At 40.9% G+C, this 72,089-nt stretch overlaps 2 protein-coding genes across 7 annotated transcripts in view; both read left to right on the top strand.

Moving 5' to 3' along the window:
• Positions 1 to 3,837, top strand: part of LOC128691998 (anoctamin-7-like) — a 639,071-nt gene extending 635,234 nt beyond the window's left edge. For all 6 annotated transcript variants that reach the window (XM_070079897.1, XM_070079874.1, XM_070079896.1 and 3 more), the window contains one exon: positions 1 to 3,837. This exon is cut by the window's left edge and continues 1,238 nt beyond it. The gene's annotated coding sequence lies outside the window, so the exon portion shown is untranslated.
• A 24,435-nt stretch (positions 3,838 to 28,272) lies between these two features.
• Positions 28,273 to 58,536, top strand: LOC128694016 (box C/D snoRNA protein 1). The gene is made up of 4 exons (XM_070079864.1): positions 28,273 to 28,368; positions 29,059 to 29,391; positions 32,970 to 33,191; positions 55,460 to 58,536. The coding sequence occupies exons 2-4, from the start codon at positions 29,162 to 29,164 to the stop codon at positions 55,905 to 55,907; spliced, it is 900 nt and encodes a 299-aa protein (XP_069935965.1). The 5' UTR covers positions 28,273 to 28,368; positions 29,059 to 29,161; the 3' UTR covers positions 55,908 to 58,536.
• The last annotated feature ends 13,553 nt before the right edge of the window (positions 58,537 to 72,089 follow it).

Below are 72,089 nucleotides of genomic sequence, written 5' to 3'. Positions count from 1 at the left end.
CTGGTGGTGAGCCTCAGGAAAGAGACCAGCGGTCTCTTTCCTGAGGCTCCTGTCTTCACAATCATAAAGCCAGGTTTTCTCTGCCCTATACTTGTAATTAACCATAGGGAATTACTCTTTGAATTTAACAGTGAAAAAACTTAAACCTAACAAAAATACGTCTTGGATATTGTTGAATTTTCTTGGCTTAAGGTAACATAAACACTGATCTAAGAAAAGTGATACAACACTTGGGAAGAAAACTGTAAAACAGGTAAAAGAGATCTATATATTTCTTCCTCGGTCAGAAACCTTCTTTATCTTCTGATGAGGGTCTCTGACTGAGGCTGAGAGACACACGACTCTTAGAACTGTTATCTGTGTTTCACTTTTCTATTCAAGTGTTTCTCACTTTCATCGCTTAATTTGTTCTTCTGGTTAACGATTATGTTCGTAATACAAATGTTCTTACAAAAGAATAACCAGCTAAGAATATGCACGACATTAGTGTAAGAACCTCTGTGTGACCGATTGCCAATAGTTTCATATTATATGTAGACTGACAGTGCCGGAGCTAGAGCCTGATGCATGACAACTGCGAGTGTGCTGCAGCTGGGGTTCTGACATGACCTCATGTCACACAACAAATTTGTGATAAGCTATTATTTTTGTTTTCAAAGTTCTATTCATTAGAGTTCCTGCAGCTAGAAACACTCAGATTATGTGTTGGGTTGTTGAGTTGTGTGCCATCTTCCTACATGTAAGTCCACTCATCATACTAATATCTTCATTATATCATTGTATCTATAATTATCATCTCGCATTTCTCATGATAATCATCAAATATTTATCATACGCATCAATGGTCAGTCATTCAACACTGAGTTACTATGTGTTGCAAGTAGTAAAACACTGAGTTACTATGTGTTGCAAGTAGTAAAACACTGAGTTACTATGTGTTGCAAGTAGTAAAACACTGAGTTACTATGTGTTGCAGGTAGTAAAACACTGAGTTACTATGTGTTGCAAGTAGTAAAACACTGAGTTACTATGTGTTGCAGGTAGTAAAACACTGAGTTACTATGTGTTGCAAGTAGTAAAACACTGAGTTACTATGTGTTGCAAGTAGTAAAACACTGAGTTACTATGTGTTGCAAGTAGTAAAACACTGAGTTACTATGTGTTGCAAGTAGTAAAACACTGAGTTACTATGTGTTGCAGGTAGTTAGCAGAATTTTTCTAAAGTGTTTCGTTACTTTCGTCAGTTTTATACATTCCACTTTGTTACAGACAGAAGGCTGATGATAACTAGAAAAGGATTATCATAATTGTCTTCTCTGCTGTACATTTTTTAATACTTAAAACATATCATTCTTCTACTGTAGTTGATAGACCGACGTATTTAGTGCATAAATAAGTAGTTTATATTTTTTTCATTTTTTTGTGTACTTCTGTAAAAAAAATGTCTCCGACACTTTTCTGTCTGGTATTGTCTATTGTCTAGCAGACCTGCAGCTCTTATTATATTTATTGTTGGTTTATATGTGGGTTATATATATATATATTGTGTGTGTGTGTGTGTGTGTGTGTGTGTGTGTGTGTGTGTGTGTGTGTGTGTGTGTGTGTGTGTGTGTGTGGTGGGGTGTGTTGAAGGTTCATGGAGGTCAGTGATAGTGTTTGAGGTCAGGTCAGTATCACCTACCTGGCAGTGGATGCCAGGTGACTTGTCTGTAAGATAATTTCTCTGTTAGTTTCGGGTTATAAACTTTCCGATATCAAACACCTCCCCAAGTGTCACTCCATCTTTCCCATTTATCCATCCCTCTTGCGAAGGGATTCATTTTGCTGTATTATGTGCAGAAAATAAGGCATCTTCGAACCCCCTACCCAAGCCTCTTGCAATGATGCTGTGGTGTTTATAGGTAAAACTTGATTAAACTTAAAATTAAATCAAATATACATTGAAGTCTCGCTTTGTCTAGCATTTCAAAAACAATACACTACAGTTCCTGATCAGTTCCTGATCAGCCGGGCTGTGGCTTGTACGTTGGTTTGCGTGCAGCCAGCAGCAACAGCCTGGTTGATCAGGCTCTGATCCACCAGGAGGCCTGGTCACAGACCGGGCCGCGGGAGCGTTGACCCCCGGAACTCTCTCCAGGTAAACTCCAGGTAAACTAACTAACCCGAGTAACCAACACATGGAGAAGGTCTTGGAAACAGAAATAACGTTTGTAATACTTTAACGTTCTGAATCAATTAATAATCTGGAATATGCCTAATTTTGTAGATATAATACTATACTTTATTTCCAAAGGTCAGGGATCCATTACATGCAACTGTCATGTTTGAAATATACTTCGATTTTCACTTGTATTAAACTCTAGGGGCAATGCTTCTCTCTGACGTGGGAACTTATGATAGAACAGTTCCACATGGTGGGGGATGCTCTTGTTATTATTATTATTATTATTATTATTATTATTATTATTATTATTATTATTATTTCTATCACGGTGATGCGCTAAACCCACAAGGGTCATACAGCTATTCATCATTATCAAGTAACTCATCTTGAGAGAGTTCTTATTCTTATGTTTCTAAGGCTAACTTCTCTAAACATTTCTGGTTAACATGTGTATTTTAGTATCGAACAGGCATCAGCAGTCCATAAAATATTTGCTGTTACGTTATAATGCTTGATTCTCAACTAAAATTTAATATTTTTTATTTAGGAAGAAGTTTATATCTCTGATCAGGGATTCATGACATGCTCGTAAGATTGTCAGTTCTCAAACTTGGTCCACTTTTCTGTCACTCCCAAAATTTCGGCATCACTATTTTCCAGTTAAGAACTGATAGTTTAGGAATAATTGCAGCTAAAGACATAATGTTATTTCATCAAAATTAAGAAAATATTGAAGATGTCAAGGAACATTATAACATAACTTATTGTAAAACACTATTAATTATTTATTATCCTGTCGCAACTAATCTTATGCAATTATTGTAAACAAATTAGACTGCATGATGAAATCTATTTATTGAGGCAACACCTTAACTGCTGTCTATTCTCTCAATATATGGCTATCTTACCTTTTTCAACCATTATAGGATAGAATGTTATACAAACATTGTCATTATATGCTCTAACTTTCCATATACAACTTCTAAAGTTGGTACTGTTATTATCTCTCTGAACTACGTAAGTTTTCTGAAGTTCTAAAATCAAGGTACCTCTTTGTAAAATATTGATTATTCTTAAAATAACATGTTAATATGCATGGTACTTTCTGCAGACTGTGATCCAGATGTTAATGTCTTTTTTCACTTCAGCAAATACTGATTGATGGCAGTTCGCTTCGTTTCCCAATGATAATTATTCTTCTCTTCTCCCATGTCCATCTTTCTTACTTGTCTTCAACATGATTTAACATGTGGCTCCACTTCACAATTTTATTAATGCCTTCCTCCATTTTCAATCTTCGTCAACTGGCCATTCTATTTTCACGTTATGTTAACCTCACCTTGCAGAATTACTTGTCAGTTTTTAAATCACGCCATCAGCGTTTTAACTAGAACAAAATTCGCAATACTGTAGCTGGAATAATCCACAACACACAAATTGTAAATCAATCTTAGGACGACGTTTCGGTTCGTCCTGAACAATTAAATAAATCGCAACTTCAGAGAAGTTCAGGAGGAATCGAAACATAGTCTGAAGATTTATCTCCAGCTGTGGGGTTAGTTGTCAGTCAACAAATATCAGCCTTAACATTTAATCTTTATCAGCCCTTCCTAACTACTATGTGCCGCGTGTGTGTCCACAGATTATCCCTCGCCCTTAACACATCTACTCTTCGTCAAGTCAGTGACTTGATAAACCTCTACACAGAGCAAAACGTTGTACCCGCTATCCTTCCGAAACCTGTTGTTGTCAGCTGTGAGCTCTGTATTTTTGACTAGTGTCTTCCTTTTTTCCAGTCACTTGTAACTGTCCTTATTCTCCAGTCACTTAACTCGTCCAGAGGTCTCACTGTTTAGTCAGTCCTCAAAATTTATTATGACCATTTGTCATGTTTCCCTTTGTGGTTTACTTCTTCTGAACACTTGTGAACGGTAACACAAACATTGTTACTAATATACGAGAATAAATGAGAAATAAAACACTTGTTTTATTAAATCCTCACAGACCGGGCCGCGGGCGCGTTGACCCCCGGAACTCTCTCCAGGTAAACTCTCCAGATCATACTGTGAGAGGTAGTGCAAAACACGGGATTACAGAGGTTACAATGGGTCTTTATCAGACCTCACTAGGCAAAGCTACATGATTACAAATATTACAGTCATTTTAAATATCTTATTACCATTCTGCCTCCCAGCATACATCTCTCACGAGATTGATGGACTGAACACATCGACTCAAGGTTGAGGGACTGATTACCTCATTCTCCTCCTGTTTTTCAAGTTTCTCCTACGTATGGACTGATGAAGCCACTGTGTGGCGAAACGTTTCCTCAATAAAGATACCCAAGAGTTGCACATATGTCTAATTTATCAACATGTCGGTTCTCTGAACCATTCATCTACAATACATCTCTCACCTTCAAGGACCATAACATTGTATCAATCGCAGCTGCTAGAAAAATGACAGGATGGATAATGAGAACCTTCAAAACTAGGGATGCCAAGCCCATGATGACACTCTTCAGGTCACTTGTTCTATCTAGGCTGGAATATTGCTGCACACTAACAGCAGGTGAAATTGCTGACCTAGAAAATGTACAGAGAACTTTCACGGCACGCATAACGGAGATAAAACACCTCAGTTACTGGGAGCGCTTGAAGTTTCTGAACCTGTACTCCCTGGAACGCAGGCGGGAGAGATACATGATTATATACACCTGGAAAATCCTAGAGGGACTAGTACCGAACTTGCACACGAAAATCACTCACAACGAAAGCAAAAGACTCGGCAGACGATGCAACATCCCCCCAATGAAAAGCAGGGGTGTCACTAGCACGTTAAGAGACAATACAATAAGTGTCAGGGGCCCGAGACTGTTCAATTGCCACCCAGCATACATAAGGGGGATTACCAACAGACCCCTGGCAGTCTTCAAGCTGGCACTGGACAAGCACCTAAAGTCGGTACCTGACCAGCCGGGCTGTGGCTCGTACGTTGGTTTGCGTGCAGCCAGCAGTAACAGCCTGGTTGATCAGGCTCTGATCCACCGGGAGGCCTGGTCACAGACCGGGCCCCGGGGGCGTTGACCCCCGGAACTCTCTCCAGGTAAACTCCAGGTAAACATAAGGGGGATTACCAATAGACCCCTGGCTGTCTTCAAGAAGACATTGGACAGGCACCTAAAGTTAGTACCTGATCAGCCGGGCTGTGGTTCGTACGTCAGTTTGCGTGAGGCCTGGTCAGAGACCGGGCTGCGGGGGCGTTGACCCCCAAAACTCTCTCCAGGTATATCATTGAAAACATTGGTCATTATTGGGTTGCAGTATCTTTAAATACCATTTTATTCATATAGTAGATGAAGTCTCAAAGTTTCAGGTAACTTATTGTCAACAATGAAGTGGTGTACCATTACCTGTAGGGTTTGCGTGGAGGCGTCTCTAAGTGGATGAATGTTTGGATACTCTAGTGTGTGACCCGTCTCTAGCCACACACTGTGCGTCGTGTATCACTGACATGCGAACCGTACTACCAGAGATACTTATAACTTAGCCATAATCAAGGAGTAACAATGTCTTGTAATCTACTTGCTCCGTAGATATATTTAGCTTCATATATATCCCCGAGGTAGTATTCTGGGTCCCTTATTATTCTTATGCTATGTTAATGACATGCCTATCAGTGTCAAGTGCAAACTTCTACTGTATGCGGATGACAGTGCTCTGTTAGTGTCAGGTAAAGACCCACAAGATATAGCTAATGTATTAACACTGGAACTGGAGTCCTTCAGTAAATGGTTAATAGACAACAAACTCTAATTACACCTCGGGAAAACTGAAGCCATACTCTTTGGCACGAAACATAAACTGAGAAGGGTAAATAATTTTAATGTCCAGTGTAATGGGGAGCCCACCACTTCGGTTTCATCAGTAAAATATCTGGGAATCCCCTTTGACTCATGCATGTCAGGAGAATTGATAGGGAACAGTGTAGTAAAGAAAGCGAATGCCAGACTGAAGTTCCTGTATAGACAAGCACAGTGTCTACCTACTGAGGCTCGCAGGACCCTATGTCTAGCCCTTATAAAGTGTCATATGGATTACGCTTGCTCTTCATGGTACTCTGCCTTCACAAAAAAAAAAAAAAATGAAAGACAAACTGCAAATCACCCAGAACAAAATTGTAAGATTCATCCTGGGGCTGGGACCAAGAGAACATGTAGGCCAGAATGAATTACAGCAGTTGGATATACTGAATGTTGAAGACAAAGTAAAACAAGTGAAGCTAAATCATGTTTATAAAATTGCTCACAGTGTCCAGAATATCTTGCTGTCAATTTTGTCAAGGTTGGGAACCAAAGCAATCATAGTACTAGGGGGAGAGAGCACAACTTTGTAGTAGCCACAGTCAGTAGCCAGGCTTCAAACACCTTTTATTGTACAGCAATAAAGGAATGGAACAGACTACCCGCACATGTCAAAGCCAGTCATAGCATGAACCAGTTCAAGAAGAGTGCCAAAAGGTGTCTGATGAATGTAGCTACAGAAAATGAAGGAATGATTTTTTATTTTTTAGCTAACACACGTGTAATTTAACCTTATTCCTAGTGTAGTAGATAGTCTTTTTGGTATGATAATATGATGTTATCTTCATTATAATAAGATATTATAACCTTTATTATATAATAAAAATGTATTAAAAGGACCCCAGTGGAAATAAGTCACTCTGACTTTTTTGGGTTATCCCAGGTACTTTACACATATGCTGCTATGTATGATAATCTATGTAACTGTATTTGTGTATACCTGAATAAGCTTACTTACTTAACCATAAACGGGTGGTATTAATCAATAACACTGCGACTAGCCAAGGATTCGAACATACCACTCGTCCGTGGTTACAATAATATACATATACGGGGAGTAGAATGAAATTAGCTCAGAGGTACCCACACCACCATATGTCGTCGGATCAAGGTAAAATACCTAGTTTTGCTGGGTGCTTGGTTCTTGTAGGATTGCGTGGTCCCCTGGGCTAGAGCGTCATGTGTGATTTCGCCCACTATATATAATATATAATATATAATATATAATATATATATATATATATATATATATATATATATATATATATATATATATATATACATAGATATAATAGATGCTGCTAATATAATAACTATCCATGAAAACAGAGTTACATGAGAACAATTACTGAGTCTCTGTCATTCACTGCTTGTTACATTGTAGCTCACAGAGGACTCACAGAAGATGAGTCTGAGAATATGTTAGGTAAAAGGACACAAGCGCAAGTAATGTGATATTTTATTTTAGCAACGTTTCGCTCCCCAAGAGCTTTGAAAAGCCGCTATGGCTTGACAAAGCTCCTGTAGAGTGAAACGTTACGACAATAAAATGTCACGTTAGTTGCAACTGTGTCTATTTACCTAACATATTGTCGGTAATTATACCAACATTATTGCAATGTGAGAATAGGAAAAACCTTCCGAAACTTTTTTTTCTCTCTCTCTTGAGTAGTTTTAGATTTACCTGGTGTGGAAACTTATTCGGTCTAAAGTTCCACAAGACAAAAAGGGTCGTATGAAGGCCCTAACATGTCACGGATGGAACGTCTGAGTTGGCAGGCCCTTACATCTACCCAAAACACACACCTACACCCGGGTTGGCGAAGATTCAAATTCAAATTCAAAGTTTATTCTCTATAAGGATTACAATGCTGAGTTTACAGAAATTTGGTTATTGTGTGGTTTACATGTAGTAAAATTGTGATTACAGAGTGTACCACTAGAACGCTTAGCATGGCTAGGCATTTCGGGCAGATTTAGTTTTAATCTTAATTGTAAAATATTACAAATTATGAGGTAAGTTGGTATTATGGCTAAGTGACTAAATACTAGTTTGTGAGTCTAGCAATGTGAATGCTTTTGTTTTGGCACAGTACATAGTTTCAGTATTGGAGTATCACAGGATTCATTATTTTAAGATTGAGATTAATATTTCTGTTTATGGTCAAATGAGTGAGTGAGTGCAAGTGTGAACCACCAGGTGGTATTCGTGTAGTTAGTTGACGGGGTGTATCAGGGAGATAAGATGTTTTCTAATGGTAGTTTTGAAGGTGATGAATGTGTCTGCAGTTCTAGAGTTCTCTGGTAGGGTATTCCAGATTTTAGATGGTTGGAAGGTACATTTTAATTGATAGATTTACCCTTCAAGGAAGAGGTAGGTAGTTTATACTCTTAGTAAACTAATATTAGGATTATTGAGGCAACTGTAGATAATAATAATGTAGATCTAAGACCTTAACATAGGTAGTAATAGGCCAGTAATATAGGCAAACACTAGGTCATATTAGCTAGCGAGAACTGGCAGCCTCAAGTTTGAACAGCGAGGCACGGGGTTTTGAGAGATGAGAGCTTCCTTCTACAACGAAACGGCAAACTTGACACATCGCCGTGAACAGCAGGGCGGCAGCCCCACGTATCTTCACATACTAGACCTGGGGAAATTTGGTGGAGGCACCTCGAAGTACCGTAGATGACCTCCTCCGTCAGTAAGACAAGACCTCCCTTTCTTTCTCAGTATTCTGGTCAGTTTCTGGGGGAAATTGCAAGTGAGTTGAACTGTGGGTCTTTGTGCAGTCAGAAGCCCGGAGATCAGTACGTACCGGCGTCCACTCCTGTTGCGCTTAGAAGCTAGTGTCACTTCCTGCATAGTTATACTAGGGGATACACACCCCCTTTGGAATCAGGAATTTCTGAGGTGCAGGTATAATGAATTTGTTTAGTGTTCTGGTAGCGAGGAGTAAATGATATGTCTTTTTCGGAGGCTTCTTTGTTTATTGTTAGGTCGTGGTGGGTACACAGGCTTGTGTGTTGTGCCCATAGCCCGGGCAGGGCCATCCCATGAGAGAGAGCTAGGCGTAGGCCTTGTGTCTTCCTGCTAGGCCGCTGTGTGAGTGAGAGTGTGGCAAGGGCAGGCAGGCTGAAGTGGCAACGCCTATAGGTGGCAGCACCAGCATGGCGCGAAATATGAACTAAGCTGGCAGACAGCATAGGCTGTCTGTACAGACAGTACAGGCTGTCTACATATGCTCGGCCACCTACCGCGCGTCATCCCGACGCGACAATACTGGTGGTAAAGAAACTTGGTCTCTCTCGTAGGAACAGGGCATTACATGACTGCTTCACCGTTCCAGAGGAGACCATAACCTGTTACATCACAGCTCAGCCGCAGCGATGTCTCCTGTGTTGCAGTATCTGTCCGCTAGAAAAATGACAGGATGGATAATGAGAACCTTCAAAACTAGGGAGGCCAAGCCCATGATGACACTCTTCAGGTCACTTGTTCTATCTAGGCTGGAATATTGCTGTACTCTAACAGCACCTTTCAAGGCAGGTGAAATTGCCGACCTAGAAAATGTACAGAGAACTTTCACGGCGCGCATAACGGAGATAAAACACCTCAATTACTGGGAGCGCTTGAGGTTTCTAAACCTGTATTCCCTGGAACGCAGGAGGGAGAGATACATGATTATATACACCTGGAAAATCCTAGAGGGACTAGTACCGAACTTGCACACGAAAATCACTCACTACGAAAGCAAAAGACTTGGCAGACGATGCACCATCCCCCCAATGAAAAGCAGGGGTGTCACTAGCACGTTAAGAGACAATACAATAAGTGTCAGGGGCCCGAGACTGTTCAACTGCCTCCCAGCACACATAAGGGGGATTACCAACAGACCCCTGGCAGTCTTCAAGCTGGCACTGGACAAGCACCTAAAGTCAGTTCCTGATCAGCCGGGCTGTGGCTCGTACGTTGGTTTGCGTGCAGCCAGCAGCAACAGCCTGGTTGATCAGGGGCTGATCCACCAGGAGGCCTGGTCACAGACCGGGCCTCGGGGGCGTTGACCCCCGAAACTCTCTCCAGGTAAACTCCAGGTCTCTCCAGAACACAAAATAAAAACATATATATACATATGGACATGGAAAAAAAACTTCCTACAGGGAGGGAAGAAAAAAAAATGTGGGTGTGCTAAACATCGTGGTCATAGGCAGTGAGCATCGAAGGGCATCACTGCACACCTTCCTGCGTCTGGACAGATACTGCAACACAGGAGACATCGCTGCGGCTGAGCTGTGATGTAACAGGTTATGGTCTCCTCTGGAACGGTGAAGCAGTCATCGTAGGAGTTGCTGCAGGTTTCACTCAACCTGGGGCACGACATGCTGGTGCCCTCGAGTGAGGCGTCGACAAAACTCGGCAACTGGGCAGGATTTCTGGCAAGCGACTCAGGAGGACACTTCTCGACTGGTACTGTCACTGGGCTGTCACTGCCGCCGAGCCAGGAGCAAGTTGTGGAGCGAGTCATGGCAGAGACGACTGGGCGAAACGTCTGGGAGTTGTAACATCATACACCAGACTGCAGTGAGCGAGCTAGCAGTCAAAGTGACATCATCTTTGTGCAGGCTGCTCACTGAAGCTTGTGACACGAGGCTGACACAGCGCTTGCTGACAGGGCTAACTGTGGTTTGGTGAGTATCATTCTCTCAGCAGTTGGAGTTACAGCAGAGGTTAGTCTAAGCATCCCCAGACTTGTTTCTCTACATATAACTGCACTCTGACGGTCTGGAGGTGAAGTGAAACAAATCTCGATGGGAATCGTAGACGGTACGATTCTGCAGAACATCATGAGCGATGAGCATAAAAGCTTTCTGTACAAGAGGGCTCGGTCACTTGATGCTGTCTTTTGACCCCCGGAACTCTCTCCAGGTAAACTCCAGGTTGACATCAGCTGTCAAACACACTGGTCACAAGGGTGACTTAACACAGTGGTGCTACTCAGGTCTGGCTCAGACCTCACTGGACACATGGAAACTTTACACACCCGCGGTACATGCGGTACAACATGGCTTAAACTAGCAAATGATGCTTTTCTGTGCACAAAACTGACACTAAGACATACTAAAATGTGAGAACACTGACTGAGAGGAATTAATTAACACACGACATATATCTTCTCTTAATCTTCTCGACAATACTGAAATAATTACTGAACACTCGATGGTGACATCATGTGATGTCAGGCGTGATGTCGCGAGGTGATGTCAGCAGACATCTTGAGGTGATGTCAGGCAGACATCGTGACGTCATGAAGTCGGGCAGCATCGTGGGTGACGTTAATGTGATGCAGGCAGCAGACCACAGCATGTGGGCTGGGACATCTGGTAACTCACATGGCTGGTAGATCTATGTGACATCGCGATCTATGTGGCATGCTGGTCTATGTGGCATGCTGATCCATGTAGCTTCGAGTGGCCTCGGGCACTCAGATATACAGCTCTGGCAATGAATTCACAAACAGCAGAAAACACAGTAGAGGGAGTGAGTAGTGGTGAGTGGTGTATGGTAGTGTGGTGGCGAGGAGCATGGATGAGTGAATGGCGAGGGAGCATCTGACCATTCCTCCTCCTCCCACCCACAAACACAGGGAAACACACTGGACGCAGAAATCACCATGAAACTCACCTCTGGCTTGCTGAAACAGCTGTGCTGAGCTGAACAACAACAGCAACATACAAGTGACGCTGAGCACGTGACTTGAGAAACAGCGTGGGATGCTGTAGCGTGGGGTCACTTACAATTCTCGGAGAATTTCGGCAAATTTCGGCCTGGATCCTGCTTGTACCTGTGTCTGGATGCTCAAACGTGCAGACACGACATCAGGATAACTCGTTGAGAGACGGATGTTTGTTGTGTAGGGGGAAGAAGTGAACAACTTCATTCCTTCTTTCCTCTCTCTGGGCAAACACACTGCTGCGACCGCCGCTTTCCACCATTTATAAAAAGGATTATTTGGTAGAGCTGAAAGCGGGTGGTTAATGATACGTCTTCTTCGGAGGCTTCTTTGTTTATTGTTAGGTCGTGGTGGGTACACAGGCTTGTGTGCTGTGCCTTTGGCCCGGGCAGGGCCATCCCACGAGAGAGAGCTAGGCGTAGGCCTTGTGTCTTCCTGCTAGGCCGCTGTGTGAGTGAGAGTGTGGCAAGGGCAGGCAGGCTGAAGTGGCAACACCTGTAGGTGGCAGCACCAGTATGGCACGAAATATGAACTAAGCTGGCAGACAGCATAGGCTGTCTGTGCAGACAGTACAGGCTGTCTGCACAGGCAGGTCACTAATACCAACTGAATATTGCAGGAATTAAGGTTCCCGGCTCTACGTGGTTTGAAGGGGAAGTCCAGAGGGGCTAAGGCTTAGATTTAGATTTTTTTAGATTTTGCCACCAAAGTGGCTAGTTTATTGTACACCCCATATCCATCCTGTGGACGGTAGAGCAAGAGCATATGAATACACAAAAGGCCCAGGAACTAGGCCCCAAAGGGTTAAAAGGAATACATATGGACTTATATCTACATATCTATAGTTTACTTATCTGTTACAAGCAAATTTAGGAAATTTGCTTAGTATATCTGGTATCTTATTTTCATTAATAAGATATCTTGACATGTCACATAGGTTATTATACTGTCTGTCTCTGTATTCCTCAGTAAGTGGACAATTAAGCACATAGTGTTCAAGACAGTGACCATATGCCTGATCACATAATTTACATTTAGTTTGATCATCATCTGTGTCTCCCAAACTGCCAGAAGTACTTGTAACCAAACCTAAGCCTGGCCACTACAACATCAGTCAGTACTTGTAACCAAGCCTAAGCCTGGCCACTACAACATCAGTCAGTCTGTTCACATTACAAGTTGCTCCATAAATTTACATTTATGTTATTATAGTGGGTTATAGATCTACTCAGGCTTCTAACTACATTCCTGTGGAAAAAAAATTCCCAATATTATGCTGTGTAAATAAACCTGATTAAAAGTATATTTTTAAAAGAAGAGAATGGAGCCGACAGGGAGGCTCTGCACCTGCGCAGAGGAGACTCGCCATTGTTGTTTGAATTGAGTAACAGACGTTGTGAATATTGGGAAGAATTTTCGTGCTCTAGAGGTAAAATTGGGCTGACACGTCTCAAATAGGAGGCGAAATTGTTGGATGTGCATTCCTGCATAACTTGAGATATCAGGCGACTGGACAAGACAACTCCAGGAACCTCAGATAAGTCTGTGATGTTGTAACTCTGGCCAGTGTTATTTTCATGTATAGACAGATACACCTTGATTTCCAGTCAAATTGGTGAGTGATTTTAAGATATTCTCCTTCTGTTATGTAAGTGTGTGTATATATAATCCTTTTTTAATTTTAATATGCAGTCCACAAATTTATATATTTACCAGCATTCCTGGTGATACATATTTCATTTGTAATTAATAGTTCCAGAGCAACTTGTGGATATGACAGTGGTAGGTATCGAAGGGGGACATTTTTTGTGACCTAGGTGTCCCAAATTCCTACTTGTCTAACTGATAAATAATAATTATCTTTGTTCATTTACTGTTATGTACATAATGATATATTCAGATAAATATAATTTTCCACAATTCCTGTAACAATCATTTTCATTATTTACTTCTCTCCTAATATTATTCCTAATGCTAGACACATACCAAAGTTATAGTCTACATTCTCCTTCTGGGTGCTCTTCTTGGCTAACATATCAACTTTATCATGAAGGAGTAATCCAATGTGTGATGGGATCTATAGCTCTATTTTTACTTCTACCTGAGGTCCCCAGCAGCCCAGTGATGACCTAATCAAGACCCACATAACACTAACATGTGTGGATACCCAGAATGATATAAAGCAACTGCAGAAATCACCCAAAAGTTCACAAATTACCAACTAATAGGACTCGTATTACCACCTCCTACCCCGCTGCCACTGAAGTGATACTCCACAACATTCACCCATCACCCATCGCCTACTATTCACAGCCAATGGACAAGGGTCAGAACAATAAAAGAAGATCCAGTAACCAGCTAAGGACTCCTAACATCAAAGGTGAGAGGAGTAATAACACGAGGAAAACTTGTGGTACTGCCAGCCAGGACACAACCCTCATCACCCACCGGCACCACCACAACACACGACAGACAACAACAAACATGGCCACCGCTACAGTCCAAGATAACTCCTTCCCAGTATTTGATGTCAAGAAGATCACCGACCCAGAAATAGCTAAACTCCTTATGATTCAGAACCAAACGATCACCAAACTAACTCAAGAAATGCAGGAACTAAAGGCTACCAATGCAGATTACCTCAACAAGATCACTGCTCTAGAACATAAACTAGACGCTAGAACAACAAAGCAACACCCACACCCAGTCCCTAGACACCATCAACACTCTAAAAGACCAAGTCACCCTACTTACTACCAACATTACAGAGGAAAGATCAAGAGTGGACCAACAACTTGCCAATGTCATAACCAACTTCCAGGACCATAATGACCAACAGCAGCTATCTGACGCTGTTGTAGTTAACAGCAAACATCTCCCAGCCACAGTCACCCAAGAGACCTGCATGGAGACCACCCTACAGCTTATCCTGGAGTTTACCTGGAGAGAGTTCCGGGGGTCAACGCCCCCGCGGCCCGGTCTGTGACCAGGCCTCCTGGTGGATCAGAGCCTGATCAACCAGGCTGTTGCTGCTGGCTGCACGCAAACCAACGTACGAGCCACAGCCCGGCTGATCAGGAACCACCTTCGCCTTAACATACGTAGTGACGACCTAAAGGATTGCAAACTGATGGGCTACCAAGCAGGTAAAAAAACAGTGCTGTTAAAATTCCAAACTAGCCTACAAAGAAACAACCTACTAAAAACATCTATTTCTATGAAAACTGATGTTTACGTCAATGAGTGCCTTACCAAAACAAGACAAAACCTTCTTTATCGGCTAAGAAAATTACGCTATGCCCCAAAAATCCACCAGTGCTTTGTGAGGGATGGAAAAATCGCAGTTAGGAAACAGCCCACTGGGAAGAGATACTTCATCTCTACAGAACATGACCTTAAAACATTCCTAAGTGAGGCTGGACTGACAGAATCAGAGTAAAGTGCAGATAATACCCATAGTCCACCGTTAGTGTTATATTGTCATAAATTTGTGCCCCCCTAAAATTCTAATACCCCAACTACTTTTGATTGTCATTGTTGTATTCAACTACCATCCTACCTCATAGTCTTAATTGTGTTTGATATCTACAGAATCTGTCTCCTTTTTTACAACTTATCACTTCACTGTTCTATCTTATTTTATTATAGACTAACCATAACTTGTCTTCAATAATTCTACCTCACTTTAAAAAATACTCAATTGCCCAATTTTATTCTAAATCCCTATTATTGCCCAATTTTACTTTAAACTATATTGATCAAACTTATTGTAAACTTCTTTTATTGACCATTTTTATTCCATACTTTTTTAAACTAGTATTTTCAACTACAACTTTTATATCATCCTGTCTACCATCTTACTAGCATATTATAACCAAGTCATTGCCATTTTTATTTTTATCATTTTTTTTATTATTCTTTTGCTACCTTAATTTGTGTATTTTATCCTGTCAATTTAAATCTAATTATACTCTAATTCTTGTAAACAACTTATATAAGACCTTAGTGCAATTACAATTGAGAGTCTTGTGCCTTTATTATATTATTAGATTAATCACAGTTTTACTCTAGCTCATTCTAGCTCAATACAAAGTCAATACCAAATTCACTATATTAGACCATAGTGCAATTACTAGTGAAAGACTGGTGCTATTTGTAATTTGTATTTTTATATTATTAGACTAAACCTAGTTGTACTATAGCTCTTTCTAGCTCAATACATAGTCAATACCAAATTCACTATATTAGACCATGGTGCAATTACTAGTGAGAGACGGGTGCTATTTTTAATTTGTATTTTTATATTATTAGATTAAATTCAGTTGTACCATAGCTCATTCTAACTCAATACATAGTCAATACCAAATTCACTATATTAGACCATAGTGCAATTACTAGTGAGAGACTAGTGCTATTTTTAATTTGTATTTTTATATTATTAGATTAAACCTATTGTACTATAGCTCATTCTAGCTCAAAACATAGACTCCACAAAAGTCATTATTAGACCTTAGTGCAATTACAAGTGAGAGTCTTGTTCTATTTTTAATTTGTATTTTTATATTACTAGTTTATACCTAGTTGTACTTTAGTTCATTAAAGCACAACACATAGACAACATCAACTTCATTATGTGTAGTAGTGACTATACTCTACATGACCAAAATACTCTAGCTATATACTTGTCCAAACTTCCAACCACTACAGATATCAGTACGAGAACTCAACACACAACTCAGGATATAAATAACCATAATTTAAACCTAGAAGATGATTGATCACGTTGACCCTGATCTAAACCTCCATAATCTGACACCCAATCAAAACCTATTGGAAAGTAACTGCCTTTATTACACAGCATCACAAGCCAGCACTATCCTAAACAATGCTAAAAGTCTATCAGTACTTAACTACAACATCAGGACCTTAAGCAAACACTATGATGACCTCCTAGCACTCCTTGAATCACTAAAGACACCCTTCTCCTGCATTATTCTTACTGAGACCTGGCTTAAGCAGGACACAATAGATATCTACCCTCTACCAGGATACACAGCAATTCACAACTGCAGACCAAACCAAGTTGGGGGTGGTATTGCAATCTATTACTCTAACCAATTATCTTGTCTTAGCACCACTTGCTTTAGTGATGAATATGGGGAATACATTTTTGCTAATTTTACTGTAAAAAACCTTAAGATGCCTATAACAATCGGTGCCATTTACCGGATACCTCACACAAACATCCCAAATTTCAGTGAGAAATTAAAGTCACTAATAACAAACAGACAAATGAATAAGCACTACCTTCTCTTAGCTGGAGACTTCAACATCAACCTTGGCTTACTAGATGATCAGCCTGTAACTGATTTCATCAACAATATGAACAACACACTTCTCATACCAACAATAACTAAACCAACCAGGCTCACTGAGACAAGTGCAACCATAATAGACCACATATGGACCAATATACTAGCCCCCCTTAAATCAGGGATAATCACAGATAGCACTACAGACCACTACCCTACCTTCCTCCTGACAAACATTAGTAAACCACCACTTGAATACAACAAAGTCTCATTTAGACTCCATGACGAGGCCTCAGTAAGGAAGTTCACAGCTGACCTAGAGACTGTTGATTGGCCTACAGAATTCTCCAAGGCCAATGGTATTGATGACTGGACAGACATTTTTCTTAACAAATTACTTAGACTATACAACAAACATTGTCCTATAAAAACAAAACAGATCACAAACAAACGGCTTGGTTGCCCATGGCTAACCAGCACCATTCTGAAATCCATTGACAAGAAACACCAATATGAAAAGCAATATAGACAGGGCTTAATGCACAAAGATATTCTTAAACACTATTCATCAGCTCTCACCAAAGTAATAAAGAAAGCCAAACAACTATACTACTCCAGTAGATTCACAGACACTAGAGGAGATATAAAAAAGACCTGGAAAACACTCTCTCAGATTCTAGGGACCCACAAACTGAGAAAAACCAAGAATATTGTCCTAACTAAACCTAATGAAACACCACTACATCCCACTGACACAGCTAGCAAGATAAACGACTTCTTCTCAACCATAGGATCTAATCTCGCCAGTAAAATCCCACATACCAATGCCCATGCCGGGGACTACCTAGATGGGAATTTCCCTAATTCCTTCTATCTTGCACCAACTGAGCCCACGGAAGTCACCGAGATTATAAAGTCACTTAAAAATAACTCGGGGAATCTGTCTCATGTCCCACCATTACTGTACAAGTGAGCGGCCCATGTCCTTTCGCATGCTATTTCATTACTTTTTAACAAGTCACTAGAGACTAGCACCTTCCCGAAACTACTCAAGATGGCAAGGGTTACACCAATACATAAAGGTGGTACCCCTACAGACTTAAACAACTATAGGCCAATATCTAACTTACCACTGCTATCCAAAATCTTTGAGAAACTCGTGCACAGGAGGCTGTATTCATTTATAACGGCTCAAAACATACTCAACCCCTGCCAGTTTGGATTCAGGAAAAATAAAAGCACTAATGATGCAATCATCAAAATGCTAGATCTGCTTTACACAGCATTGAAAAATAAGGAATATCCACTAGGAATTTTTATTGACCTAAGAAAAGCTTTTGACACAGTAGACCACGACATCCTACTCCACAAACTTGATCATTACGGTATAAGAGGCCATGTGCTTGCTTATTTCAAATCTTACATTACTAATAGGTATCAGTATGTCACCATTAAAGACACAGCATCAGCAACACGGCCACTTGATACTGGAGTTCCACAGGGAAGTGTCCTTGGTCCCCTGCTCTTCCTCATATACATCAATGACCTTCCAAACGTATCCCAACACCTGAAACCCATTCTCTTTGCTGACGACACGATTTATGTCATCTCTCACCCTAATTTTGCCACCCTCAACACCATTGTGAATGAGGAGCTGATCAAAATATCGACTTGGATGACAGCCAATAAACTTACGCTTAACACTGACAAAACCTACTATATTATGTTTGGTAGCAGAGCAGGAGATGCACAAATTAACATTAAGATTGACAACACTCTAATTACCAGAAATAATGGGGGCAAATTCCTAGGCTTATACCTTGACAACAACCTGAATTGCAGCACCCATATCCAGCATATAACCAAAAAAGTATCCAAAACGGTTGGGATCCTCTCCAAGATACGATACTACGTGCCGCAAAATGCCCTTCTCACACTATACCACTCACTTATTTATCCATACCTCACCTATGCTATTTGTGCTTGGGGATCAACTGCAGCAACACACCTAAAGCCAATAATAACCCAACAAAAAGCTGCAGTAAGAATAATCACTAAATCCCATCCCTGGCAACACACCCCCCCACTCTTCATAGACCTAAACTTACTCCCTGTTCAGTACATCCACACTTACTACTGTGCAATCTACATCTACAGGGCCTTAAACTCTAATATCAACCTTGACATAAAACGCTTTCTTGATAGTTGTGACAGAACCCACAGGCATAACACCAGACACAAACATCTCTACGACATTCCCCGTGTCCGACTAAACCTTTACAAAAATTCAATGTATGTCAAAGGCCCTAAAATCTGGAATACCCTACCTGAGAACTGATTGTCTGCATCGCTCTTGGGCCGTGTAGACCCCCTTGCCTGACGCTCCTCAGTAACCTGACAGCAGTGGTACGAGGAGGTGTTGTGCATTCGCTGCCTGGATGAGGTAGAGTGCGGTCGTGCTTTGCACCCCTCTACTGTTTCCCAGACGAGCTACTCAGTCAGCGACATGGCGCCAGGTGTGCGCAGGAGAGTGAATACTGTGGGCATTGAACTTATTAGTGGGGCTTTAATGCCTACGTCAGTCGATGTGTTATTGCCCAAAATTATACGAGAGACATATGGCATCAGAGACGAGGATTTATATGGAGTGGCACTGAACGGTGTATATAGAATTTTCGTGAAAGTGCTAACTGCTCAAGTATACGAGGCTTTGGTTGATCGTTACCAAGATGTCAGCATTAACGTAACACCGGCAGTGAGGGTCAAGTTGACTTATGTATCATGACATTATTCGTGGGTTAAGCTCCGCAACATGCCTTTTGAGGCTGATGAGGTAGATATTCGAAATGTTTTCGAACGCTATGGAACTGTACATCTGGCCCAACCTGGCAAATGGGTAAAAGGTGCTTACACAGGATTTCCTGAGGGTTCTTTTAATCTCAAGATGACGCTTAGGCATCCTATACCCTCGTATGTATATCTCGAAGAGTTTAGAACCCAGGTAATGGTAGCGTATGCGGGGCAGAGACGTACGTGCCGACTGTGTGGCGAATATGACCATATGGCGGCAGACTGTGGCAAGCGGAGTATGGCTCCTGGGCCGGCAAGGGGCGGAGCACCTGCGCATGAGCACCCGATGCCTAAGGAAGAACGGGGGCAAGGAGGAGGGCGTGGTCGCATGTGGAGTGAAGAGGTAGTGGCTCCTCCAGTGGAATCGGAAGAAGTGGTGATCCATGAATCACCTGGCCCATCAACAGTGGCTCCTGGGCCGGCAAGGGGCAGAGCACCTGCGCATGAGCACCCGATGCCTAAAGAAGAATGGGTGCAAGGAGGAGGGCGTGGTCGCATGTGGAGTGAAGTGGTGGTGGCTCCTCCTGGGGAATCGGAAGAAGTGGTGATCCATGAATCACCTGGAGTTTACCTGGAGAGAGTTTCGGGGGTCAACGCCCCCGCGGCCCGGTCTGTGACCAGGCCTCCTGGTGGATCAGCGCCTGATCAACCAGGCTGTTGCTGCTGGCTGCACGCAAACCAACGTACGAGCCACAGCCCGGCTGATCAGGAACTGACTTTAGGTGCTTGTCCAGTGCCTGCTTGAAGACTGCCAGGGGTCTGTTGGTAATCCCCCTTATGTGTGCTGGGAGGCAGTTGAACAGTCTCGGGCCCCTGACACTTATTGTATGGTCTCTTAACGTGCTAGTGACACCCCTGCTTTTCATTGGGGGGATGGTGCATCGTCTGCCAAGTCTTTTGCTTTCGTAGTGAGTGATTTTCGTGTGCAAGTTCGGTACTAGTCCCTCTAGGATTTTCCAGGTGTATATAATCATGTATCTCTCCCTCCTGCGTTCCAGGGAATACAGGTTTAGAAACCTCAAGCGCTCCCAGTAATTGAGGTGTTTTATCTCCGTTATGCGCGCCGTGAAAGTTCTCTGTACATTTTCTAGGTCGGCAATTTCACCTGCCTTGAAAGGTGCTGTTAGAGTGCAGCAATATTCCAGCCTAGATAGAACAAGTGACCTGAAGAGTGTCATCATGGGTTTGGCCTCCCTAGTTTTGAAGGTTCTCATTATCCATCCTGTCATTTTTCTAGCAGATGCGATTGATACAATGTTATGGTCCTTGAAGGTGAGATCCTCCGACATAATCACTCCCAGGTCTTTGACGTTGGTGTTTCGCTCTATTTCGTGGCCAGAATTTGTTTTGTACTCTGATGAAGATTTAATTTCCTCATGTTTACCATATCTGGCCCATACCTGGCCCATCAACAGTACAGTTGTCAAGTGAGGAGGTACAAGAGGGCGCAGCAGTGAAGGCTATTGAGGAGGAGTTGGAGACGGTGATACAGGCTATGTTACAGTCTACGGAGGTGGAGAGTTACAGCGAACAAGACCCTGGGATCAGGGCAGAAGGTGTGTGTGGGGAAGGGGAGGATCAGGTGGCACCTGTGGTGGACAGTGCGAGTGCCATGGAGGGGCATGGAGGCGGATTAAGGGTGGTAGAGGTGGAAGTCCATTGTGCTGGCTCCCAGGACTCAGATATGGAAACTGAGGGAGCTACAAGGAAAAGGGCAGCAGCGTCAGATTCGGACGATGTTCTGACACCGGCGCAAAGGCCGGGGAAAAAGACATGGGGTTATGGTACCCAGAGTGACTCTGCGAGAGGGCCACAACAGAAGGGGGGGGATGGTTGGGAAGGAGGGGAAAAACTGTGGCAAAGGCACAGTCCAGGGGAACGGTCTGAAAGGGAAGAATCTTGACATGAAGCGGGGAAGGAAACCTTAAACTGGCCTCAGGTGTGTAACAGTAAATATTAATGGTCTGTGTGATGGGGTTAAACGGGAGTGCTTCAGGATGTTTTTGAATAGGTACAAGGTTGACGTAGCTTTTGTGCAGAAGCACAATTTTAAGCTTGGTCGTGAATTAGTGGTGCCTGGGTATCAGGCTTATGTGTTGCCATCTGAGCGTTTAAAAGGAGGAGTGGGTGTGTTTATCAGGGAGGCGAGCCCGTTTGTATTGCATAGGAAAGAGGGGGGGGGAGGGGGGAGAGTATTACGTGTGGAAGGATGGTGGATGGGAGAGAGAGTGGCGTTTGTGTGTGTGTATGCCCCAGCAGAAAGTGACGTGAAAGTGAAGATGGATTTTGTGCGGGAGGAGCTCATGTATTACCTATGCACGTTACCGTCTGTGGCGATTGTGGGGGGGGATTGGAATTGTGTAATTAAGAAGACAGACGTGGAACCCAGAGGAGCGGGATATTTTTCCTCAGTCTTGGGGGGCCTGCTTAGAGATCTTCAGTTACGTGATGCTTTTGGGGGAGGTCTGTGGGAGGTGGAACATACGTTTATAAGAAGGGGATATGCGTCTCGTTTGGACAGGTTATATTTATCTCAGAGGGTTTTGGTAGAGTCTTTTAAAACTATAGAGATGGTGTCTTCCGATCATAGGGCGGTATTAGTGGAGGTGGGATGGGATGCTTTGGCTCGTAGGCAGGGAAGTTATTGGAAACTGAACACGATGGTTTTGGGGGATAGGGAGGATTAGATAGATTTTGCCACCGAAGTGGCTAGTTTATTGTGCACCCCATATCCATCCTGTGGACGGTAGCGTGAGAGCATGTGGATACACAAAAGGCCTAGGAACTAGGCCCCAAAGGGTTAACAGGAATACATATGGATTTATATCTACATATCTATAGTTCACTTATCTGTTACAAGCAAATTTAGGAAATTTGCTTAGTATATCTGGTATCTTATTTTCATTAATAAGATATCTTGACATGTCACATAGGTTATTATACTGTCTGTCTCTGTATTCCTCAATAAGTGGACAATTAAGCACATAGTGTTCAAGACAGTGACCATATGCCTGATCACATAATTTACATTTAGTTTGATCATCTGTGTGTCTCCCAAACTGCCAGAAGTACTTGTAACCAAGCCTAAGCCTGGCCACTACAACATCAGTCAGTCTGTTCACATTGCAAGTTGCTCCATAAACATACTTATCTACGTTCATGTTATCATAGTGGGTTATAGATCTACTCAGGCTTCTAACTGCATTCCTATAACAATCATCTTCATTATTTACTTCTCTCCTAATATTATTCCTAATGCTAGACACAGTTATACCAAAGTTATATTCTACGTTCTCCTTCTGGATACTCTTCTTGGCTAACATATCAACTTTATCATGAAGGAGTAATCCAATGTGTGATGGGATCCATAGCAATTGTACATTAATTCCTTTGTCCCTAATTTTTGAGTATCTATACCTGGCTTCCCCAATGAGCATGTTGTTGGAGTCATTATATGAGCCAAGAGCCTTCAATGATGACATAGAATCAGTAATGATGATAGAGTCAAGCTCAGTGTCATAGGTTAGCTTTAGCGCCATTAGGATTGCAAACAATTCAGTTTGCAGTGTAGACGCCCAGTTGTTAATTCTTATGCCTAACTCAACAAATTTATTATCGTTCTTAACTAGGGAGGTGGCAACAAGAGCAGATGCAGCCCTGCCAGAAGACTCCTGTTTAGATCCATCAGTGTATATAACTTGTGATAACTTATTACTACCAGCTAGGCGAAAAATTTCTTCTTGAGCAGTTGCTCTAACAAGAGATTTAAGGAAGGGATTACTAGCAATGAGCTTCTTGGGAGGGACTTGTAGGTATGTGATATTAAATGAACACATCTTCCATGGAGGGGTGAAATGCTCTTGTTGCCTACAGTGATACAGTTCATGCAGGTTATAAAACTTAATGCAATTGCACGTTTTCACAATCCATTTAGATCTGTGTGTATTTACCTCTAGACACTTGGTAAGATTCACTGTGACAGTGTCTGGTTCGTTTCTCAACATTCTAATACCGAGTACAGTGTTAATTTCAACAATCCTATCACTGATACTAGAAATACCAAGCTCCTTCCTCATGTTAAGAACTTTTGTAGATCTGGGACACCCAAGAATAATCCTGAGAGCTTCATTTTGCATTAACTCCAAGGGTCGGAGGGAACTTTCTCTAGCTAATATCAACATGGGAGCAGCATAATCAATTAAGGACCTAACATAGGCTATGTACATCATTCTCACGATTCTCACATTAGCACCATAGTTGGGATTGTAGCCAGCAACAGCTTTGAGAGAGGGATAGGGAGGGAGTGGAAGCATTTGCAATATTTTGGGAACAGCTCTGTGCCGACAGAAGAACTGAGGAAGACATGGTAGGATGGTGGGATAGTGTGGCTAAGTTACGAATACGTCAATTTTATGTGAGGGAGGGCAAACGCATTAATCAATTGCGGTATGGTTTGTCAAATTACTTAGAATCTAGATTACAGAATTGTTACGAGGGGGGGGGCGGTGGCCGGGGTGTACCCGGTGGAGGATATACACATGTTGAAGGACAGAATACGGGATTTGCAAGAAGAACGTTTTGCAGCTGTACAGGTACAGGCGGGGTTAGACGAAGTACTCTGGGGCGACAAGCCATCAGCTTGTGTGCTGCGAGGACAGAAGGTACGACAGCGAACGACTACAATACCGGGTTTGCAAGTCATATCTTCTGTGGGGGGTTTTAGAGAGGGTCAGGTATTAAGGGACACCAAGGGGATGAGTGCATATGCAGATAGATGGTTTGAGGAATACGGGAAAAGTAGTGGGGTGGATGGTGAGGTTCTTGGGAAGGTATGTGAGTATGTGCTGTGCAAACTGGGGAGGAGTGATCGGGAGGCACTGGGTGGGGTCATTGAGGAGGGGGAAATATGGAGAGCCCTTATGGACATGAGGAAGGGTAAGGCACCCGGGATCGATGGTTTACCTAGCGAATTTTATGTACAGCACTGGGGTCTGCTTAGGGGTTTCCTAGTAAGGTTAATGAATGCCATGAAAGACGGAGGTAAGATGGGAGAATCTCAGGCAACGGCGGTGGTGGTGTTGATCCCAAAGGGTAAACAGCAGAGTACCCTTCAGGATTATCGAGCCATTTCATTGCTTTGTGCTGATTATAAATTATTTGCGAAAATTCTTGGGAATCGGCTTAAATGTGTTGTGGGGAGGGTCGTGTTTGAGTCTCAGTTTGGTTTACCTGGTAGGTCAATGAGCGTGGGCCACGGGGTTATCAAGGGGTTCCTGGAGGACATGGAAAGGGAAAGAGGGGCGTTGGTGGCGTTTGATTGGCAAGGGGCTTATGATAGGGTGGAAAGAAAGGCTTTGAGGGATATTCTCCTACGACAGGGGTTTGGCGAAGAAATAGTGGGGTGGGTGGATACGTTGTACTCAAACGCGAAGGTAAGGGTGCAAATCAATGGGTGTGTGGGGGGGGGGAGTCAACATGGAGCGGGGTCTTCGGCAGGGATGTCCTTTATCACAAATATTGTTTGCATGTGTTCAGGATCCCTTTTATAGGATGGTGGAGGATCGTCTAAGGACGGGGGGCAGGGATGGTGAGCTGAAGCCGTGGCCTGGTTTGGTGGGCTATGTTGATGATACCACTATTTTGGCAAGTGAGGAGACACGGTTAGGACTTTTGGGGGAAGTTGTACACACTTTTGGGAGAGCTACTGGGATGAAGGTAAATCTGGAAAAGTCAATGATCATGGGGCTGGGAGAGTGGACAGAGAGATTAGATTGGGGATGTGATGTTGTGCAGCGGAGGACCGGGAGTCTGAAAATCTGCGGTGTCATGTATGAGGCTGACCTGAGTGCTGCAAGGGTTAGCAATTCGAATAGGATGGTGGAACAGGTGCAGCGACGGTTGGGAATGCTGCGACCTCACCATTTAACCCTTAGGCAACGTGTAATTGTCATCAATGTATTACTATATAGTAAAGTCTGGTTTGTTTCGGCTGTGATGCCGTTAACAGGAACGGCGATCACGAGTATTCTTAGAATGGTGTTCAAATTTTTGTGGGGTTCAGGGTGCAACTGGTTGCGAAGGGAGGTAGTGACATTGCCGGTATGTAGGGGAGGGTTGGGTTTGTTGGACTTGAGAAAGCGCGTGAAATGTGTGTTTATTAAGAGGGAAGTGATGAGTGCAGGTGGATGGAGGGAGGGTCAGCTAGATAAGGTACATGCTCACCTGAGGAAATGGTATGGAGGGGCGGAAATGAAGGAATGCGAGACAGTGTTACGCGCCTTAATGTTAGCCAGGGAACCAGGAAAAGTAAAGGTGGGAACTTTGTGTAAATTGTTAGAGAGACATGTAGTGGCGCCAGTTGAAGGGATCTACCCCATGTATGCATGGGATGTAATATGGCGAAGATTTAGTAAATTAAGGATACGACCTAGGGCGCGTGAGGTTATGTACCGTTTCCTGCATGGGATTTTGCCAACGGGAGCGATGCTCCGAGATAGGAGGGTTATTGAGGGTTGGGGGTGTGGCAGATGCAGTGGGGAAGAGACTGCGTATCATGTCGTCTATTTTTGTGAAGGTTTGGAGTGCATCAGGGTATGGATGCGTAAGGTAGTGGTGAGGGTGGGGGGTCAAGGTGTGGCGGTATTGCGAGCGTTGAGTCTTGATATGAGTGGTGTGGAGGAGAGTGTGGTAAGAGGTTTAGCATATGTCATCGTGGACTACATATATGTTTTATGGGGTATGAGGGGGAAGGTGGGTGGAGATGTGCTGAGAAGGCTTTTGGCGGCGACGTTTTATCGAACTTTGTGTCGCAACAGAGACATTTTTGGGAAAAGGTGGGAAGAGTATTTTTCTGAGGGTTATAGAGGACTAACAATAGGGAATTTATTGGAGTTATAAGGGGCTTTAACTGCCGGGGTGAGTGGGTTGGTAAAAGGGAAGGGGGGGTTCAGGGGATTTCAACGGGCTCACCTCCTTGGGAATGCAGTGATGTGGTTGGGTGTGATTGGAGGTACTAGTGTGTGACCAGATGAGAGGTTGTGCAAGATAAGTTTTGCTTAGTTCCCTTGATGGGGAAGGTGTAAGGAGCAGATTAAATATATAACATGTATTAATGTATAACCTATAAATTATATAACATGTATATTTCTTTGATAGCGTATTATGTTCCACTTGCACTGGTATTGCAATTAAATTTGAATTTTCTTGAGAGGGTTTTCCTTTCACTATTTCCTTGAAGCACTGAGTTATTTTTGCCTTTTTTTTGTAACGTGGTCCAGCATCAGTTTTGACGTAATTACCTATTATTATTATTCTTATTTAAGGTATTGTAATTTTGGTAGTCCTGTACCATTCATGGTTGTAAATAATGTTTCCTCAAGTGACATGTGTCATAATAATCCTAAATTGAGGATAATTAATGTCATGATTATTCAGGTTGGTGATAGGTTAGTTTTCAATGTGTGTGTGTGTGAGTGGGGCGGTGATGATAGGTCACCTGTGTTGCAGCACAGGTTTCTTAATAAGGCATATTGTAGGTCTGGTGTATTTGTTGCGAGTGGTATTACGGGTGATTGTCATTAAGCTTGGAGCATTATTGTGTTGAGGTTGTAATTTTAGGAGTTTTATTTATAGCCATTTTGTGGCCTTTGTTATTATAACTTTATTCCTTCTTAAATTGTGATATGTTTTAAAAACTTGTATATAGTAGACTGTCAGATGTTGCCTGGATTGTTTTGTGTTTATATATTGTTTTACTGATGTTATCCTTGTTCATTTTTTTTATATATGTACCTATTAATATTTGTACATGAAGTTTTAAATAAAATATAAAAAAAAAAAACCTGAGAACTCTAGAACTGCAGACACATTCATCACCTTCAAAACTACCATTAGAAAACATCTTATCTCCCTGATACACCCCGTCAACTAACTATACGAATACCACCTGGTGGTTCACACTTACACTCACTCACTCATTTGACCATAAACAGAAATATTAATCTCAATCATTAAATAATGAATCCTGTGATACTCCAATACTGAAACTATGTACTGTGCCAAAACAAAAGCATTCACATTGCTAAACTCACAAACTAGTATTTAGTCACTTAGCCATAATACCAACTTACCTCATAATTTGTAATATTTTACAATTAAGAATAAAACTAAGTCTGCCCGAAATGCCTAGCCATGCTAAGCGTTCTAGTGGTACACTCTGTAATCACTATTTTACTACATGTAAACCACACAATAACCAAATTCCTGTAAACTCAGCATTGTAATCCTTATAGAGAATAAACTTTGAATTTGAATTTGAATTTGGACTGTACATTAATTCCTTCGTCCCTGATTTTTGAGTATCTATACCTGGCTTCTCCAATGAGCATGTTATTGGAGTCATTATATGAGTCAAGAGCCTGAAGACTGGGATATATTCACCAACACCAAGTAAGTTAGTCCTTTATTCGTACATGCAGGCGAGATTTCTTGCACCATCAGTCATTTATGGCAATGTGTCCTATAAGCCACTTGTGAGGCTGAGGTACCATTATTATTATTATAATCAAAAAGAAGCGCTAAGCCACTGAGGTACCAGCCTCAGGGCTCCGTGTCAACACTCGGAGGCAGTCCAGACAAATTTCCACACCTGGCAACAAAAAAATATATTAATCATGAAAAACAAAGTCATCGTTATTATGGCGACCATGGTCAGATAGGAAATGAGTGAGACAGTGGTGTATGCTGTCAGCGGTTCAATAAACCCCAACAACAACAACATTAGTGAGACAGGAGAGTCAAGATGGATTCAGTAAAATAAATAAATAGTACATGAACTGTATCATGGTATAAAAGAACAGCATTTTAGGATTTTTAAGGCCTGTTGCTAACTCAGTTTATCGACTTTCGGTTCTTCCTGTGTGTGCGTGCTTACTTGACGTAATTGGGACATTTTTTTCGTTCCCGTTAGTATTCTCAAGGGGAACTTTTGTTATAGTCCCAATTACCGGCTTTGTACGCTTTTCTTCCCCAGAGAGAGGGAAGTTGGGCTCAAAATGGCTTAAACTTCAGAAGCCTTCAAAACTCCCAACAACAATACTTTATTATCTGTTTACTTAAGAAAGCAATTTTTTGTTCCAGATTGATTAACCTACATTAGACAGTGTTATATCTTTCGTACCGTCAAAATAAGTATCTAAACGCTACCTCGGTACACCCAGCCTTGAAAATAAAGACTTGGAAGATGGAATCGTCGAGAGGAGAGCAGCAGACGAGACCATGTAAGGTGGGAGTGTGCAGTGTGTGTGGTGTTAACCAGGCCAAGTATACATGTCCAGCTTGTAGCATTAAGTCTTGTTCTCTCTCCTGTGTCAAGTCACACAAGAAGTGTCAAGGATGTACTGGTATTCGTGACAGAGCTGCCATGGTGCTCAAGGAGGACATGGATAACCTTACTCTCTTGAGTGACTACAGGTACGTAAGTTTATTTTTGATACAGGTACATATAAAGTTGCATAAATTATAATCCCTTCAAGGAAGGTTCCTTGATGCTGGTGAGGGGCTCATGATCCAGGAAACTGGATCTGTGCTCCAGTTCCTTGAATTTAGCCTGAATACCTTCATCATATGCTGCTATGTATGATAATTTATTATTATTATAATCAAGGGGAAGTGCTAAACCCGTTGGATTATACAGCACGTGTGGGGGGGGGATGAAGGTATTTTATTATTATCACACTGGCCGATTCCCACCAAGGCAGGGTGGCCCGAAAAAGAAAAACTTTCACCATCATTCTGGCAAGACAGTGATGGAGTGAATGATGGTGAAAGTTTTTCTTTTTCGGGCCACCCTGCCTTGGTGGGAATCGGCCAGTGTGATAATAATAAAATACCTTCATCCCCCCCCCACACGTGCTGTATAATCCAACGGGTTTAGCACTTCCCCTTGATTATAATAATAATAATAAATTATCATACATAGCAGCATATGTGTAAATTACCAAGGATAACCCCAAAAAGTCAGACAAAGTGATTTATTTTCCAGTGACTTATTTCCATTGGTACAGTAGGTGGATAGTGCATGTGGTAATTAATAGGAAGTTGCCAAGCATCAGTTCTGACATGTAAAAGAAGATTTCCTTCAGTTAATTAACCGTATAGAGTTAATAACTCGGGATAGCATAAAAAACATCAAAAATGCTGAGCATTTCTTCATATTCTATGTGACCTCTTGTGTCTGTGTCCCATCTCTGGAACATCCCGTCTTTGTCCACCTGTGTGTGTGTGTGTGTGTGTGTGTGTGTGTGTGTGTGTGTGTGTGTGTGTGTGTGTGTGTGTGTGTGTGTGTGTGTGTGTGTGTGTGTGTGTGTGTGTGTGTGACTCAACAATCAATATTTGCACCAATAACTCATTACAGTTGTGACCGGGTGTGGAAGTGTGAATTGCTCATTACTCTATAATTTGTTCATGATTGTAGCCAAAGTATAAACGTAAGTAACCATTCTACAGAATTCATTACCTTTGTAACTTGTGAGCTCATTGCCTTTGTACCTAGTTCAGCTATCAAAACTTTGGGGGCCCAGTCCCTGGACCCATTACGTACCTCTGTAATCTGTAAATACCTTTGTAACTTGTCATGATTGTGACCAGACTTACCTGGAGTTCATTACCTTTGTAAATTGTGTGTTCATTACCTTTGTAAATTGTGAGTTCATTACCTCTGTAACTTGCTCAGCTATCAAAACTTTGGAGTCCAGTCCCTGGACCAATTATGTACCTCTGTAATCTTTTGACTACCGCCCACAGGATGGGTATGGGGTGCATAATAAACATATTAAACTAAAACTAACTAACCTTAACTAGGATGCGACCCACAATGGTCAACTGTTAATAATGCTGACTATGTGGCTCTATGTGAGTTTTGTAATATATGTAAATCTAATATTAAATGGATTTCATAATGGATGTTGTTATATTTTGTAACCAATCTGAGCCCAACCCATCCCTAGCCTATCCATGCCCTTGAGTATGCCTGGAAGGCGTTTAGGGGGGGTCAATGCCCCTGCGACCAGGTCCATGACCAAGCCTCACGGTGGATCAGGACCTGATCAACCAGACTGTTACTGCCAGTCGCATGCAACCTGGCTGGTCAGGTACTAACTTAAAGTACCTGTCCAGTTCCCTCTTAAAGGCAGCCAGGGGTCTATTGGTAATCCCCCTTATGTATACTGGAAATCAATATTAGCCATTCTTCCACCAAGAGGGATAAATATCAACTACTCCATGTTACCTATTTTTTTCTAACCCAGCTTGTTGCCATATATATCACACCATGTTTTTCTAAATTGTTCATTTGTGGTTGAATGTAGATTTTAATTTAACCTAAATTAGCTTTAAGTAAAGAAAATACAGTAAACCCTCGATATAATTTGCTTTTATTGTGGCAATGTTTTGCTCTCCAGGAGCTTTATCAAGCCATTACAAACAATACGTAGACACAGGGTATATCTAGGCTTAGTGAGGTGTAAGACTAATAGTAGTAATATTAGTTTTAAGAGTAATACAATATGGTAGAACAATCAGCTTGTACATGAGTAAAAGGTTATAAAAGCTATTACTCATGTACAAGTTGATTGTTCTACCATATTGTACAGTGGAACCTTGGTTTTTGTGATTAATCCGTTTGAAAAAGTCTGACGAAAACCGAATCATACGAAAACTGAAGCAATATTTCCCATCAGAAATAATGTAAATCCAATTAATCCATTCCAGACAACCAAAAATATTAACAAAAAAATACATTTTATAGAGAATAACTATAGTTTTACATTCAGAATACACTGAGAAATATAACTGACTAATGAAATGGATAAATGAACATTGAACATCACTTTTACCTTTATTGAAGACTCTTGTTGGCGTATGGAAGACGGCAAGGAGGGGAGAGGGAGGAGGAGAGGTTATTGTTTGGAAGGGGAATCCCTGTTCATAAGGAATTCAGGTATCAAGGCCCTATCCAGGGTAACTTCCCTTCTTTGTCTTTTACTGGCACTAGAACCAGCTTGAGTCACTGTAGCCCTGTCGCACAAAAAATCTGTTCAGAGAGGTCTGTTTGTGGCATCTCTTTAAGATTTGCCTAGAATGGGACAAGGCATTGTCATTGAACATGTTGCAGACTTGGCTTCCAACAGCTTCATCAGGGTGATATATCTTCACAAAACTTTGCAACTCACTCCACTTTGCACACATGTCCTTAAACACTGAAGAAGGCATGTTCTCCCCTCTCTTTCTCCTCCTCTGAAGCAATTTCCTCAGCTGCGATCTGTTGCTGTTTCAGTTGAAGGTGTTGCAGCTCTTCAGTGGCAAGCTCTTCCCTGTGGTCATCCACCACTCTTCCACATCCTGGCCACTCAAATCCAACCCCATGGACTTCCTCTAACCCACAATAGATTCTACAACAGGTGTAGGGTTGTCAGGGTCAGCCTCAAACCCTTCAAAATCCTTCTCTTGGACACATTCTGGCCACAATTGAATTCTGCCATGTTTCTTGCCATCTTTTATCAAAGGGCTGGCATTCGGAACTTTCTTTGGCCCCATAGTGGCTTATTTAGCAGTTGCATTCAATAAACAAACACAAAAAACAATGGATTATTATGAAATGTTTCAGATGAACACACAGGGTAATGCTCACTTGATGAGAAACAAAGCCAGACTGACTCAGAACGTATGGGATGCTTTGTGTGGGCGCAGGCAGGTGGACACATTCGGTACGGCAAACCAACGAAAACCGAGGTGATGATTGAAAACTGGGACAAAATTTTGACGAAAAAAGTCATCGAAAACTGAATTCTACGAAAACCAGGGCAAACGAAAACCGAGGTTCCACTGTACATACATGAAACTATATCTATACTGAAGTTAATGCATTGCAAATACAGTATCCCCAGGCAGCATGCTATTAAAAATATCTGTAACTGTAACTGTAACTGATTTTGTACTACAATATCTCTGTAACATGTTTATTACTGCACAGTTTGTTCTCATAATTTCAGGCTTCTTGAAGAGATAGATAATAAGCTGGAGGATAATTTAAGAAATCCTTTAAGACGTCATGTGATGAGGAGCCTCAAGGATAAACCCTCCTTGCCCCATTTCCTCCATCGCTTGAGAAATGAAGCCTGGAACCGAGGTACAACATTGAAGTTTATGCCTAGTCACTTCACCAGTCGCCGGGAAAACACCACAAGATACAACTTTAAAGAAGGAATTATACGGTTAGGAATATGAAAGATTTGTTTTGTAAATATAAAAATTTCTTTATTTTTAATTTTTTAACTTGTCATATATTTCATAGCTTACCCTAAAGAGGAAAATAGTCTCATCAATAATTATTTTCTAGCTTCCTTTCCAAAAAGGCACAGTTATTATCATTAAATGTTGACCTACCTAATTAATAAATCATCCCACTTCTGAAGTCCAGCCATTGTATTTCCCAAATGCCAAAAACAAAGTACAGCTGAACTATTTTCCTGAGTTTTTCCACAGGTATTGCCATGCTTCAGCAGCACACCAAATGCCATGAACAGTGTTCCTCTGTTCTTTCTGATCAAACATACTCTCCCTTTACTGGATGTTTTAAATTCTTTTTACACACCCTCCTTCCAACTCACCATTTTATTTTTCATGCACTTTTCAGCCTTTCCTTGATCTTTCCTTACTTCTTCCATCCACCCCTGATTTAAGCACCCTCTTTATCATTTTATCACGCTTCTTTCTGCATATCCAAACCATCATCTGCTCTTTGCACAATACCTTACATCCCACCATTTCATTCTTCATTCTTTATTTTCTGCAGAAAATTCACATTGATCTTAGACAAGACATTTCTGTCACCCTTAATCACTTCTCTCTAACATTTATAAACTATACTTCATACCAGTACACAAGTTTTGGCACCATTTTATTGTACTCGTATATATTTTTATAGGTAGTAGGTTGGTAGACAGCAACCACCCAGGGAAGTACTACCGTCCTGCCAGATGACTGTGAAACAAAAACCTGTAACTGTTTTGCATGATGGTAGGATTGCTGGTTTCTTTTTCTGTCTCATAAACACGCTAAGATAACAGGGATATCTTGCTACTCCTACTTACACTTTGGTCACACTTCACAGACACGCACATGCATATATATATATACATACATCTAGGTTTTTCTCCTTTTTCTAAATAGCTCTTGTTCTTTTTTATTTCTTCTATTGTCCATGGGGAAGCGGAAAAGAATCTTTCCTCCGTAAGCCATGCGTGTCGTATGAGGCGACTAAAATGCCGGGAGCAATGGGCTAGTAACCCCTTCTCCTGTATACAATTACTAAAAAAGAGAAGAAGAAAAACTTTATAAAACTGGGTTGCTTAAATGTGCGTGGATGTAGTGCGGATGACAAGAAACAGATGATTGCTGATGTTATGAATGAAAAGAAGTTGGATGTCCTGGCCCTAAGCGAAACAAAGCTGAAGGGGGTAGGAGAGTTTCAGTGGGGGAAAATAAATGGGATTAAATCTGGAGTATCTGAGAGAGTTAGAGCAAAGGAAGGGGTAGCAGTAATGTTAAATGATCAGTTATGGAAGGAGAAAAGAGAATATGAATGTGTAAATTCAAGAATTATGTGGATTAAAGTAAAGGTTGGATGCGAGAAGTGGGTCATAATAAGCGTGTATGCACCTGGAGAAGAGAGGAATGCAGAGGAGAGAGAGAGATTTTGGGAGATGTTAAGTGAATGTATAGGAGCCTTTGAACCAAGTGAGAGAGTAATTGTGGTAGGGGACTTGAATGCTAAAGTAGGAGAAACTTTTAGAGAGGGTGTGGTAGGTAAGTTTGGGGTGCCAGGTGTAAATGATAATGGGAGCCCTTTGATTGAACTTTGTATAGAAAGGGGTTTAGTTATAGGTAATACATATTTTAAGAAAAAGAGGATAAATAAGTATACACGATATGCTGTAGGGCGAAATGACAGTAGTTTGTTGGATTATGTATTGGTAGATAAAAGACTGTTGAGTAGACTTCAGGATGTACATGTTTATAGAGGGGCCACAGATATATCAGATCACTTTCTAGTTGTAGCTACACTGAGAGTAAAAGGTAGATGGGATACAAGGAGAATAGAAGCATCAGGGAAGAGAGAGGTGAAGGTTTATAAACTAAAAGAGGAGGCAGTTAGGGTAAGATATAAACAGCTATTGGAGGATAGATGGGCTAATGAGAGCATAGGCAATGGGGTCGAAGAGGTATGGGGTAGGTTTAAAAATGTAGTGTTAGAGTGTTCAGCAGAAGTTTGTGGTTACAGGAAAGTGGGTGCAGGAGGGAAGAGGAGCGATTGGTGGAATGATGATGTAAAGAGAGTAGTAAGGGAGAAAAAGTTAGCATATGAGAAGTTTTTACAAAGTAGAAGTGATGCAAGGAGGGAAGAGTATATGGAGAAAAAGAGAGAAGTTAAGAGAGTGGTGAAGCAATGTAAAAAGAGAGCAAATGAGAGAGTGGGTGAGATGTTATCAACAAATTTTGTTGAAAATAAGAAAAAGTTTTGGAGTGAGATTAACAAGTTAAGAAAGCCTAGAGAACAAATGGATTTGTCAGTTAAAAATAGGAGAGGAGAGTTATTAAATGGAGAGTTAGAGGTATTGGGAAGATGGAAGGAATATTTTGAGGAATTGTTAAATGTTGATGAAGATAGGGAAGCTGTGATTTCGTGTATAGGGCAAGGAGGAATAACATCTTGTAGGAGTGAGGAAGAGCCAGTTGTGAGTGTGGGGGAAGTTCGTGAGGCAGTAGGTAAAATGAAAGGGGGTAAGGCAGCCGGGATTGATGGGATAAAGATAGAAATGTTAAAAGCAGGTGGGGATATAGTTTTGGAGTGGTTGGTGCAATTATTTAATAAATGTATGGAAGAGGGTAAGGTACCTAGGGATTGGCAGAGAGCATGCATAGTTCCTTTGTATAAAGGCAAAGGGGATAAAAGAGAGTGCAAAAATTATAGGGGGATAAGTCTGTTGAGTGTACCTGGTAAAGTGTATGGTAGAGTTATAATTGAAAGAATTAAGAGTAAGACGGAGAATAGGATAGCAGATGAACAAGGAGGCTTTAGGAAAGGTAGGGGGTGTGTGGACCAGGTGTTTACAGTGAAACATATAAGTGAACAGTATTTAGATAAGGCTAAAGAGGTCTTTGTGGCATTTATGGATTTGGAAAAGGCGTATGACAGGGTGGATAGGGGGGCAATGTGGCAGATGTTGCAAGTGTATGGTGTAGGAGGTAGGTTACTGAAAGCAGTGAAGAGTTTTTACGAGGATAGTGAGGCTCAAGTTAGAGTATGTAGGAAAGAGGGAAATTTTTTCCCAGTAAAAGTAGGCCTTAGACAAGGATGTGTGATGTCACCGTGGTTGTTTAATATATTTATAGATGGGGTTGTAAGAGAAGTAAATGCGAGGGTCTTGGCAAGAGGCGTGGAGTTAAAAGATAAAGAATCACACACAAAGTGGGAGTTGTCACAGCTGCTCTTTGCTGATGACACTGTGCTCTTGGGAGATTCTGAAGAGAAGTTGCAGAGATTGGTGGATGAATTTGGTAGGGTGTGCAAAAGAAGAAAATTAAAGGTGAATACAGGAAAGAGTAAGGTTATGAGGATAACAAAAAGATTAGGTGATGAAAGATTGAATATCAGATTGGAGGGAGAGAGTATGGAGGAGGTGAACGTATTCAGATATTTGGGAGTGGACGTGTCAGCGGATGGGTCTATGAAAGATGAGGTGAATCATAGAATTGATGAGGGAAAAAGAGTGAGTGGTGCACTTAGGAGTCTGTGGAGACAAAGAACTTTGTCCTTGGAGGCAAAGAGGGGAATGTATGAGAGTATAGTTTTACCAACGCTCTTATATGGGTGTGAAGCGTGGGTGATGAATGTTGCAGCGAGGAGAAGGCTGGAGGCAGTGGAGATGTCATGTCTGAGGGCAATGTGTGGTGTGAATATAATGCAGAGAATTCGTAGTTTGGAAGTTAGGAGGAGGTGCGGGATTACCAAAACTGTTGTCCAGAGGGCTGAGGAAGGGTTGTTGAGGTGGTTCGGACATGTAGAGAGAATGGAGCGAAACAGAATGACTTCAAGAGTGTATCAGTCTGTAGTGGAAGGAAGGCGGGGTAGGGGTCGGCCTAGGAAGGGTTGGAGGGAGGGGGTAAAGGAGGTTTTGTGTGCGAGGGGCTTGGACTTCCAGCAGGCATGCGTGAGCGTGTTTGATAGGAGTGAATGGAGACAAATGGTTTTTAATACTTGACGTGCTGTTGGAGTGTGAGCAAAGTAACATTTATGAAGGGATTCAGGGAAACCGGCAGGCCGGACTTGAGTCCTGGAGATGGGAAGTACAGTGCCTGCACTCTGAAGGAGGGGTGTTAATGTTGCAGTTTAAAAACTGTAGTGTAAAGCACCCTTCTGGCAAGACAGTGATGGAGTGAATGATGGTGAAAGTTTTTCTTTTTCGGGCCACCCTGCCTTGGTGGGAATCGGCCGGTGTGATAATAAAAAAAAAAAAAATAAAAATATATTTTTATTTTAGCATCCATTGATAAATTACTTTCTATATACTCCTTAACACCTCTGCAAATTTCACTCTCTCATCTCTTATGATTTATCATATACTTCATCGACACATTTGCTTCCAAGTATTTATATACATGTATATACGTATCCACTTCCTCCATGCTCCTTCCAGTCTTACCTCAAATCTTTCACTCTTTGCACTGCACTGGACATTCCTCTCATAACATGCATTTACATGGGCAGTTGGGCTAGCAGTAGCAACATCCTGGTTGACCAGGCAAGCACTGTCAAGCCTGGCCTAGGGCTGGGCTTTTAAGAGTAGGAAATCTGTCAAAACCCATCAAAGGTATATCAGGTATAACCTTTTCCCCTCCAACATTTCCTTGAATAATCTCTCTCCCTTTCACCTCAGATTTATTTACCCTTCTAGTCATCCTGTTTTGTTCCATCTTCTCTAAATGTCTAAACCACCTCAGCAACCACTCATCAGCCTTTTGACTTATACTTTTAGTAGGTCCACATTGTCTAATCTTCAAGCTCTGAATTCTCGACATAATATTCACACCACACATTGCCCTCAAACGTGATATCTCTATTATCTCCAACCGCCTCTTCCTCTTCCTCCTCCTCCTCCTCCTCGGTGTAATGTTTAAAACATTTGCTTCATGCCTGAATAACAGTGTTTGTATTACTATTCTTTGGTATATTTCCCTTTTTTTGCCTCCATGGATAAAGTTATGTTTTTTTTTTTTTTTTCTCTCAACAAGTCGGCCGTCTCCCACCGAGGCAGGGTGACCCAAAAAAGAAAGAAAATCCCCAAAAAGAAAATACTTTCATCATCATTCAACACTTTCACCACATTCACACATTATCACTGTTTTTGCAGAGGTGCTCAGAATACAACAGTTTAGAAGCATACACATATAAAGATACACAACATATCCCTCCAAACTGCCAATATCCCAAACCCCTCCTTTAAAGTGCAGGCATTGTACTTCCCATTTCCAGGACTCAAGTCCGACTATATGAAAATAACTGGTTTCCCTGAATCCCTTCACTAAATATTACCCTGCTCACACTCCAACAGATCGTCAGGTCCCAAGTACCATTCGTCTCCATTCACTCCTATCTAACACGCTCACGCACGCTTGCTGGAAGTCCAAGCCCCTTGCCCACAAAACCTCCTTTACCCCCTCTCTCCAACCCTTTCGAGGACGACCCCTACCCCGCCTTCCTTCCCCTATAGATTTATATGCTTTCCATGTCATTCTACTTTGATCCATTCTCTCTAAATGACCAAACCACCTCAACAACCCCTCTTCTGCCCTCTGACTAATATTTTTATTAACTCCACGCCTTTTCCTAATTTCCACACTCCGAATTTTCTGCATAATATTTACACCACACATTGCCCTTAAACAGGACATCTCCACTGCCTCCAACCGTCTCCTCGCTGCTGCATTTACCACCCAAGCTTCACACCCATATAAGAGTGTTGGTACTATTATACTTTCATACATTCCCTCCTTTGCCTCCATAGATAACGTTTTTTGACTCCACATATACCTCAACGCACCACTCGCCTTTTTTCCCTCATCAATTCTATGATTAACCTCATCCTTCATAAATCCATCCGCCGACACGTCAACTCCCAAGTATCTGAAAACATTCACTTCTTCCATACTCCTCCTCCCCAATTTGATATCAAATTTTTCTTTATCTAAATCATTTGATACCCTCATCACCTTACTCTTTTCTATGTTCACTTTCAACTTTCTACCTTTACACACATTCCCAGACTCATCCACTAACCTTTGCAATTTTTCTTTAGAATCTCTCATAAGCACAGTATCATCAGCAAAAAGTAACTGTGTCAATTCCCATTTTGAATTTGATTCCCCAAAATTTAATCCCACCCCTCTCCCGAACACCCTAGCATTTACTTCCGTTACAACCCCATCTATAAATATATTAAACAACCATGGTGACATTACACATCCCTGTCTAAGACCTACTTTTACTGGGAAGTAGTCTCCCTCTCTTCTACACACCCTAACCTGAGCCTCACTATCCTCATAAAAACTCTTTACAGCATTTAATAACTTACCACCTCTTCCATATACTTGCAACATCTGCCACATTGCTCCTCTATCCACTCTATCATATGCCTTTTCTAAATCCATAAATGCAATAAAAACTTCCCTACCTTTATCTAAATACTGTTCACATATATGCTTCAATGTAAACACTTGATCTACACATCCCCTACCCACTCTGAAACCTCCTTGCTCATCCGCAATCCTACATTCTGTCTTACCTCTAATTCTTTCAATTATAACCCTACCGTACACTTTCCTGGTATACTCAGTAAACTTATTCCTCTACAATTTTTACAGTCTCTTTTGTCCCCTTTCCCTTTATATAAAGGGACTATACATGCTCTCCGCCAATCCCTAGGTACCTTCCCCTCTTTCATACATTTATTAAACAAAAGTACCAACCACTCCAACACTATATCCCCCCCTGCTTTTAACATTTTTGTTATGATCCCATCAGTTCCAGCTGCTTTACCCCCTTTCATTCTACGTAATGCCTCACGTACCTCCCCCACACTTACATTCTGCTCTTCTTCACTCCTAAAAGATGGTATACCTCCCTGGCCATTGCATGAAATTACTGCCTCTCTTTCTTCCTTAACATTTAAAAGTTCCTCAAAATATTCTCACCATCTATCTAATACCTCCATCTCCCCATCTACTAACTTCCCTACTCTGTTTTTTAACTGACAAATCCATACTTTCCCTAGGCTTTCTTAACTTGTTTAACTCACTCCAAAATTTTTTCTTATTTTCATTAAAATTTCTTGACAGTGCTTCTCCCACTCTATCATCTGCTCTCCTATTGCACTCTCTCACCACTCTCTTTACCTTTCTTTTACTCTCCATATACTCTGCTCTTCTTATAACACTTCTGCTTTGTAAAAACCTCTCATAAGCTACCTTTTTCTCTTTTATCACACCCTTTACTTCATCATTCCACCAATCACTCCTCTTTCCTCCTGCCCCCACCCTCCTATAACCACAATCTTCTGCCCCACAATCTAATACTGCATTTTTAAAACTATTCCAACCCTCTTCAACCCCCCCCACTACTCATCTTTGCACTAGCCCACCTTTCTGCCAATAGTCGCTTATATCTCATATATATATATATATATATAAATATATATATATATATATATATATATATATAAATATATATATATATATATATTAGGTTGGTAGACAGCAACCACCCAGGGAGGTACTACCGTCCTGCCAAGTGAGTGTAAAACGGAAGCCTGTAATTGTTTTACATGATGGTAGGATTGTTGGTGTCCTTTTTTCTGTCTCATAAACATGCAAGATTTCAGGTACATTTTGCTACTTCTACTTACACTTAGGTCACACTACACATACATGTACAAGCATATATATACTTACATACCCCTCTGGGTTTTCTTCTATTTTCTTTCTAGTTCTTGTTCTTGTTTATTTCCTCTTATCTCCATGGGGAAGTGGAACAGAATTCTTCCTCCGTAAGCCAAGCGTGTCGTAAGAGGCGACTAAAATGCTGGGAGCAAGGGGCTAGTAACCCCTTCTCCTGTATATATTACTAAATGTAAAAAGAGAAACTTTCGTTTTTCCTTTTGGGCCACCCCGCCTCGGTGGGATATGGCCGGTGTGTTGAAAGAAAGAAAGATATATAGTAGGTTGGTAGACAGCAACCACCCAGGGAGGTACTACCGTCCTGCCAAGTGAGTGTAAAACGAAAGCCTGTGATTGTTTTACATGATGGTAGGATTGCTGATGTCTTTTGTCTGTCTCATAAATATGCAAGATTACAGGTATGTCTTGCTACTTCTACTTACACTTAGGTCACACTACACATACATGTACACATTTATTTATACACACTCATCTGAGTTTTCTTTGATTTTATCTTAATAGTTCTTGGTCTTATTACTTTTCCTTTTATATCCATGGGGAAGTGGAATGAGAATCTTTCCTCCGTAAGCCATGCGTGTGGTAAAAGTCAACTAAAATGCCGGGAACAATGGGCTAGTAACCCCTTTTCCTGTAAAGATTACTAAAAAGAATAAGAAGAAGAAAATTGTTAATTCTGTTGTTTATATCATATTTCATAGACCTATTTGCTGACAAGTTCAGCCCCAGATATCTGAACACATTTACCCCCCACCTCCATGGGGAAGTGGAACAGAATTCTTCTTCCGTAAGCCATGTGCGTCATAAGAGGAGACTAAAATGCTGGGAGCAAAGGGCTAGTAACCCATTCTCCTGTATAAATTACTAAATTTAGAAAGAGAAACGTTTTTTTTTTTTTTTTGGGCAACCCTGCCTCGGTGGAATACAGCTGGTTTGTTGAAAGATGATGATTTACTTCCTCCATTCTCCCTCCCTCCAATTTGATATCAAATCTTTTATTGCCTTAATTTTTTGTCACTGTCATTATCTTGCTCTTTCCTAAGTTCCTTCTTTTACCTATCCTCCCAAATTCCTCCACCAATCTTTATAACTTTTTTCTCAGAATCTCCCAATAGTTCCTACTTTGTATTGAATTTGTTATCTTTTAATCCCACACCTCTCCCCAAAACCCTACCATTCATTGCTTATACAACCTCATTTACAAATACAGTATGTTAATTAAATATAGTAACATCCAACATCCCTGTCTAAGTCGTACTTTTACTTTAACATAATTCTCTTCTCTCCTTCATACCTTTACCTGAGCCTCACTGTGTGCATAAAAACTTCTTACTGCTCTTGGTACAGGTACACTATTGATTTTCCAGCACCCTTAGTTCAAAAGCCCTACTGGGTTATCAGTTTTGCCAGACTAACAAAGGTCATGTAATAATAATTCAGTGATACACCTCTGACCCTCTAATTATACACCTTTTGTATGTCTCAATTACCATGGTTTACTAATTATTGTAGCTGGCAAATTTTAGACATTTACTGGAACTGTAGATCTAATCTCTTTAATTAAACATCTAAATCAAGCAGAGTTGTTTCACATGCTTTGATCTTTCCATGTGTAATTTTTCATGCATCAAATAAAGATTCATTAGCTTATGTTCTGTCTTGAAGTTACGTCATTCTAGCCCTTTGATCTCAATTAACTTGCCAATACTAAGTCTTTCAGCTGCACCACAGACAATTTAATTTTTCTTAGAATTTGTAGGTGTCCCTTAGCTTGATTGCTAGTGCACTCAGCTTACACACTGAGGTCCAGTGTGTTTCTTTAAGGCTTCTGTTATCCATGTTTGCCTATCAGTAAAATAGGTACCTGGGTGTTAGCAAACTTGTGTGGGTCACATCCTGGGACAAAATTGATCTGATTTGCCTGAATTACTCTGCATAACAAGGGACTTTCTATACAGTAGTAAGATAAGATATGTCATTGATGTCAGCTAGGTCTGTATACCATGTATGTACAGTGGAACCTCTACTTGGGAGTTTAGTCCATTCCATGACCTTGCTCGCAACTGGATTTGCTCGTTTGCAGAGTCAATTTTTTTCATTTAAATTAATTGAAATGCAATTAATCCGTTCCAGTGGAATTCTGTACTTCAATAATTTCGCTAATATCAACTTTACGGCTTATTTATCTATCTCACTTGATCTAATATGACATAATAAACAATATAAATAACATACAAACCTGATATATATACTCTAAAATGAATAAAATATGTAATTCATATAGTGGTATGGGCGTTGTCGGTGGTGGACGACAGTTTGTCTGGAGATCGGACAAAATACTTCTTGAATAATTTCGCTAATATCATCTATATGGCTTATTTATCTATCATGGCACATATGTGGCGGCGGCGGCCAACGAGTGTTTGGAGACGAGACAAAATACTCCTTGAATATTTCGCTATCATCAACTCTACGGCTTATTTATCTATCACACTTCATCTAATATGAAATAATAAACAATATAAATAACATAGAAACCTGATATATACTCTAGAATGCATAAAATATTTCATTATGTAAAAGGTGGAAGCGGCCACAACCGCTCCCTCTTTGTTGTGGCAAACACTGCCATCTAGTGACGGCCTTTTGAAGCCGTCTATTATTATAATTATTATTTTGTAGTACATTATTATTATATATGTATTATTATTATAGTGGACCCTCGACTAACGCTATTAATCTGTTCCTGAGAGCTCATCGTTAGTCAAAATTATCGTTAGTCAAGTTAATTTTCCCCATAAGAAATAATGGAAATCAAATTAATCCGTGTAGGACACCCAAAGTATGAAAAAAAAATTGTTTTTACCACATGAAATATTAATTTTAATACCCACAAACTGAAGAAGACATGCACAGTTACATGATACTTACCTTTATTGAAGATCTGGTGATGACTGATGGGATGGGAGGAGAGGAGAGGAGAGTGTTGATGGTCTTAGTGTTTAGAAGGGGAATCCCCTTCCATTAGGTCTTGAGGTGGCAAGTCCTTTTCCGGGGTTACTTCCCTTCCCTTTAAATCTCTCAAACCAACCTTTGCTGGCCTTAAATTCACTCACATCACCACTAGTTGCTGGCATTTGTTTAATTAAATCGTCATGCAACTTCCTAGCCTTTTCACATATGATCGCTTGAGAGATGCTATCTCCTGCTATCTGTTTTTCATTTATCCACATCAATAACAGTCTCTCAACATCTTCGAGTACTTGCGATCTCAGTTTCGAAAACATAGTTGCACCTTTGGCAAGAACAGCTTCCTTGATTGCCGTTTTCTTGCCCACAATAGTAGCGATGGTTGATTGGGGTTTTGTGTACAACCTGGCCAGCTCGGAGACACGCACTCCACTTTCATACTTAGCAATGATCTCTTTCTTCATATCCATAGTAATTCTCACCCTTTTTGCTGTAGGGTTGGCACTAGAAGCTTTCTTGGGGCCCATGGTGACTTATTTTGCAGATGCAATCACTAAAAAGGCTGTGATAATATGAAATGTTCCGATTGTATGCTTGGAAGCGACCGCGGTGGCTGGCTGGCTTGTAAACACTGGCCAGAAGTGGATGTGTCTCAGACAGAACAAATAGTGTTGGTCGAGTTTTTTAGCGCTAGTTGAGGCAAAATTTTTGCATTAAAATGTATCGCTAGCCAGATTTATCGTTAATCGATGCCATCGTTGGTCGAGGGTCCACTGTATATGTATTATTTTTTTTATTATTATTATTATCACACTGGCTGATTCCCACCAAGGCAGGGTGGCCCGAAAAAGAAAAACTTTCACCATCATTCACTCCATCACTGTCTTGCCAGAAGGGTGCTTTACACTACAGTTTTTAAACTGCAACATTAACACCCCTCCTTCAGAGTGCAGGCACTGTACTTCCCAGTATTATTATACTATTATTATTATACATATTATTATTATTATTTTATTACAATATAAATAATTTGTAATTTTTATTCACACAAAAAATATAAGATTTACTGTTATGCCTTATTGCAATAATTGTATAAATAATGGCAACCCATTCACGACTGCTTATTGGAATGGACAGTGTTTACTCTTGAACGTAGTCAAGCAGACGAGCATTTCTCCCTCATTGAGCTCAATTTCAAGGTACTTTTCGTTGTGAAAGCAATCAAAATCATATCTATTTCTGTAATATATCTTCCATTCTATCAAATGAGACCAAAAAAACGAGACTACAACCATAAATCCCATACGAAAATACCGCTAAGGGGTGGCTAATTGCTGAGAAGTGAACTCCATTCTTTATGCTCCGATTCCTTTCATTTTTGGTGTACGTTAAGAAGCATCTTTCCGTCATACATTGTCCAAGTTTCAATAAGATAGTCCAACAAACAAATGAGATACAATTCCCTAGATAAAGAGCAAGAGCCCCTCACCAGCATCAAGGAACTTCCCTTGAGGTCTGCTCGTTTATGGAAATTGTGCTCGCGTATGGAAGCAAAAAATCAACCCATCGACTGCTCGTATTTGGAAAAACTTGCACGTGGATGCGCTCACAAGTAGAGGGTCCACTGTATATGTACTTGTAGAAATATTATTACGTATTTTATTATTATTATTATTACAGTCTTTCCTCACTTAACGATGGAGTTCTGTTCCTAAGTGGAAGTGGAGTGGAGTGACTTTCATTAGTTTCTTTTTTCTTGAAATACCAGACGTATACTGTGAATTTCATATAACCTGTAGTTACCAGCGGTCGCAATATACACAACGAGAAGCAATTATTACTACAGAAAAAGCGTCCTTCCTCCAAAATTTCCACCAGTCAACTATAGTGATAATATAGCATTTATTGTGGTGGAGACGAAAAAAAAAAAAAACTAGAAAAGCTAGATACAGCGATTGATAAACAAGGGTTGAGGCTCAACCGTTCGTCACTGTAGGAGCTGCCAGAAATCACCGGCTCTTCAACACGCAAGTTATACTTTTGTATCAATCAAATCACATATTACTCGGGTAGATAATTTCAAGTAGATCCTTCATGTGTTAGCCCAAATCACCGACTAGTATGTTTTAAATAAGTGACCCACTGATCAGATCAGTTCGACTGGTCCGAACCCTTGACTGGTCCGAACCCTTGACTGGTTTCAAACGGATTCGTTGGACGATAAAGCAGACTGTAAACGGATGGGGTTGTAGGCGCACTTATCAAACACAAACAATAAATATAAATCAGGAACGTACACGGTAAGCTGTCCAATTAGTTAGAAATAGAAATACAAATAGCTAGAGCTTCATTTAAGGAGGTTATTAATAGAGTATTCAAGAGGTTGCTAGTAGAATTACAGTAAATCAACCATTCAAATCATTATGAAGCTCTGCATAGTCTGCAGTCAATCAAACAAACGGGCTTCCACATGGATAAATTGTCATTTTTGTGGAAATTGGTGTCACGCCCCTTGTGCAGATATCCAAGAACTAGCTACAAGCAGTATTAAAACAGGGAAGTGTTTTTGGGTATGCCCAAATGAGGAAAATTTGTGGACTAAAATCACAAGGGTATTAAAAGAGTATAACATCAAAGCTGCTTTCATAGACAACCTGGAAGCTTTCTACAACAGATGGGAACATAAAAAGTCTGGGCTGAATGGTACTGCTCTTGATACTGGCCATGTAGTCAGAAACTGTAAGGCTGGAGGTGATGTCCTGGTAGTCAGTAAATGTGGGGCTGATAGTACTGTCCTGGGAGACAGTAATGGTGAAGCTGGAGGTGCTGTCCTGGGAGACAGTAATGGTGAAGCTGGAGGTGCTGTCCTGGGAGACAGTAATGGTGAAGCTGGAGATTTTGTCCAGGTAGTCGGGAATTATACGCAGGAAGGAATACATATAAATGACCTCATAGGGGACAGGAGCCGTAGTGGGGAAACAAGTGTAGTCAAAGATAAGATAAAACCAATATTGCAAACTAGAAATACCACAGGAAATAGCAAACAAGAGGACTCCACTAGCAATAGTGAGGATATATTACCAAAAACAACTGGTGGGAGCTCCATTGTTGGTGCTAGGGAGGATAGGAATAAGACAGGGAAACATGCACCAACAGGGAATAAAGTCACAGAAACCCAAGGCAAACGGAAACCAAGCCTGTGCACATACTATGCACTTGGTATCTGCAGACATGGGAAATCTGGAAAAACAGACGGGACGTGCAACTATGACCACCCTAGAAAATGCCATGCCCATATGACAACAGGAAAATGCAAACTCCCTTCCTGTAAGCTTATTCACCCTGAAATGTGTACCTCTTCAGTACAGGAAAGACTGTGCTATAACTTAAATTGCCAGGCACACCATCTAAAGGGTACAAAAAGATACAAAACATCCAGGCCATGGGAAAACCTGGGTAGCCACAGCCACTCAAGAGGGAGAGGTTTTTTAGTGCCAGGAAGGAAAAAAAACTGGCAGGAAATGGCAGAAATCGTACACCAAATCCAGTCATTCCTGGAGTGGAACCACAGTCGATGGCCTCCACTCCAAACCAACAGATACAGATATTAATGCTGGAGAAAAAATCCCCCCCCAGTACCAACAATACCACCAGTCCGATGACATTCTTCTTTGCAAATATACAGGGTCTAAAGCCAGCAACAAACAACAAAATACCTTTCATCCGTGGACTGCTTGCAGAGGCAAAGGCAATGTTCGCGGCTTTCACTGAGACCCACATAAAGGATCACTTGGACAACGAAATATGGATCCCAGGTTACAACCTATACAGATGTGACAGAGTGAACAGGCAAAAGGGGGGGGTTGGCCTGTACATTGCAGAGTCACTTGTTTGCACAGAACTGCTTAATGCCTCAAATGATGTAGTGGAAGTTTTAGCAGTAAAGGTCGAGAACCAAAACCTAGTCATTGTGGTAGTCTACAAGCCTCCGGATGCAACATCCCAGCAATTCCAGGAACAGCTGTTAAAAATTGACCACTGTCTGGAAAATCTTCCAGCTCCTGCACCCAACATCTTGCTCCTGGGGGATTTCAACTTAAGGCACCTAAAATGGAGGAATATTTATTTATTATTTATTATCACACTGGCCGATTCCCACCAAGGCAGGGTGGCCCGAAAAAGAAAAACTTTCACCATCATTCACTCCATCACTGTCTTGCCAGAAGGGTGCTTTACACTACAGTTTTTAAACTGCAACATTAACACACCTCCTTCAGAGTGCAGGTACTGTACTTCCCATCTCCAGGACTCAAGTCCGGCCTGCCGGTTTCCCTGAACCCCTTCATAAATGTTACTTTGCTCACACTCCAACAGCACGTCAAGTATTAAAAACCATTTGTCTCCATTCACTCCTATCAAACACGCTCATGCATGCCTCCTGGAAGTCCAAGCCCCTCGCACACAAAACCTCCTTTACCCTCTCCCTCCAACCTTTCCTAGGCCGACCCCTACCCCGCCTTCCTTCCACTACAGACTGATACACTCTTGAAGTCATTCTGTTTCGCTCCATTCTCTCTACATGTCTGAACCACCTCAACAACCCTTCCTCAGCCCTCTGGACAACAGTTTTGGTAATCCCGCACCTCCTCCTAACTTCCAAACTACGAATTCTCTGCATTATATTCACACCACACATTGCCCACAGACATGACATCTCCACTGCCTCCAGCCTTCTCCTCGCTGCAACATTCATCACCCATGCTTCACACCCATATAAGAGCGTTGGTAAAACTATACTCTCATACATTCCCCTCTTTGCCTCCAAGGACAAAGTTCTTTGTCTCCACAGACTCCTAAGTGCACCACTCACTCTTTTTCCCTCATCAATTCTATGATTCACCTCATCTTTCATAGACCCATCCGCTGACACGTCCACTCCCAAATATCTGAATACGTTCACCTCCTCCATACTCTCTCCCTCCAATCTGATATCCAATCTTTCATCACCTAATCTTTTTGTTATCCTCATAACCTTACTCTTTCCTGTATTTACCTTTAATTTTCTTCTTTTGCACACCCTACCAAATTCATCCACCAATCTTTGCAACTTCTCTTCAGAATCTCCCAAGAGCACAGTGTCATCAGCAAAGAGCAGCTGTGACAACTCCCACTTTGTGTGTGATTCTTTATCTTTTAACTCCACGCTTCTTGCCAAGACCCTTGCATTTACTTCTCTTACAACCCCATCTATAAATATATTAAACAACCACGGTGACATCACACATCCTTGTCTAAGGCCTACTTTTACTGGGAAAAAATTTCCCTCTTTCCTACATACTCTAACTTGAGCCTCACTATCCTCGTAAAAACTCTTCACTGCTTTCAGTAACCTACCTCCTACACCATACACTTACAACATCTGCCACATTGCCCCCCTATCCACCCTGTCATACGCCTTTTCCAAATCCATAAATGGAGGAATATAGCAAATAATATTGTTGCAGTAATAACACCAGGAGGCAGCTCTGATGAAAACTCACACTCACACGAGCTTTTAAAACTCTGCACAAAATTCAATTTAAACCAGCAAATAATAGAGCCTACTAGACTGGAGAATACACTAGACCTCATCTTCACTAACAATGATGATCTGATAAGAAATGTCACCATATCAAAAACAATATACTCAGATCACAACATAATTGAGGTTCAGACATGTATGCGTGGAGCCCCAGACCGACATAATGAGACTAGTCACGAGGGAGCATTCACCAAATTCAACTTCAATAACAAAAACATAAAGTGGGACCAAGTAAACCAAGTCCTAACCGATATAAGCTGGGAAGATATACTAAGCAACACAGACCCCAACGTATGCCTAGAACAGATTAACTGGGTGGCACTCGATGTATGCACAAGGCTTATTCCTCTAAGAAAAAGGAGGAGTAGATGTAAAATAGAAAGAGACAGGCGCTCCCTTTACAGGCGACGGAAAAGAATAACAGAGCGGCTAAAAGAGGTCAATATATCTGAAATGCGTAGGGAGACACTGGTCAGAGAAATAGCAAGCATCGAACTCAAGCTAAAGGAATCTTATAGGAGTCAGGAATCGCGGGAAGAACTAAAAGCCATAAATGAAATCGAAAGAAACCCAAAGTATTTCTTCTCCTATGCCAAATCAAAGTCAAGAACAACATCCAGTATTGGGCCCCTACTTAAACAAGATGGGTCCTACACAGATGACAGCAAGGAAATGAGTGAGCTACTCAAGTCCCAATATGACTCAGTTTTTAGCAAGCCGCTAACCAGACTGAGAGTCGAAGATCAAAATGAATTTTTTATGAGAGAGCCACAAAATTTGGTTAACACAAGCCTATCCGATGTTATCCTGACGCCAAATGACTTCGAACAGGCTATAAATGACATGCCCATGCACTCTGCCCCATGGAACTCTGACTCATGGAACTCCGTGTTCATCAAGAACTGCAAGAAGCCCATATCACGAGCCTTTTCCATCCTATGGAGAGGGAGCATGGACACGGGGGTTGTCCCACAGTTACTAAAAACAACAGACATAGCCCCACTCCACAAAGGGGGCAGTAAAGCAACAGCAAAGAACTACAGACCGATAGCACTAACATCCCATATCATAAAAATCTTTGAAAGGGTCCTAAGAAGCAAGATCACCACCCATCTAGAAACCCATCAGTTACACAACCCAGGGCAACATGGGTTTAGAACAGGTCGCTCCTGTCTGTCTCAACTATTGGATCACTACGACAAGGTCCTAAATGCACTAGAAGATAAATAGAATGCAGATGTAATATATACAGACTTTGCAAAAGCCTTCGACAAGTGTGACCATGGCATAATAGCGCACAAAATGCGTGCTAAAGGAATAACAGGAAAAGTCGGTCGATGGATCTATAATTTCCTCACTAACAGAACACAGAGAGTAGTCGTCAACAGAGTAAAGTCCGAGGCAGCTACGGTGAAAAGCTCTGTTCCACAAGGCACAGTACTCGCTCCCATCTTGTTCCTCATCCTCATATCCGACATAGACAAGGATGTCAGCCACAGCACCGTGTCTTCCTTTGCTGATGACACCCGAATCTGCATGACAGTGTCTTCCATTGCAGACACTGCAAGGCTCCAGGCGGACATCAACCGAATCTTTCAGTGGGCTGCAGAAAACAATATGAAGTTCAACGATGAGAAATTTCAATTACTCAGATATGGTAAACACGAGGAAATTAAATCTTCATCAGAGTACAAAACAAATTCTGGCCACAAAATAGAGCGAAACACCAACGTCAAAGACCTGGGAGTGATCATGTCGGAGGATCTCACCTTCAAGGACCATAACATTGTATCAATCGCATCTGCGAGAAAAATGACAGGATGGATAATGAGAACCTTCAAAACTAGGGAGGCCAAGCCCATGATGACACTCTTCAGGTCACTTGTTCTATCTAGGCTGGAATATTGCTGCACACTAACAGCACCTTTCAAGGCAGGTGAAATTGCTGACCTAGAAAATGTACAGAGAACCTTCACGGCGCGCATAATGGAGATAAAACACCTCAATTACTGGGAGCACTTGAGGTTCCTGAACCTGTATTCCCTGGAATGCAGGCAGGAGAGATGTATGATTATATACACCTGGAAAATCCTAGAGGGACTAGTACCGAACTTGCACACGAAAATCACTCACTACGAAAGCAAAAGACTTGGCAGACGATGCAACATCCCCCCAATGAAAAGCAGGGGTGTCACTAGCACGTTAAGAGACCATACAATAAGTGTCAGGGGCCTGAGACTGTTCATCTGCCTCCCAGCATACATAAGGGGGATTACCAACAGACCCCTGGCAGTCTTCAAGCTGGCACTGGACAAGCACCTAAAGTCGGTTCCTGACCAGCCGGGCTGTGGCTCGTACGTTGGTTTGCATGCAGCCAGCAGTAACAGCCTGGTTGATCAGGCTCTGATCCACCAGGAGGCCTGGTCACAGACCGGGCCGGGGGGGGCGTTGACCCCCGGAACTCTCTCCAGGTAAACTCCAGGTAAGCATCAGTAAACGAATTCATTGCTAAATGAGGAGCATACTACAGTGGACCGCCGGTTCGCGATGCTATCAGTATCTGATAAATCCGGTAACCGATGCATTATATCGCAGAAAATTTGCCTCGGTTCCCTTTACAAAACCCGGTATGCAATGCGGTTCGTACGAGACGTGTCCACGTGTGGCCTGAACTGGCCCGTGTGTGCCAGTGTTTACAAGACAGCCAGTGTGCACGCATCTAAGGATACATTCGGTACATTCCATATTATCCATATTATCACTGTTTTTGGTGCTTGTTTCTGGAAAATAAGTCACCATGGGCCCCAAGAAAGCTCCTAGTGCCAACCCTTCGAGACCAAGGGTGCTAACGACTTGAAATGAAGAAAGAGATAATTGCAAAGTACGAAAGTGGAGTGCGTGTGTCGGAGCTGGTCAGGTTGTATAGTAAACCCCAATCAACCATCTCTACTATAGTGAGCAGGAAAACGGAAATCAAGGAAGCTGTTCTTGCAAAAGGTGCAACTGTGATTACGAAACAGTGACCGCAAGTGTTAGAAAATGTTGAGAGACTGTTATTGATGTGGATAAATGAAAAACAGATAGCAGGAGATAGCATCTCTCAAGTGATCATTTGTGAAAAGGCTAGGCAGTTGCATGACGATTTCTTAAAAAAAAAATTGCCTGCAACTAGTGGTAATGTGAGCGAATTTAAGGCCAGCAAAGGTTGGTTTGAAAGATTTAAGAATCGTAGTGGCATACATAGTGTGATTAGGCATGGTGAGGCTGCCAGTTCAGACCACAAAGTGGCTGAAAAATATGTGCATGAATTCAAGGAGTACATAGAGGCTGAAGGATTGAAACCTGAACAAGTGTTTAATTGTGACGAAACAGGCCTGTTTTGGAAGAAATTGCCAAGCAGGACCTACATTACTCAGGAGGAAAAGGCACTCCCAGGACATAAGCCTATGAAAGACAGGCTTACTCTTCTGATGTGTGCCAGTGATTGCAAAGTGAAGCCTTTATTGGTGCATCACTCAGAAACTCCCAGAGCGTTCAGGTAAAAGAATATCCTCAAGGCTAATTTGTGTGTGCTGTGGAGGGCAAACAGTAAGGCATGGGTCACTAGGGACTTTTTCTATGACTGGTTACACCATGCATTTGCCCCCAATGTGAAAAATTACCTAATTGAAAAGAAATTAGACCTTAAGTGCCTCCTGGTATTAGACAATGCCCCTGGTCATCCTACAGACTTGGCAGAGCGACTTTCTGGGGACACAAGTTTCATTAAGGTGAAGCTTTTGCCTCCTAATACCACTCCTCTCCTGCCGCCCATGGACCAGCAGGTCATTTCCAACTTCAGGAAACTGTACACAAAAGCTATGTTTGAAAGGTGCTTTGAAGTGACCTCAGATACTCTATTGACTCTAAAGGAGTTTTGGAAGGATCACTTTAATATCCTCAATTGTGTAAACCTTATAGGTAAGGCTTGGGAGGGAGTGACTAAGAGGATCTTGAACTCTGCCTGGAAAAAACTGTGGCCAGAATGTGTAGACAAAATGGATTTCAAAGGGTTTGAGGCTAACCCTGAGAAGCCTATGCCAGTTAAGGAATCCATTATGGCATTGGGGAAGTCCTTGGGTTTGGTGGTTAGTGGGGAGGATGTGGAAGAGTTGATGGAGGAGGACAATGACAAACTAACCACTGATGAGCTGCTAGATCATCTTCAACAGCAAGAGGCCACACCTAAGGAAACTGCTCCGGAGGAGGGGATAGAGAAATTGGAGAAGTTGTCTACTTCAAAGATTAAGGAAATGTGTGCAATGTGGATTAAAGTGCAAAGCTTTTTTGATGAAAATCACCCTCAGACAGCTACTGCAAGCCGTGTTGGCAACTTGTACAATGACACTGTTGTGAACCACTTTAGGAAAGTCATAAAGGAACGAGAGGTACAGGCCTCTATGGACAGATATGTTGTGCGACACAAGTCCAGTGACTCTCAACCTGGTCCTAGTGGCATTAAAAGAAGAAGGAAAGTAACCCCAGAAAAGGACTTGCTACCTCAAGTCCTAATGGAGGAGGATTCCCCTTCTAAACGCTAACACCATCCACACTCTCCCCTCCTCCCATCCCATCAATCGTCATCAGATCTTCATTAAAGGTAAGTGTCAATTATTCTTTTGTTACATATTATTCTATTGTTATTGTTGTTATTGTAATTATTCTATTGCATTAAACTTAATATTTCATGTGGTAAAAGTTTTTTTTTTCATACTTTTGGGTGTCTTGTACGGATTAATTTGATTTCCATTATTTCTTATGGGGGAAAATTGATTCGCTTTCCGATAATTTTGGTTTACAATGAGCTCTCAGGAACGGATTAATATCGCAAACCGGGGGTCCACTGTATAATGGTAGTGGGTTTGTGTCAACCATCTTTGATATTGTTTTATTGTCACCTTTGCACCATATATAACATTTCTGGTATATTTTAAAATGTTTGTACAGTAGTGTACTATATATTGTAATAAACAGAATAGAGGAAATCAGCTCTAATATACATTACAGTAGTTCCCCCAAATTCGCAGGGGTTATGTTCCAAGACCACCTGCAAATTTGGAAAAACGTGAATTCTTGAAGCAGTTAAAAAAAATGCCTATTTTTATATTTTAAACCCTAAATATGCTCCAAAACACTTTTATTTAATTTCAAACTCAGCTTCATACATCATCGTTAAAAAAAATATAAAGATAAGCTCATATACAGTACTGTACTGCTATGCTTTCCGCAGTGCTAGAATGTACATAAAATACCGATGTTACTCCCATATGTACTGTAATTCATGCAATCCTGTTTTCTTTGGTATATGTACGGGAATAATTTTTTTATATGACATTATATTTTATATGGAAATTTTGCTGAATTTACATTTATACTTATGTTACAAAATTATTCAGTTATAATTTTTCTTAATATTTAGCATTAAAATGCATAAAAAATTATATATTGTCATGAAAAAAAGCCCCCCCCAAAAAAAAATCCACAAATTTGCAGGAATTTCCGCGAACAATTATTAGTTAGGTTCTAAGAAAAAAATCTGCAAATTCGCAGGGGTCTACTATACTACATTACTATGGCAAGATGGGTTTCGAAGTGCAATACAAGTGTAAAGATGCTACATTATTAGGAATTGACACCATGTGACTCATCTTTGCTGTTATTTTTTGGTTCTCAGAAGCCCTTTTGTCTTTTCTCTGTTCCAGGTCTTATTTCAACTCATGTGGTTTCTTACAAATTATTTATAATGTACTGTACTTAGGTACTCGACTCGGCTCGTAACAACCATGTTATTATTTTTTCTTTGCAATTTCAGAGTATATGTTTCCAAATATGGTAAATGGTATGATTTAGTATTAATACATTTTTATTATTTCTTTGCAGGTGGCACATAAAATGGATATTCCACCAAGCAGATTTCACTTACGTTGATACTAGTGTAGATGAAAATACATCTGTTATTAAACTTCTTGCTAGATACTTAGAGCCTTCTAATGACTTGAGTCCTGAAGATAATGAGAAGTTAGCTTATTATCAGTCAGCATCATATGGTAAAGTTGCTGTATTGATCAAAACTGATGTGCCTGGTTCGGGGACAACTTTTCAAGAGCTCTTTTTGTCTAAGAGTATTCGTCTCAACTTGGCAAATAAGACAATACTTGAATATCCAATTTTCTATGCAGTTTTAAGGGATCACATACATGCGTACTTAGAGTACCAGCCTGAAGGCCATGATGACCTCTTTAGTGACCCAGAAGTAAAAGAAGCAAGAGAGACACATAAAGCTGATGGGTTGAGCTTTTTTGATGCCAGTAATGTGGAAGAAGATTAAAATTTTGTAACGGAAGTACTGGTAACATGTAATTTTTTTATTTTACTATTTTCCTATAAATTCAGAATATAAATGTAATGCTAATTTCTTATTTCTGTTAAATCTATGTACTTTTTTGTTTTTTGTTTTTTATTCTTTGGCTTTGCATATCAATTGTGCAATCACTAATAGCATCTCATTGTGTAAGAGGAATTGTGCCTCTAGAATATAATCAGTAATAGTCTCGGAAGTGTGTAACAAGGGATTTGTATATTAATACAACCATTAATAGCTTCTCATTGTATAAGTATGCAGAATTAGAAAAAAATTGTGAAAAATGAGTGTATGAGTAAGATCATTAGATAATATTTACAAACTAATATTTGCAAATGTAAGAGACTTAATTTCAGTCCTAAAATACAATAATTGTATTCTACTGGTCATGTTAAAAAAATTAATTGTTCTAAATCATTAATTTTTTTATTTGTTTGTTATTGAGCATCACTTATTTAGTTTGATAGTGGTTATGTTGATGTAGATACACTCTGAAAAATCTCTATTAAAACTTATTGACAGCCATAGTAATTTTGTTGAAATGTCATTGATTGGTTGTTAATTGGGTTTAAAGCCTATCAGTTACATATGAGTCATTAACCCTTAAACTGTCCAAATGTAGATCTGCGTTTTCATTGCCAGCGCTCCGAATATTTTGAAAAATAAGAAAATCATTGAGGGTTAAGGTCTAATGTTAGTTGTTCTCCACTAGTTAAGAATGTTATATTTTAATCACTAATACAGGAATTAAAAGAAACTTTCAGAATATATGCACTGAGAGACATATGCCTTTCAGTGTATGTCTCCGGAGGCAAAGTGATTGCTCATATCGTGCGTTCCATCTCTACCTATAACTAATCCTTAATTAGAGAGCCAGATTGTTTATGCAAAAAAAAATTCCCTTTAACCCTTTGAGGGTTTTCGTCGTACTAGTACGTCTTATGCGTAGGGGTTTTTGACGTACTAGTACTCATAAATTCTAGCGGCCTCAAATCTAGTGGGAGAAAGCTGGTAGGCCTTCATATGAAAGAATGGGTCTATGTGGTCAGTGTGCACAGTCTAAAAAAAATCCTGCAGCACACAGTGCATAATGAGAAAAAAAAAACTTTGACCATTTTTTTTTAATAAATCAGCGACTTTGCAGTGTATTTTCGTATGGTATTTATTGTTGTATTCTAGTTTTCTTGGTCTCATTTTATAGAATGGAAGACATATTACAGAAATTGAGATGATTTTGACTGGTTTTACAAAGAAAGGTGCCTTGAAATTGAGCTCAAAGTAGCAGAAATGTTCGATTTTTACCAAACTTCAAAAGTAAACAAATCGTGCCAAGCGTGCAATACACGTCAACTGGTGAGTCTAATATTCTTTCACAAGTGCACCAATAATATTTATACCATTTTTTACACTAATGCAGTAGTCTGCATAACAGTAAATCTTATATTTTTTGTGAAAATAAAAATTCAAAGTGGAAAGCAAAAGAATATAAGAGGGGCCTTGAGACGTGACTAATGACTAGAGGAAATGTCATTTTAGTGCCAGGAATGTCTTTCTTGTTTATTCTGGACCCTATTCGGAAATTGGCATCTTTTGAAATTTTTGTGAAATTGGCAAAATTGCTAAATTCTGACCACTGTACTGGATAGTTGAATTTCATAAATGAGTGGTTTCTTGCACCCATTTGATAGAAAAAATGGAGTTCTAGCGAAATATTCATGTTTTTTGTCGACTAGTACAGTGAAATTGGCCGAAAATGGGGCTCAAAGTGGGCAAAATCGCCGATGCGTAAACATCGCCGAGACCGCAAACTTTGCGAGAGCATAATTCCGTAAGTTTCTATCAAATTTCAAACTTTTGGTGTCTTTATGATCGGGAAAAGATTCTCTATCTTTTCATAAGAGAAAATAGTTTTTTTTTTTAAATTTGGCCGACCCTGAGAACGAGTTTCGGAGAGGGCCTGTCGACCCTCAAAGGGTTAAAAGCATATTGTTTTACCTTCCTTGACATAGTTTGTGGTTTATTTATTTATTCTATAAAAGAGTGAATAGTTTTCAGAAATTTGTGATTCACAGCTTTGATCTGTTCTTGTTATACTTGAAAAGCATTTTCTGATTTGGTTTTATCTATACTTTGTAACAAGAGCAAAAATACATAAAATATAAAAAAAAAAAAAATACATAAAATGTATTTTTTTGTACAGCATTGATTTTTCATTCCATTTTGTTTCATTGCAGAATAAAAGTCACAATACCATAGCTGGAACAGTTCCCAGATAACCTCTGAATACCTGTGCAGTAAAGTATGTAATAACTGCTGATATTTTTGAGCAGATTTACTATAATAAAAAACATTTAGAAATTGTATCTTTGTACAAAAGAAGTCTATTGTAAAATGTTTTCTTGAACATGAGAATGCTGTAATCATAGATTACTAGTTTGAATTTTTATAGAGTACTTGTGTAACTTAGCTTATTGAGGTTTGGAATTGTGAATAGTGATTGAGATGGAATGAATCTTGCAGGGCCAATGTCATTATGAAAGTGTAACACAACCAGGCTCCCAATTAAAAATGACCCCAAAATTCCAACAAAGTCTAAGCCACTTATTTCACTCTATTAACCCGTTAACTGTCCAAACGTAGATCTGTGTTCTCTCGCCCAACGCTCCGAATATTTTGAAAAATAAAAAATATTTTTTTTTTAAGTAAAGAGTGCATTTTTCTACATGTAGTAGGATAAAAAAGAAATTTAAGGTCGGTACTTACCGAGATATAAGACTGCAAAGTTGACGCTGGTTGCTCACCTGATGGCAACATGGAGTCCTGCCGCTGGCAGAAATGTTGCAAATATACCTTTTTTCTCATTTTTTTTTTTAATTTATATAATTTTTATGTTCTGATAATTACAATTTGTAGTAGTTCTTGTGATTTCATTGCCAATCTTTGTTTGGACACTAATATTAGGTACTGAAATAGTACTCAAATAGTCACAAACAAACTGACAGGTGAACATTTTCACGCACCTTGGTCACATACTGTCTAGAAATATATACAAAGTATTTATTGGTCCTAGCAATGTTTTAGACACACTGGAGTATATATGAAACTCCTTAAAGCACAGTGTAAGATGAGTGTCATTCCACTGCTGACACCCCTCAGGGAAGGTTCCTTGATGTTGGTGAGGGTGTCTTGATCTAGGGAATTGGATCTGTACTCCGGTCCCCTGAATTAAGCCTGAATACCTTCCACAGTCTCAGCCCACAGGCACTACATAATCCTATGGGTTTAGCACTCCCCCTTGATAATAATAATGATCCACTGCTGACAGTGCAGCAGTGGAATGACACTTTATGATCACGCACTGCCTTGGCTTTATTTGTCTTCACTGTTACACATAAACATGTCTAGCTCTGTCTCTCTTTATCTGACTGCTTATCTGTGTGTGTGTCTTCCTGTCTCTCTGCTTGTCTCTCTGTCTCAGAGAGAGAGCCGATCATGAACCAATAGGTATTACACACAATGCAGAGTCATCACGTCTGATTCCTGATCAAGTGACAATGCCTATTACTTGCCAGTCATGCTTATTATGCCTTATATCTACAAGCACAGTATAGCACTTTGTCTAGATTTTTTTTTTTAGGTTATCCTAGGTTATCACTATGTATAATAATTGTATTTGTGTACCTGTGAGACAGAAAGACAGACAGAGATAGACAGAAACAGAGATACAGACAGACAGAGATAGAAACAGCCAAAGTCAATCAGCCACCCAGTGAGCCGGCCACCCAGCCGGCCACCCAGCCAACCAGCCTGCCGAACACATATTACACATTCCAGAATTGTTTTTCTTTACCTTAGGGCATAGGTTATAGGACATTCTGGCAGGATGACACTTCTAGTGGTAATAAAACTGAAACGATGTTACACAAATGTTGCACATGCACATCATCTAAAGGGGACAAGAAGACATAGACCAGCCAGATCATGGAAAACAAAAGTGGGGAGCCATAACCTATCCAGATAAAGGATATTTTTTAGTGCCAGGAAGAAAAAAAGACTGGCAAGAAATGACAGAAATCTTACATCAAGTGAAAACACTTTTGGAGTAGAGGCACAGTCATTGGCCTCCACTCCAGAACAACAGATATTAATGCCAATAAATAAAACCCCCATAAATTCCATCAATATAACTATATTTATCTCTGCAAATATGCATGGTCTGAAGCCATCAGTAAACAACAAAATTCCTTTCATCAAGGGACTGCTCATGGAGTCGAGTGCTTTCACAGAGACCAACATTATGGATCACTTTGACAACAAAATATGGATCTCAGGTTATAACCTATTCATATGTGACAGAATAAACAGGCAACAAGGGGGAGTTGGGTTGTACGTCACCGAGTCGCTCATTTGCTCAGAATTACTAAACACCTCAAATGATGTAGTTGAAGTTTTGGTGGTAAAGATTGAAAACCAAAACCTTGTCATTGTGGTTGTATCCAAGCCTCTGGATGTAACTTTCCAGCAATTCCAGGAACAGATTTTGAAAATTGACCACTGTCTGGAAAATCTCCCAACTCCTGTCCCATACACCTTGCAACTGGAGGATTTGAACTTGAGACACCTAAAATGGAGGAGTGTAGCAAATAATATCTTAGCAGAGATTACCTTAGGAGGCAGCTCAGATGAAAACTCACACACACACGAGCTATTAAATCTCTGCACAAAATTCACTTTAAACCAGCAAATATTATATAGCCGGATTTGAGTCCTGGAAATGGGAAGTACAATGTTGCCTGCACTTTAAAGGAGGGGTTTGGAATATTGGCAGTTTGGAGGGATACGTTGTGTATCTTTATACGTATATGCTTCTAAACTGTTGTATTCTGAGCACCTCTGCAAAAATAGTGATTATGTGTAAGGTGAAAGTGTTGAATGATGATGAAAGTATTTCCTTTTTGGGGATTCTTTCTTTTTGGGCCACCCTGCCTCATTATATTATTTATTATTATTATCACACTGGCCGATTCCCACCAAGGCAGGGTGGCCCGAAAAAGAAAAACTTTCACCATCATTCACTCCATCACTGTCTTGCCAGAAGGGTGCTTTACACTACAGTTTTTAAACTGCAACATTAACACCCCTCCTTCAGAGTGCAGGCACTGTACTTCCCATCTCCAGGACTCAAGTCCGGCCTGCCGGTTTCCCTGAATCCCTTCATAAATGTTACTTTGCTCACACTCCAACAGCACGTCAAGTATTAAAAACCATTTGTCTCCATTCACTCCTATCAAACACGCTCACGCATGCCTGCTGGAAGTCCAAGCCCCTCGCACACAAAACCTCCTTTACCCCCTCCCTCCAACCTTTCCTAGGCCGACCCCTACCCCGCCTTCCTTCCACTACAGACTGATACACTCTTGAAGTCATTCTGTTTCGCTCCATTCTCTCTACATGTCCGAACCACCTCAACAACCCTTCCTCAGCCCTGTGGACAACAGCTTTGGTAATCCCGCACCTCCTCCTAACTTCCAAACTACGAATTCTCTGCATTATATTCACACCACACATTGCCCTCAGACATGACATCTCCACTGCCTCCAGCCTTCTCCTCGCTGCAACATTCATCACCCATGCTTCACACCCATATAAGAGCGTTGGTAAAACTATACTCTCATACATTCCCCTCTTTGCCTCCAAGGACAAAGTTCTTTGTCTCCACAGACTCCTAAGTGCACCACTCACTCTTTTTCCCTAATCAATTCTATGATTCACCTCATCTTTCATAGACCCATCTGCTGACACGTCCACTCCCAAATATCTGAATACGTTCACCTCCTCCATACTCTCTCCCTCCAATCTGATATTCAATCTTTCATCACCTAATCTTTTTGTTATCCTCATAACCTTACTCTTTCCTGTATTCACCTTTAATTTTCTTCTTTTGCACACCCTACCAAATTCATCCACCAATCTCTGCAACTTCTCTTCAGAATCTCCCAAGAGCACAGTGTCATCAGCAAAGAGCAGCTGTGACAACTCCCACTTTGTGTGTGATTCTTTATCTTTTAACTCCACACCTCTTGCCAAGACCCTCGCATTTACTTCTCTTACAACCCCATCTATAAATATATTAAACAACCACGGTGACATCACGCATCCTTGTCTAAGGCCTACTTTTACTGGGAAAAAATTTCCCTCTTTCCTACATACTCTAACTTGAGCCTCACTATCCTCGTAAAAACTCTTCACTGCTTTCAGTAACCTACCTCCTACACCATACACTTGCAACATCTGCCACATTGCCCCCCTATCCACCCTGTCATACGCCTTTTCCAAATCCATAAATGCCACAAAGACCTCTTTAGCCTTATCTAAATACTGTTCACTTATATGTTTCACTGTAAACACCTGGTCCACACACCCCCTACCTTTCCTAAAGCCTCCTTGTTCATCTGCTATCCTATTTTCTGTCTTACTCTTAATTCTTTCAATTATAACTCTACCATACACTTTACCAGGTATACTCAACAGACTTATCCCCCTATAATTTTTGCACTCTCTTTTATCCCCTTTGCCTTTATACAAAGGAACTATGCATGCTCTCTGCCAATCCCTAGGTACCTTACCCTCTTCCATACATTTATTAAATAATTGCACCAACCACTCCAAAACTATATCCCCACCTGCTTTTAACATTTCTATCTTTATCCCATCAATCCCAGCTGCCTTACCCCCTTTCATTTTACCTACTGCCTCACGAACTTCCCCCACACTCACAACTGGCTCTTCCTCACTCCTACAAGATGTTATTCCTCCTTGCCCTATACACGAAATCACAGCTTCCCTATCTTCATCAACATTTAACAATTCCTCAAAATATTCCCTCCATCTTCCCAATACCTCTAACTCTCCATTTAATAACTCTCCTCTCCTATTTTTAACTGACAAATCCATTTGTTCTCTAGGCTTTCTTAACTTGTTAATCTCACTCCAAAACTTTTTCTTATTTTCAACAAAATTTGTTGATAACATCTCACCCACTCTCTCATTTGCTCTCTTTTTACATTGCTTCACCACTCTCTTAACCTCTCTCTTTTTCTCCATATACTCTTCCCTCCTTGCATCACTTCTACTTTGTAAAAACTTCTCATATGCTAACTTTTTCTCCCTTACTACTCTCTTTACATCATCATTCCACCAATCGCTCCTCTTCCCTCCTGCACCCACTTTCCTGTAACCACAAACTTCTGCTGAACACTCTAGCACTACATTTTTAAACCTACCCCATACCTCTTCGACCCCATTGCCTATGCTCTCATTAGCCCATCTATCCTCCAATAGCTGTTTATATCTTACCCTAACTGCCTCCTCTTTTAGTTTATAAACCTTCACCTCTCTCTTCCCTGATGCTTCTATTCTCCTTGTATCCCATCTACCTTTTACTCTGTGTAGCTACAACTAGAAAGTGATCTGATATATCTGTGGCCCCTCTATAAACATGTACATCCTGAAGTCTACTCAACAGTCTTTTATCTACCAATACATAATCCAACAAACTACTGTCATTTCGCCCTACATCATATCTTGTATACTTATTTATCCTCTTTTTCTTAAAATATGTATTACCTATAACTAAACCCCTTTCTATACAAAGTTCAATCAAAGGGCTCCCATTATCATTTACACCTGGCACCCCAAACTTACCTACCACACCCTCTCTAAAAGTTTCTCCTACTTTAGCATTCAGGTCCCCTACCACAATTACTCTCTCACTTGGTTCAAAGGCTCCTATACATTCACTTAACATCTCCCAAAATCTCTCTCTCTCCTCTGCATTCCTCTCTTCTCCAGGTGCATACACGCTTATTATGACCCACTTCTCGCATCCAACCTTTACTTTAATCCACATAATTCTTGAATTTACACATTCATATTCTCTTTTCTCCTTTCATAACTGATCATTTAACATTACTGCTACCCCTTCCTTTGCTCTAACTCTCTCAGATACTCCAGATTTAATCCCATTTATTTCCCCCCACTGAAACTCTCCTACCCCCTTCAGCTTTGTTTCGCTTAGGGCCAGGACATCCAACTTCTTTTCATTCATAACATCAGCAATCATCTGTTTCTTGTCATCCGCACTACATCCACGCACATTTAAGCATCCCAGTTTTATAAAGTTTTTCTTCTTCTCTTTTTTAGTAAATGTCTACAGGAGAAGGGGTTACTAGCCCATTGCTCCCGGCATTTTAGTCGCCTCATACGACACGCATGGCTTACGGAGGAAAGATTCTTTTCCACTTCCCCATGGACAATAGAAGAAATAAAGAAGAACAAGAGCTATTTAGAAAAAGGAGAAAAACCTAGATGTATGTATATATATATGCATGTGCGTGTCTGTGAAGTGTGACCAAAGTGTAAGTTGGAGTAGCAAGATATCCCTGTTATCTAGCGTGTTTATGAGACAGAAAAAGAAACCAGCAATCCTACCATCATGCAAAACAGTTAAAGGTTTTTGTTTCACAGTCATCTGGCAGGATGGTAGTACTTCCCTGGGTGGTTGCTGTCTACCAACCTACTACCTCATTTTATATATATATATATATATATACAGTGGACCCCCGGTTAACGATTTTAATCCGTGCAAGAGGGCTCATCGTTATGCGAAATAATCGTTATGCGAATGAATTTTCCCCATAAGAAATAATGGAAATAAAATTAATCCGTGCAAGATGCCCAAAAGTATGAAAAAAATTTTTTTTTACCACATGAAATGTTAATTTTAATACACACAAACTGAAAAAGGCATGCACAATTACATGACACTTACTTTTATTGAAGATCTGGTGATGATTGATGGGATGGGAGGAGGGGAGAGCATTATCTTCTTACTGTTTAGAAGGGGAATCCCCTTCCATTAGGACTTGAGGTAGCAAGTCCTTTTCTGGGGTTACTTCCCTTCTTCTTTTAATGCCACTAGGACCAGCTTGAGAGTCACTGGACCTCTGTCGCACAACAAATCTGTCCATAGAGCTCTGTACCTCCCGTTCCTTCAAGACTTTCCTAAAATGGGCCATAACATTGTCATTGAAATAGTCACAAGCACGGCTTGCAACAGCTGTGTCAGGGTGATTTTCATCTATAAAGGTTTGCAGTTCAACCCACTCTGCACACATTTCCTTAATCTTTGAAGTAGGCACAATGGATTACAGTGTTAGCCCCAAACCCTTCAAAATCTTTCTTAATTTCCATACTAATTCTCACCCCCACAGGGTTGGCATAACGATGGCATCACATAGCGATTGGGACGGAGCGGCACATTTGGCCGAGGGCACATACCGACTTACTTTAATCGCAAAATTTTTGCCGCGCATACCGATTAAAAACCCGCTCACCGATTTTCGTCCGAGACGCGTCTAATGTGCGCCCTCACCCAGCCTCACATGTGCCGCCCGTGCCATTGTTTACCAGGCAGCCTCCGCGCTAACATCCAAGCATACACTCGGAATATTTCGTATTATTACAGTGTTTTCGGTGGTGTTTCTGGAAAATAAGTGACCATGGGCCCCAAGAAAGCTTCTAGTGCCAACCGTACACCAATAAGGGTACGGATACCCATTGAAATGAAGAAAGAGATCATTGATAAGTATGAAAGTGGAGTGCGTATTGCCGACCTAGTCAAGTTGTACAAGAAACCCCAATCAACCATCGCTACTATTGTGGGCACCAAAAAGACAATCAAGGAAGCTGTTCTTGCCAAAGGTTTAACTGTGTTTTCGAAACAAAGATCGCAAGTGATGGAAGATGTTGAGAGACTCTTATTGGTGTGGATAAATGAAAAACAGCTAGCAGGAGATAGCGTCTCTCAAGCGATCATATGTGAAAAGGCTAGGAAGTTGCATGACGATTTAATTAAAAAAAGGCCTGCAACTAGTGATGATGTGAGTGAATTTAAGGCCAGCAAAGGTTGGTTTGAGAGATTTAAGAAGTGTAGTGGCATCCATAGTGTGATAAGGCATGGTGAGGCTGCCAGTTCGGACCACAAAGCAGCTGAAAAATATGTGCAGGAATTCAAGGAGTATATAGAAACTGAAGGACTGAAACCTGAACAAGTGTTTAATTGTGATGAAACAGGCCTGTTCTGGAAGAAAATGCCAAGCAGGACCTACATTACTCAGGAGGAAAAGGCACTCCCAGGACATAAGCCTATGAAAGACAGGCTTACTCTTCTCATGTGTGCCAATGCTACTGGTGATTGCAAAGTGAAGCCTTTATTAGTGTATCACTCTGAAACTCCCAGAGCGTTCAGGCAAAAGAATGTCCTCAAGGATAATTTGTGTGTGCTGTGGAGGGCAAACAGTAAGGCATGGGTCACTAGGGAATTTTTCTATAACTGGTTACACCATGCATTTGCCCCCAATGTGAAAGATTACCTAACTGAAAAGAAATTAGAACTTAAGTGCCTCCTGGTGTTAGACAATGCCCCTGGTCATCCTACAGACGTGGCAGAGCGACTTTATGGGGACATGAAATTCATTAACATCAAGTTTTTGCCTCCTAATACCACTCCTCTCCTGCAGCCCATGGACCAGCAGGTTATTTCCAACTTCAAGAAACTGTACACAAAAGCTCTGTTTGAAAGGTGCTTTGTAATGACCTCAGAAACTCAACTGACTCTAAGAGAGTTTTGGAGAGATCACTTTAATATCCTCAATTGTGTAAACCTTATAGGTAAGGCTTGGGAGGGAGTGACTAAGAGGACCTTGAACTCTGCTTGGAAGAAACTGTGGCCAGAATGTGTAGACCAAAGGGATTTTGAAGGGTTTGAGGCTAACCCTGAGAGGAGTATGCCAGTTGAGGAATCCATTGTGGCATTGGGAAAGTCCTTGGGGTTGGAGGTTAGTGGGGAGGATGTGGAAGAGTTGGTGGAGGAGGACAATGAAGAACTAACCACTGATGAGCTGATAGATCAACTTCAAGAGCAAGAGGCCAGACCTGGGGAAACTGGTTCAGAGGAGGGGAGAGAGAAATTGAAGAAGTTGCCTACTACAAAGATAAAGGAAATCTGTGCAAAGTGGCTTGAAGTGCAAACCTTCATGGATGAAAATCACCCTCACACAGCTATTGCAAGCCGTGCTGGTGACTATTACACTGACAATGTTGTGAAACACTTTAGGGAAGTGATAAAGGAACGAGAGGTACAGGCCACTATGGACAGATATCTTGTGCGAAAGAAGTCCAGTGACTCTGAAGCTGGCCCTAGTGGCATTAAAAAAAGAAGGGAAGTAACCCCAGAAAAGGACTTACTACCTCAAGTCCTAATGGAAGGGGATTCCCCTTCTAAACAGTAAGAAGATAATGCTCTCCCCTCCTCCCATCCCATCAATCATCACCAGATCTTCAATAAAAGTAAGTGTCATGTAAGTGTGCATGCCTTTTTCAGTTTGTGTGTATTAAAATTAATATTTCATGTGGTAAAAAAAAATTTTTTTTCATACTTTTGGGTGTCTTGCACGGATTAATTTTATTTCCATTATTTCTTATGGGGAAAATTCATTCACATAACGATTATTTCGCATAACAATTACCCCTCTTGCACGGATTAAAATCGTTAACCGGGGGTCCACTGTATATATATATATATATATATATATATAAAATATATATATACACACACAATGTATTATTATTTTTTTTTTTTTTTTTTTTAGCAAGTCGGCCGTCTCCCACCGAGGCAGGGTGACCCAAAAAAGAAAGAAAATCCCCAAAAAGAAAATACATTCATCATCATTCAACACTTTCACCACACTCACACATTATCACTGCTTTTGCAGAGGTGCTCAGAATACAACAGTTTAGAAACATATACGTATGAAGATACACAACATATCCCTCCAAACTGCCAATATCCCAAACCCCTCCTTTAAAGTGCAGGCATTGTACTTCCCATTTCCAGGACTCAAGTCCGACTATATGAAAATAACCGGTTTCCCTGAATCCCTTCACTAAATATTACCCTGCTCACACTCCAACAGATCGTCAGGTCCCAAGTATCATTCGTCTCCATTCACTCCTATCTAACACGCTCATGTACGCTTGCTGGAAATCCAAGCCCCTTGCCCACAAAACCTCTTTTACCCCCTCTTTCCAACCCTTTCGAGGACGACCCCTACCCCTCCTTCCTTCCCCTATAGATTTATATGCTTTCCATGTCATTCTACTTTGATCCATTCTGTCTAAATGACCAAACCACCTCAACAACCCCTCTTCTGCCCTCTGACTAATGCTTTTATTAACTCCACACCTTCTCCTAATTTCCACACTCCGAATTTTCTGCATAATATTTACACCACACATTGCCCTTAAACAGGACATCTCCACTTCCTCCAACAGTCTCCTCGCTGCTACATTTACCACCCAAGCTTCACACCCATATAAGAGTGTTGGTACTACTATACTTTCATACATTCCCTTCTTTGCCTCTATAGATAACGTTTTTTGACTCCACATATACCTCAACGCACCACTCACCTTTTTTCCCTCATCAATTCTATGATTAACCTCATCCTTCATAAATCCATCCGCCGACACGTCAACTCCCAAGTATCTGAAAACATTCACTTCTTCCATACTCCTCCTCCCCAATTTGATATCCAATTTTTCTTTATCTAAATCATTTGATACCCTCATCACCTTACTCTTTTCTATGTTCACTTTCAACTTTCTACCTTTACACACATTCTCAAACTCATCCACTAGCCTTTGTAATTTTTCTTTAGAATCTCCCATAAGCACAGTATCATCAGCAAAAAGTAACTGTGTCATTTCCCATTTTGATTTTGATTCCTCATAATTTAATCCCACCCCTCTCCCGAACACCCTAGCATTTACTTCTTTTACAACCCCATCTATAAATATATTAAACAACCATGGTGACATTACACATCCCTGTCTAAGACCTACTTTTACCGGGAAGTATTCTCCCTCTCTTCTACACACCCTAACCTGAGCCTCACTATCCTCATAAAAGCTCTTTACAGCATTTAGTAACTTACCACCTATTCCATATACTTGCAACATCTGCCACATTGCTCCTCTATCCACTCTATCATATGCCTTTTCTAAATTCATAAATGCAATAAAAACTTCCCTACCTTTATCTAAATACTGTTCACATATATGCTTCAATGTAAACACTTAATCTACACATCCCCTACCCACTCTGAAGCCTCCCTGCTCATCCGCAATCCTACATTCTGTCTTACCTCTAATTCTTTCAATTATAACCCTACCATATACTTTTCCTGGTATACTCAGTAAACTTATTCCTCTATAATTTTTACATTCTCTTTTGTCCCATTTCCCTTTATATAAAGGGACTATACATGCTCTCTGCCAATCCCTAGGTACCTTCCCCTCTTTCATACATTTATTAAATAAAAGTACCAACCACTCCAACACTATATCCCCCCCCTGCTTTTAACATTTCTGTCATGATCCCATCAGTTCCAGCTGCTTTACCCCCAAAAATTTTTCTTATTTTCATTAAAATTTCTTGACAGTGCCTCTCCCACTCTATCATCTGCTCTCCTTTTGCACTCTCTCACCACTCTCTTTAACTTTCTTTTACTCTCCATATACTCTGCTCTTCTTATAACACTTCTGCTTTGTAAAAACCTCTCATAAGCTACCTTTTTCTCTTTTATCACACCCTTTACTTCATCATTCCACCAATCACTCCTCTTTCCTCCCACCAAGGCAGGGTGGCCCGAAAAAGAAAAACTTTCACCATCATTCACTCCATCACTGACTTGCCAGAAGGGTGCTTTACACTACAGTTTTTAAACTGCAACATTAACACCCCTCCTTCAGAGTGCAGGCACTGTACTTCCCATCTCCAGGACTCAAGTCCAGCCTGCAGGTTTCCCTGAACCCCTTCATAAATGTTACTTTGCTCACACTCCAACAGTACGTCAAGTATTAAAAACCATTTGCCTCCATTCACTCTTATCAAACACGCTCACGCATGCCTGCTGGAAGTCCAAGCCCCTCGCACACAAAACCTCCTTTACCCCCTCCCTCCAACCTTTCCTAGGCCCACCCCTACCCCGCCTTCCTTCCACTACAGACTGATACACTCTTGAAGTCACTCTGTTTCGCTCCATTCTCTCTACATGTCCGAACCACCTCAACAACCCTTCTTCAGCCCTCTGGACAACAGTTATGGTAATCCCGCACCTCCTCCTAACTTCCAAACTACGAATTCTCTGCATTATATTCACACCACACATTGCCCTCTGACATGACATCTCCACTGCCTCCAGCCTTCTCCTCGCTGCAACATTCATCACCCATGCTTCACACCCATATAAGAGCGTTGGTAAAACTATACTCTGATACATTCCCCTCTTTGCCTCCAAGGACAAAGTTCTTTGTCTCCACGGACTCCTAAGTGCACCGCTCACCCTTTTCCCCTCATCAATTCTATGATTCACCTCATCTTTCATAGACCCATCCGCTGACATGTCCACTCCCAAATATCTGAATACATTCACCTCCTCCATACTCTCTCCCTCCAATCTGATTTCTAATCTTTCATCACCTAATCTTTTTGTTATCCTCATAACCTTACTCTTTCCTGTATTCACTTTTAATTTTCTTTTGCACACCCTACCAAATTCATCCACCAATCTCTGCAACTTCTCTTCAGAATCTCCCAAGAGCACAGTGTCATCAGCAAAGAGCAACTGTGACAACTCCCACTTTATGTCTGATTCTTTATCTTTTAACTCCACGCCTCTTGCCAAGACCCTCGCATTTACTTCTCTTACAACCCCATCTATAAATATATTAAACAACCACGGTGACATACTTTTACTGGGAAATAATTTCCCTCTTTCCTACATACTCTAACTTGAGCCTCACTATCCTCGTAAAAACTCTTCACTGCTTTCAGTAACCTACCTCCTACACCATACACCTGCAACATCTGCCACATTGCCCCCCTATCCACCCTGTCATACGCCTTTTCCAAATCCATAAATGCCACAAAGACCTCTTTAGCCTTATCTAAATACTGTTCACTTATATGTTTCACTGTAAACACCTGGTCCACACACCCCCTACTTTTCCTAAAGCCTCCTTGTTCATCTGCTATCCTATTCTCCGTCTTACTCTTAATTCTTTCAATAATAACGCTACCATACACTTTACCAGGTATACTCAACAGACTTATCCCCCTATAATTTTTGCACTCTCTTTTGTCCCCTTTGCCTTTATACAAAGGAACTATGCATGCTCTCTGCCAATCCCTAGGTACCTTACCCTCTTCCATGCATTTATTAAATAATTGCACCAACCACTCCAAAACTATATCCCCACCTGCTTTTAACATTTCTATCTTTATCCCATCAATCCCGGCTGCCTTACCCCCTTTCATTTTACCTACTGCCTCACGAACTTCCCCCACACTCACAACTGGCTCTTCCTCACTCCTACAAGATGTTATTCCTCCTTGCCCTATACACGAAATCACAGCTTCCCTATCTTCATCAACATTTAACAATTCCTCAAAATATTCCCTCCATCTTCCCAATACCTCTAACTATACCTATACCTCTAACATACATACATACATACATACATATATATATATATATATATATATATATATATATATATATATATATATATATATATATATATATATATATATATATATTTTTTATTATCACACCGGCCGATTCCCACCAAGGCAGGGTGGCCCGAAAAAGAAAAACTTTCACCATCATTCACTCCATCACTGTCTTGCCAGAAGGGTGCTTTACACTACAGTTTTTAAACTGCAACATTAACACCCCTCCTTCAGAGTGCAGGCACTGTACTTCCCATCTCCAGGACTCAAGTCCGGCCTGCCGGAAAAATGGTACCAGGGCTAATGGGGTACAAGAATGCTTGCAGACTATTGCTAGACATTGGCAAGAGATGATTCTTCAGCCCACTATAAGCAACAAGCAAAAAGGCAGAGAGTAGGTACGACAGAGTAGGTACAACAGTAGGTATGACAGAGTAGGTACAGCAAAGTAGGTACGACATAGTAGGTACGACAGAGAGTAGGTATGACAGTAGGTACGACAGAGCAGGTACGAC

The sequence above is a fragment of the Cherax quadricarinatus genome, chromosome 6 (genome assembly GCF_038502225.1).
Source record: "Cherax quadricarinatus isolate ZL_2023a chromosome 6, ASM3850222v1, whole genome shotgun sequence".
Classification (NCBI taxonomy): domain Eukaryota; kingdom Metazoa; phylum Arthropoda; class Malacostraca; order Decapoda; family Parastacidae; genus Cherax; species Cherax quadricarinatus.
The sequence above is the reverse complement of the archived record's forward strand: the minus strand, read 5'-3'. Positions and strand labels throughout refer to the sequence as shown.

What these genes read in the sequence shown, in the direction of transcription:
- LOC128694016 (XM_070079864.1), top strand. Translation starts at nt 29,162, where the DNA reads ATGGAATCGTCGAGAGGAGAGCAGCAGACGAGACCATGTAAGGTGGGA. An exon ending in ACTCTCTTGAGTGACTACAG is followed by an intron (nt 29,392 to 32,969) that starts GTACGTAAGTTT and finishes TCATAATTTCAG; the next exon opens with GCTTCTTGAAGAGATAGATA. An exon ending in TTTAAAGAAGGAATTATACG is followed by an intron (nt 33,192 to 55,459) that starts GTTAGGAATATG and finishes ATTTCTTTGCAG; the next exon opens with GTGGCACATAAAATGGATAT.